Here is a 63,645-nt window from a genome sequence, read left to right as displayed (position 1 = left end):
AAGGGTCATAGGAACATGCAAGCCCACTCACCACGACAAGGTGATGACCCAGCGAGTGGGGTTTATGACTATGCTGCTTTGTGATCCACCAGATTTTATATGTTGGTTCTTTAAACATTCTGGAATTTGCAACATAGGAGCATCAGATAGCACTTCCTTGAGCAAATTCCTGCAGTGAAAGTACATACAGAACTACTTAGTACAGATTCCAAAATTCTGTGTTAAATTGTTCTAGGCAAGTGTGTGCCTTTGTCTTGGATTTATGTGAGCATATCTTCACTTCTTTATGAGTTCAAGCAGTCCTAGAAGAAATGGCTGATTTCACAATTGAAGCTGTGGGAGGACAACACAAACTGGGCACTGCTGGGTAAGTTATGTCCAAAGGTAGAAAATTAATCACACTCCTTTTTTAATAGCATATTTCTATCTGACTGGCTTTACCTACTGCTCCCATAGTTTTATTTATTTTTATTTATTTAGCAACATAATCATAGAATTGTAGGACTGTAGAGTTGGAAGGGACCCTGAGGATTATCTGGTTCAACTGCCTGCAATGCAGGAATATGCAGTTGTCCAATAGGGGGACTGAACGTGCAACCTTGGCATTATGAGTGCCATGTTCTAACCAACTGGGCTATTCCAAATTTGCCTTGCATTTATATCTCACCCTTTCTCTCGATGGAATCCAGGATGGCAAACAGACCCACAATTTAAAAACAAAGTGACACCGAGGTTCTAGTTAGGACAAGGGGTGCCTCTGATAATCTTCGGAAGTGGGGCTGAATTGGGGAGGCCGGGGGATGGGGCAGAGAGATAAGCAAAAGAGTGGGCAACAGTCACATAATCCAATGCCCCATTTTTCATTTTCACTTGCTTTTTTTTTTTTTTGGTACAGTAAATTGAAGCGGAGAAACTGTTCCCTTTCTCACTTTTCAGCCCAGGAAGTCACAGCTCCCCACTGCCCACACACTGATTCCCAGACACTGACCGTGAGGCAGATCAGATGTCATCAGCTGGGTTCCTGTTTGTGTGGATTTTCATGGCAGAGTCAACAAGCATAAAGTTAAATCTGCTCCACCATTAATCCTGTGATGTTCTTAGCCAGAATTATCACACCTATGGCAACTTTAATGTTTGTGTGAGAGAGTTTGAGTTTCTTTGCCTTTATCTTGTTTATGTTAAGATTGCCATTTGCAATATTCACTGATAGTTCAAAGATCTCTCCTTATTAAACGGAAAATGTATAAGAAGGGAGAAAAGCAGAGGAGAGGGCTGTTCCCCCCCTTGGGATTGTATATGATGGCAATATATATGTCCCCCCCCCTTGGGATTGTATATGATGGTATATGATGGCATGCATCTGTATAGAGAGCTGAAGACCAGACAGAAACTTTATTTTCTGCCATTTTTGGAAACATGGATTACCTTCACGCATACCTAACCTATATGCTAAAAGGAAATATTAAACAAAAGAAACAAAAATATATAAAACAAAGTGAAAGAACCTTTAAAGTTTGCTCATTGCGCCCTCTCATCATTTATAGGAACTCTAAAACAAAGCTGACAATCCATATTCTTTTCCTACCATCCATCATCCTGTGATTCCTACCGTGTTCACCCAACGACTGAAATTATCATTCCAAAATTTGGCAGGATTCATTAGAAGGTGTGACCACAACTGAAAATTGCATCCAGTTCTGTCAAAAAATGGAAAAGCTAGACTCTTTAGTTGTTGTTCTTTTAAATAAAACCCCAAGGTGCTCTGCGTGGGACGTGGATGGCGCTGTGGGTTAAACCACAGAGCCTAGGACTTGCCGATCAGAAGGTCGGCAGTTTAAATCCCCACGACAGGGTGAGCTCCCGTTGCTCGGTCCCTGCTCCTGCCAACCTAGCAGTTTGAAAGCACGTCAAAGTGCAAGTAGATAAATAGGTACCACTCCGGCAGGAAGGTAAACGGCGTTTCCGTGCGCTGCTCTGGTTCACCAGAAGCGGCTTAGTCATGCTGGCCACATGACCCGGAAGCTGTACACCGGCTCCCTCGGCCAGTAAAGTGAGATGAGCGCCGCAACCCCAGAGTTGGTCACGACTGGACCTAATGGTCAGGGGTCCCTTTACCTTTACCTTAAGGTGCTCTGCATGAAGCCCCCTGCATACAGCTCAATTGTTCAAGAGAATCCAGAGATTCTGTGACCTGTGCTGGTTTAAGATAACTAGACTGCTAACATCTCCACACTGGAATCCTTCTGTTTGGGAAAAGAGCACCTGCACGGTTCTTATCTGGATTAGGGACTCCTGGCAGCTATTTTAAAGGAGGGGGGGAAAACAAGAACAATGACAACATGCTTAAAGTCATAAAATAACTTTGATTATTCCAATCCTGTAGTTTGGGCCCTGTCACAATGGCATCATGAGTCCTCCTGTGAACCCTTGTATTGTGTTCAGCCAATTTCTCATTTACCTGGCTTACTGACAAGCAGGCACAATGGCTTAGATTATGAACTGTTCTGGAGAAGAACTTTAGATTAAACTAATGCTTACTTCATAAGACAGGTGAGTATTGCAAAATGGACACATCTACATTCCAAAGCAGGTATATATGAACATCAGCAATAGTGCTATTTAAAATTCAGTTGGCAGTGTCTAGGTTCCTTTGGATTATTCCTGTGGCAATGCTTTGAAAAGACTAATGAAAATACAGTAATTTAGTTAAATTTGCAGTGGAAAAAGGTGTTTTTTACCATGTTTTTGAAAAATGTTCAGCAGGATTTCCTAGTTTCCAGTTTGCCCAGTGTCCTTTCCCCTTAAAATTAGAATTACGTAATAGAGTGTGCGCTTTAAAAAACCAAAACAAAATACTTTTGTGAAGAAATTCTGCAAGGCAGAAGTGCCTGGCCACAATGCAGTTATTCAAACCAGATGGTAACCTTGGCATCTTTTGCAAATTTATGTAATTTCTCCCTTTGCTCTGCATTGGAATGACTCCAGATTAACTCACCTTTAAACTGCCTGGGACTGATTAAAAAGCCAGTGCCATAATATTTTAATGGATTTCATAACAATACATTTCATTTCATTCTTCTAAGGGTATGCAACAGCCATAATATTTTATTTTTATTTGAATTTTTAGTATTTGGAAGCAGCCTGATTTGTTTCAGAGCTGCTCTATGCCTTCCTAATTTGATTTACTTCACATTTAAAGGCAAACCTAACTAATTCACACTTTCCAAACGAGTACATGAACTGGGACAAGGATATCATGTGAAATTTGCACTTCTCTGAATTTCTGCAATTTCTCCAGCCAAGTAATGGGTACAAAAATGTGTAAAGTACACATAGAAATGCATGTCTTAGTGAAAACAGAGACAAATGCTTTACATTAGGGGAAATTTTATTTACAAAATTGTGTATATTTAGCAAAGGTAAAGGTAAAGGGACCCCTGACCATTAGGTCCAGTCGTGAATGACTCTGGGGTTGCGGTGCTCATCTCGCTTTATTGGCCGAGGGAGCTGGCGTACAGCTTCCGGGTCATGTGGCCAGCATGACTAAGCTGCTTCTGGCAAACCAGAGCAATGCACGGAAACGCCATTTACCTTCCCGCCGAAGTGGTACCTATTTATCTACTTGCACTTTGACGTGCTTTCGAACTGCTAGGTTGGCAGGAGCAGGGACCAAGCAACGGGAGCTCACCCCGTCGCGGGGATTCGAACCGCCGACCTTCTGATCAGCAAGCCCTAGACTCTGTGGTTTAACCCACAGCGCCACCCATGTAGAAGTCCAGATTAAAGTGCTGGTGAATTTTTATGAGGTGTTTTTTTTTAAAAAAGAAAAAGTTGCAAACTGCTGTGGGAAAATGGGGAACTGAATTTGAGATTGGAGAAACTGGTTTGGAGAAACTGGTCTGAGAAAGAGCCAACAGGGCTCCTTCATTAGAGAAAGGCATTTTGGAAGTAAATTCGACATTTTATTTACACTTAAACTTAAACTTTACTTAAGCTTAAGGTTCTTGCTGCATTTGCAAGCCCAGGACAGAAGTGAGGAAAGCAAGAGGAGAACCAAGGGGACATCGATTGGCCACCCCCTGCACCTTTGTCTCAGTTCTCCTGATGACTGGGGTGGCTCTGGGTGAAGGTACACTGAGACGATCTGAGGTGAGTTAGGAAAGTGAATGTTGAGGCAGGGGCTTAAAGGTTAGAGAGGATAAAGTGGAGGATGAGACCTTTCTAGGCACAGGAAGAAATACAACAGAAACCACAGAGATGGGAGTGAGGGAAGGACAGAGAAGAAAATTTAAACAGCAGACAAGCTATTGCGGAAGACAGGAAGGAAGTTGGGGTGTAAAGGGAAATGAGGAAAAAAGCAGGCGAAAAGCTTTAAAACGAGGTTGGCAGGAAGCCAGCAGTTAAGGAACACAGTAGTGAGGAAGAATGATGATGGGCTTAGCAGACCCATTGACGAGTGGCTGGAAAGAAATGGGAACTGGCGGGTGGAGAAACACCAGCAAGGAGCCTTCCAGAGAAAAACGTCACAACAAACTGCAGCACAGACGGCATATGACACACGAAAAGGCTTTTAAGCCTCTCTCCTGGAAGCTCTTCTAGCCAGGTGGCACACAGCCCAGCCTTGACTGTGTTTACTCAGAAGTAAGTCTCATGGATCTGACGTTTCAAAGACTGCATTCTGTCATTGAAAAGATGGCAGGGACGAGCCCAGCTGAGTCCTGGCACAAATTAAGCCTCAACTGTGTCTGCTCCACTAGTTGTTCACTGCAAGAGACCTGGATCCATGTTTTTTTGGGACGTTCCGAACAATAAAGCAACGTCAGGGCAAAGAAAGTGGCTGGAACTCATAGCCATTAAGCTCCTGCAATGGCCAGAGGGAATGCATTGCACAATTTCCCGTGCACCAGGTAATACTGAAGAATATATATATGCAAGAAAGAGGGTGTGTGGAGGCACAACACTTCAGAAGCTTCGCTGTAACATTTTTTTAAAGAAAGCAAATATTTACCATCCATTAGAACTTCTGAAACTTTGCAGTGGATAATTAAAGAGACCAACCAGCCAGATATTGTATCGTGTTTGATAACATTATTCAAATATTATAAACCTTGTATGTATTTGCTCTGCATACCTATAATGGAGATGCATCATTGTGTGGGAGCTGACTTCCAAAGATCAACATGCCTGTTTTTTAAGGTAGTCAACTCATAAGCTAGAAGAAAGTCAATTATACAGCTTTTATGAGGTCATTGTACTCCACAGTGGGGAGTTGTGATTTTTCAAACACGTGCAGATGTATAATTGCTTGGCATACATCTTCTTTGCCCCACTTTAGCCTCTGGTAAAACTTATTTTGTATAAACTCCTATAACACCTTGGGTGATACCTGGAAAATGCTGACACTAACTCCCGAAATTTGAGATGCATTTATGGCCATTGTGGTACCTACCAAATAGGGCCTGCAACATCATTCACTGGTGGTGAACATATTTCCTCTTCCTTGCGCATATGCAGCAGACTTTGGTGCTCTCTGTAGTTCACATCTACAAGTGAAAACCTCTTTATACATAATTCTATTACCCTGATCTAAGGGTCAACTAGAAATACTCCAGTTGCTACACTTTATACCTAATCCAGCAGAGAATGCCCAGCAACCCGACCTCTACTTCCATGGAAGCTGGGGTATTCCCCCCCCCAATAATTATATGAAATTGCTAGTGTCTCATTTTTACTCATTGTTACTAGTTTTGCCGTTCCCCTCCTTTTCTGATTTACGCTTGGCGTGGGAAGCAGAGTTGGGTGAGATCCTGGATGGAATTGTTCAGGATAAAATCTGGTACATTTTCCTCTGCACCAGCCTATATTCAAAGGAATTCCCTCAAAACAGTCGATAAAGGGTACTATACAGCTGCACCACTAGCACATATTCAGAATACAAATATTTGGACTTTTGGAGGGGATGTGGTGCTATTGGCACCCGAATTGTGTCTTCTCTCTATTTTCTCAGGAATTAATGTTGACCTCCCTTTAAAACATCTGGTAATTTTCCTTTTAGTTGCAACCAACTGCTCATAACACAGGGACGGAAGGGTGTTTCTGTTATTAATGTGAACTGCTGGTGTAAGGAAGCTTAGTTACTAGCTGTCTCCAAAAAATTAACCCATCATCTTAAGGTTTTGAAGGGAATTGCTAAACCGGTGGGCTTCGCTGCCAGTTGGAGGGCTTTTGTGGCACACATGAACAAACAACATATGAAACCACTTATCTCAGTGAAATATGATTTTATCTGGCAATACCTATGACATTGACTGGTCCACATCATGCCTTCTTCACCTGACCCTGTTTAGGAAGACCATGTTCCTCCTTTTTATTTATTGCCTTATGCTTCCTTCCCTGCTTTGTACTTACCTTGGTTTTCCACAGAGTCATTCCGGTGACTGTTTTCATTCCCACCCCCTTTAGTATGTTTAGTGTTTTTGTGCTCTGATTTAATAGTGCTGTTGTCCTTTTTAAGTGTTAATAATAAAATATATTAAAAATAGAAATGCTTCAGATTATATTTTTTCAGATTTGATTTGAACTTTATAATATAATATTTTTTTTTGGGGGGGGGGGGAGATAAGGATTAGGTATAGCACTGGACTCTCTTCCAGGGACAAGAATACCCCCAAGGTGGGAGTGAAGTAATGACAGATGGAACTGAAAAGAAAATTCAGATCATATGCAGGGATTGGAAAGGACATCCTTGCTTCTGTTATTAATTTTTTGATTCTGTAACTCACCAGTGATGGAAACATTTATCACCAGCTGCATTTTTCTGGAATGACAGGTTTTTTTGTGGAGGATCGCAATTTCTTTAATTCTGAAGGAAGCTTAGAGATATAAACAGAAATGTGTCCAACTCAAACTGAAACAATCTTCCTCTTTTTTAAAAAAAATAATAATTCTGAGTCATATGCCTTTAAATGCACATTTAGAATTTACTGTTTTATAACAGGATTTTGTTAACCCCTTCCAATCTCAAGGAGATGTTTTGCTGGCAATGGTTTCATGGTTTTGCCTACAGGTGCAAGATTTGCAATTTTAACTGCTTAATGCAGCTAGAGGAATCTCTGTATGACCAGGAATAATGTGACAGCTTTGAATTCTAATGAGGTAATCAGGCACAATAAGAAGACTTGGGAGATAGCTAAATCAGTGCATCTTATCAGTGCATCTTTTAAGCAAGCCAATGAACAGCTTTCCGAAAGCCCATGATGAAAATTATGCCTTCAGCCAAACTGTGTATCTCTAAGTCTAACCTGGACATGAAATTTATGAAACTATTAATTACAATGATAACACTGAGAAACTACAGGATACATATGGACTATGGCCTCCCTCGTATGTAATTGGCTTCAAACACTAGCAGTGGGAGTGTGCTGGAGCCAGACTTATGTGTACATAGCCCAACTCTTTCTCACTCTCTTTATCTGCACGCCCATATATAAAAACTCTCTTGGCAGCTGATGGCAGTTCAGACTTTTTCTGACTTCTGATTGTTTCTCTCTAATCACCTTCTGTATTATTACCCCTCCATCAAAACAAAACAAAAAACAGCCCTCTATTTATGTTTTATACCAAGATCCTAGTTCTTTCTTTAATTGTAGTCTGGACTTCAACTTTCTTATCAAAACAGAGAGGCATAACTATTGCCCAGATCAAGAGGAGATATCTCTCTCATGCCAAATGGTTCAAGGCGGACAGGCCTCATAAAAATCATGATAAATCTGGTCTCTCCTTTTCCAAGTTAATTGCCAGAGTGGAGCCTTTTACCTCCATAGACGGAAAGGTATTTAAAAGAGACATCACCATCTAATGCAACAAAAATGTGAGCTTTAAACCAGGTTTTAAGGAGGTTTAAACCAGGCAGCACAAAAATGTATCCAATATGGCAGGATACTGCTCTCACATTTCTATCACTTTGTCCTTTCACAGAGCATTGTGGAGAGCTGCCTTTGACCAGATCTGGACAGATGGGATTACTGGTTAAATATATTGTTGCCACTAGCCCAACTGGGAACTGAAAACCTCCTGAATATTTGGGGTGCAGATGGATTTTGTTCTTCACCTGCTCCCAGGTAGGCCTGCTTGCTTTCATATCCTCAGGGTGCTTTTCTGTAGCTAGTCCCATTCAGACTGTGGTGTGGGTTTCTTTTTTTGCCAGCTAGCACCAGGCCTCCAAGTGTTTGCGGATGATAAATTTGATTCCAGATGGGTGCTTCCTCTCTGTGGTCTCTGCCAGTAGAAGCTGGCAGAATAGCAAGAAGCGACACTACCTTTAGTATCATATTGCTTCTCCTTTTCGTGGGCACACAGGCCCCCATTTGCTATTGGGCAACCCTCATCTTGCAAAAAATATGTATGGGTGACATGAGGGTATGAGCTTGCAAGCAGTTGCAGCTGCCATCTGACTTACTCCTTTGCTCAACAGCATGTTTATATCTATTGCTTTTACACTTACCCCTAGTTGCCGTTTAGGCAACATAGCACTCGGGTGTCCAGCTGGTAGGGTTGCACAAACAGAACAGTTCAGAGTCAACATCAACCCTTGTACTGTGAAAGGCATGTGAAAGGATAGGAGTGCAGGTGGCAAGAGCAGATTATCCTCCCCTGGACACTGTGCACTCAGTCACCTTTAGCACAGAGAGAGGCAGAGTCAGCCATGCATTGTTTCCTCTTTCCCGGAATTTAAGATTCTCGGAGAAGAGTTATGTAATCCTGCTATGCCCCTGGCTGGCCTTGAATGTGTGATGAGAAAGCTCAGCTCGGAAATGACTATTGCCAGTTATCAGAGGGCCAAACAGAAGATGAGGAAGCCCTGCTTCCTGTCACAATACAAGAGCTTCCACCTGCCAACCATCAGACACCAAGAAGGAGCAGATGAGGACACTGGGATGGTGCCCTCTAAAGCAAAGCAGACTTTATACTATTATCTCTTGACAGTCCCCCCTGAAGTAGCTGCCATAACTGGCCCATGGGGTGTGTCTAGCAAAGGACACTGGCAAACAAGCTGCATCTTCAGTTAGTTACAGAGCAGGTCACTTCACCTGAGTTTGTTTGGGAACTTGGGTATAATTTTGCTTTTGCTACACAGCCATGCTGGCTGTGGCTGATGGAAGCTTTAGTTTGAAACATGTGGAGGGTACCAAGTTGGGGAAAGCTGCTCTGTTGCTTGAAGTAGCTTGCTTGCACCCGAGGCTCTTTCAAATCATACAGGAATGCCGAAGGGCTGTTCATTGTCTCACACTGAATTGTTATCAAGGACAGCTGTATGACTTTTAAGGAAAGAGATGGTTGAGCCTTCAACTTAGCATTCTGTCATGCTCAGGAAATACCGTATTTTTCGCCCTATAGCCCGAGCTTCCCCCGACCCCAGCCCCCAGAGCAGCCTGCTGTCCGCAAGCCTAGGGAGCCTCGCCGGTCTCCCCAGGCTTGCGGACAGCTGTGCGAAGCCCGGGCGCGGTCCTCAACGCGCCCGAGGCTTCAGAATGCAGAGCTGCGCAGACCCTGGGAGGGCAGGCAGCTCTGCGCGACTCTCCGGAGCCCGGCGTGGCTTGGCGCCAGCCTCTGGAGGGTCGGGCAGAGCTGCGCGGAGCCCAGGAGCACAGGCAGCTCTGTGCGACCTTCCGGAGGCTGGCGCGGCTTGGCGCCAGGCTCCGGAGGGTTGGGCAGAGCTGCGCAGAGCCCGGGAGCGCAGGCAGCTCTGCGCGACCTTCCGGAGGCCAGCGCGGCTTGGCGCCGGGCTCCAGAGGGTCGCGCAGAGCTGCGTGGAGCCCGGGAGGGTGGCTTCGCACCGGGCTCCAGAGGGTTGCGCAGAGCTTCCTGAACCCTGGAGAGTGAGAGCCTCTCGTTCTCCAAGCTTCAGTGAAAGCCTGTATTCGCCCCATAGGATGCACCCACATTTCCCCTTCATTTTTGGAGGGGAAAAAGTGCGTCCTATAGGGCGAAAAATACGGTACCTTTCTTTATGTCCACCGGAGTACTGTAGTCTCTTTTGTTTATGACCACTGGGATGGGATAAGGAACATGGCTGTCTGCCTGCAGGAAAAGCATGTGAATGGCTTTATGTAAGAGCCACTATTTAAACCCAGATATCTGTGTATGTTAACGGGCCTTTGGGCACCTGTGTTGAATGGATGGCTGACTACTCCATCTTCAGCCCTGGGTGCCATTTTCAGGGAAGGGAAGGGACATTTGTCCAGGTGACATGATCCTGAGCAGCAGCTGGGACTCTTCACACAGGAGGAAGAACCAGCTGGATAATGAAGGCCAGTGGTGCAAGTTGTGGAGTTCCTGGAGTCCATCAGTCAAGAGCTCCCTGAACTGTGCTCCTCAGAGAACAGCAAGTTTTCCCTGGGGGGGGGGGGCGAGTGGCAGGCCAAGCAGAAGTGTGGATGAGCCCTGAGCTTCGTACCTAGTCAGAGCAAGTGGGCTATCCAAGATCCTGTTGCACCTAGCTGCTACTGAGTGTCCGTGCATCTCTCACGCATCCATCACAACCTGTGATCAGGACAGGACAACACGTAGGATTATTTCTCAGGGTCACCTACAACAACTTCAGTTATTATGAAAGTTACCTCTGCTTTAACAGCTGCACTGGCTCCCAATCACTCTGGACTCAGTTTATAATGCAGATATTAAGCTCTAAAACTCTACATGACTTGGGAACAGGTTAACTGAGAGATTACCTCCTCCTGCATAAGCATACCAAAACCTCAATATCTTCTTTGGAGGATCTGTACCAGGTGCTCATGCTAAGTGAAATGAGATTTGTTGCTACCAAAGATAGGACCTTTTTTGGTGGTAGCCCTTGGTTGTGGAATACCATCCTCAGGGAGGCTCACGGGGGACCTTCGCAGCAGCTTTTTTGACACTAGAGAGGGAACTATTTGTTCACTCAGCCTTTTAAATTCCGTTGTCAGCCAGTTTCAGGCTGGTTTTATTCTGAGCTGTAAATAGTTGGTGTTATCTCTGCTGCAAGCAAAGTTTTCTTTGGACTTTTGTTGGTTTTAATTACTCTATATTGTATTTTCAATAATATTCTGTTGTTGTTACCTTCTATTATAATACAAATGCCTTTGTTGTTATTTTGCCAATCCAAGAGCAAGCACTTCAGCTTTGCTGTCAATATTTTGCCCTCAAACCTCTTAGCCCTCCTCAATGAAACCTGGATTGGTGCCGCTGCCTCCATCCCATTCTGCGGTGCCCTCCAGATACTGCTCAACACCAACTCCCATCATTCCCAACCATTGGCCATGCCCTCTGGGGCTGAAGGGACTTGGGAGTCCAACAGCTAGAGGGCATAGTGTTGGCTACTTCTTGTGTGATTAAAAATTCAAATGGTGCCTTAAGAGCTATATAGATGAGGAACTGTTCTTGTGAGGAGTGTGATGGTGGAACAGTGACACCAAAGCCAGCAGCAGTGAGTTGCCACCTTGCACAGATGTCTTCTGCTTCCCACCTGTGAACTGGTTTCCCTTGAAACTTCACCGTGGAAAACGATGGATACATCTGACAACTGCGTATTGAATTCTCTTCAGACATTGCCCCTTGTTTTGAGGAAAGTCTCTATGCCCCTTGTTTCTTATGTAAGCTAGGAGGGAACGGACCCAAAATATATTTCTATAAGCAGCATCTGACTGTTACTTACGACATTGCCTTGCGTAAGGAGCTCCACTAGTCAGCCTGTTCAGCGTGGTGCCATACTGAAGAGCCATATGCCATGTTTTGGGCTGCCAACAAATCAACATTACAATAATTTGCAGACTGTTTTATATTTCCTCAAATTGGGAGTCTATGTAATTAGTTCCTCAGAACAGCCTGGAGGAAATACAGTCTGCTATTTAGGCAGAATTAATGCCCTTGATCTCTCAGTTATGATTAAAAGCAATCCTAGCTACCAGTACCAAGAACTGAAGGAGAGATCTATGCTGGGGTATTCTTTCTCCAGTCCTGCCTTAATTGCAAAACTGTTTGTGGCCAGTTCTTATGAGAACCTGCTGACTGGCACAAGATGTGCTTGCCATAATTGTTAATGAAAGATGAGTAGTCTCAACTACAGATCTCAGCAGACACGACCAAACTAGCTGTATTAATCGCAAACAGCAGTACCTTGGTTACGAACCCAACCCCTACCCCCTAAGTATCCTAGAAGTGGCTCTGGCCTCTATGCATGCTCAGCTAAGGATTATGAGAGTCTTGTCCCTTGCCCCTGAAGGGATTGGGCTTTTGAAAACATTCAGAGCAAATGCTCACAAAGACTTGAGCTTCCTGCAAAGAGTCAGTTTGAATATTTGCAAAAAAGCTTGGAGGGCAATAGAAGGCCATGCACACCCTCCAGGCATTGGTAGAATGCCTTTTCCAATCAGAGATGCGACTGGGACATCCAGTCCCAGGATCCCCAGTTGGAAACTGACACCGTTCATATCATTTCTGATGGAGAGAATGCCCCCGAGGCTCTTTTTTGAGTCCTCTGATCAAAGGCCTCTGTAATTTCAGCTTCATATCCTCATACCCGCTACCTGTGTTTGACAGTGGTTGTAATAATGGCATTTTACTATAGGCTGTGAATGTTTACTCATCCAAACACTTTGATCATTACCAGCTGCAATAATCTGTATGAGAGCACTTAGGCACTACTGCTGGTAATATGTCCTTAATGACCACTGAATTTTCTACTGTGCAAATATTTACTTGAGCAATAAGAAAAAAAACCAAAAACCTGCCTCTTGCTCTGATCCCTTACTGCCCATGACATTAGTTATCCTTTACTGAGTGTACACAAATGAACATATACATACAGGGCTTTCAAACAAGCAGGTCCCATGTGGATTCTGAGGTGGTACCTGTGCAAGAGGACTGTGCTGTATCAGAAATGGCACATCTGAGTTGGCTTTAGCCCAGAGCTCGCCAGGACTCTGGGACAAAACCTGTTTTGTGCAAAATAGTTTAGCCCTTGAACATGTGAAGCAGACTGCAACTACATAATGCATTTCTAACTGAAAGTGAACTATCAGGATTTACTGTAATACCCTCTGCATGGGGCTGCCCTTGAAGATGATTAATGCATTTCAGCTGTTGCAAAATTATTCTGTTCATCTCCTGATCAATATTGGGAGGAATCAACATTATTGTTGTTTAGTCGTGTCCGACTCTTCGTGACCCCATGGACCAGAGCACGCCAGGCACTTCTGTCTTCCACTGCCTCCCGCAGCTTGGTCAAACTCATGTTGGTAGCTTCGACAACACTGTCCAACCATCTCGTCCTCTCTGTTGTCCCCTTCTCCTTGTGCCCTCAATCTTTCCCAACATCAGGGTCTTTTCCAGGGAGTCTTCTCTTCTCATGAGGTGGCCAAAGTATTGGAGCCTCAGCTTCATGATCTGTCCTTCCAGTGAGCACTCAGGGCTGATTTCCTTAAGAATGTAAAGGTTTGATCTTCATATTCAGTTGCAATTGTATTGGATTCCAGTGTAGCTCCAGGCCACATTTAATGTAAGAAACATAAGTAAGATCTAAGAAGAGCTCAGCTGGAAGGAGCCAAAGGCCTATTTAGCCAAGCATTCTGCTCTCACAGTGGCCAACTAGATGCCAATGGAAGCCCTCAAACAGGGCCTGAACCCAGCACTGCTCTTCCCACTTGTGATTCCCAGCAAGAGGTATTCAGAGGCCAGTTTTAGGGATTTATACCCTTAACAGGTTTCCAGGCCATCTGAAACATGAAAAGAGCAGAAATACAGCAAACACAAAACAACCAGCAGAGAGAAAAGCCCTTTCTCCAGTAGCCAGCCACTGTGCCTCTGTTGGCAAGCACACATGAAGAAGGGCCTCTGTTGAGTGTCTTCGTACATAGGCAGACACTTGTGGAAATAAACTTACCTTTAAAGCAGAGATAGGCAGCCTGTGGCTGTTCAGTTGCTGCAGGAGTCCATTAGCTCCAGGTAGCATGGCCAATAGCTAGGGGTGAAGTCCAGCAACATCTGGAGAGTCATAGGTTCCCCACTTCTGCCTTCAAGTCATTCTTGGCCTAGGACTCACATGCCATAGAGGCCACCTCTTTGGCCTTAGTTCATCTGCATGCAGAAGCTTAGGTCCTGCTCCGTAAGCCCTTGCTTCGCGAGGATGTGGGTGGGCCCTCTACTACAGTAGTCCCAAAGTGATGGAACAAGGTGATGATGGGCCTTCCTCTCTACCTTTTGTAAAAGCTGCAAGACAACTCCCTTCCCCCCATTAGCACCCAGTGAAGTGGGCTCTTTGTATGCTTTGCAGGTTTGATACTAACCTGGAGGTTGTTAATGCAATGAAGTGATGGACAACCTGCTGCCCTCCAGATGTGGTGGGACTACAACTCCCATCATCCACGATCCTTGGCTACGCTGCCTGGGGCTGACAGGAGCTGGGCAACATCTAGAGTGCTATAGGTTTACTATCCCTGATGCAATTGCTAAATTTGTCTTTTTTTAAAATATGGCATCAAATTGTGCTTTATTGTTATTTTAAATATACAGTATTTAATTGCATGCTTCTTTGACACCCCCTCAAAAAGCAGCAACAGCAGCAATAATAATAATAATAATAATAATAATAATAATAATAATAATAATAATTGCATAGCTCCTGTGGATCAGTCCTTACTTACATAAAAATGCTTACTTGCAAGCTTACTTGCCAGCCATCAGCTCAGGGACTAATTGCACATTATGCAGAAATGCATATAGGACAGAATTGAAGTTGTTTGCTTTGTTTGTTTGTGTTGCTGCTTATTACATTTGTGTACCACCTACGCCAGTGACCGGGCTCTATGCTAAAGGCTGTAGGCAATTTACAACGTACAAATTAGGAGATACAATTAAAAATCCATAAATACAATTACATAAGAACATCAATAACCTACCCCTCCATTAAACAAAGCTATATGGGGGGGGAATTCATCGTCCAAAACAACAACAGCAATGAACATTAAATCTGTCATCAGGAAGAACATGTTAACTGTAAAACTCTAAAAATTGGGCTAATTTTATTAATATTAAATTATTAATTAATGAAATTAAAACTAATAAAACAGCTAAAATTGACTAAAAAGCCTGAAAAATATGTCTTTGACTGGTGCTGAAACAAAAAGCAGTTTTGGGATGTTGGGATTTGGAGGAGAAAAGTAGCAGAGGGGAAGGAAAATGTGTTTTAAACTCTGCTGGAGGAAAAACACCTGTCGTAGTTTGAAACGAGTAAGATGCAAGTGAATATAGAGCACTATTTCTGGGTTAGCAGAGTATGTAACTTGAAGCATATGTAACCCGAGGTACCACTGTATTTAGAAATAAGCAATGAACAATATTGTTGTATAAAGTCATCACGGCATTTCCTCACAGGACAGCAAGTGGCTGATGGCTCCAAGGACAGGAGGGAGCAGTCTAGCTGGAACAGGAGCAGGTCCTTGACATCTTATTCACCAGCCTCCCTCCCTCTCCTGGGATCCTCCCCATGAGGTAGTAGGTGGTAGGCTACCCTGGAGGCAGAAGAGAGAGGACAGTTCAATAGGCCAGGCTCTGACATCTTTGGCTTTGGCCTATCCCATGTTTACTTCTGCTCTTCTTCCTAGGCATGGGTCTGAGAAGTTTGTTGTTTGGCCTGCTGTTTCCCCAGGAAAACCCCACCGAATTGGAGGAAGTTCCAATCCACAGAAAACCCTATTCAGCGGTAAACTATGGGGTTTCCCAGTGAAAGTGGCAGGGCAAATGAGAAACGTACTGGACCCGTGCCTAGAAAGTGTGGGCAAGCTCTTCTTCACCTGACTCCCTCACTGTCTCGTTTTTGTTCACAGCGGCCATGGTCAAGTCCCAGGAACCTTAGGATAGGTAGCAAGGCTGTGGTGCCAATGGGTGCTTTCCTCCTGAGGTTGTTAGTGGTGTGTCCATGTGTGGTGGGAATATTTCCATTGGGACTGCAGCTAAGGGGGGAAGGGTTAAGCCTACCCTCCACACATGGTGCCATCCCGATGGAATGTTTGCTCTGCACTTTTTAAAAAACATGATTTGTTCCCAAGTGATGTCATTTGGCCTCCGTATGACAATAATTATTTATTGTCACTGATTTATTAATCACATTCAAAACCTTTCAAAGATACGTTTATCCAGCTGGGAAAGCCAATTTATTTATGCTGGGAATGGGCAGAGCTATAGGAAGCCAGCATAATTGATGGCATATTTTAATATGCATGTTTTGTATTCACATTGGTGAGTTGTAAAGTTTTGTCAAGGTCCGTATAGTAAAAGCTATGGTTTTCCCAGTAGTGAGGTATGGAAGTGAGAGCTGGACCATAAAGAAGGCTGATTGCTGAAGAATTGACGATTTTGAATTATGGTGCTGGAGGAGACCCATGAACTGCAAGAAGATCAAACGCATCCATTCTTAAGGAGATCAGCCCTGAGTGCTCACTGGAAGGACAGATCATGAAGCTGAGGCTCCAATACTTTGGCCACCTCATGAGAAGAGAAGACTCACTGGAAAAGACCCTGATGTTGGGAAAGATGGAGGGCACAAGGAGAAGGGGACGACAGAGGACGAGATGGTTAGACAGTGTTCTCGAAGCTACAAACATGAATCTGACCAAACTGCGGGTGGCAGTGGAAGACAGGAGTGCCTGGCATGCTCTGGTCCATGGGGTCACGAAGAGTCGGGCATGACTGAACGACTAAACAACAACAAAGTTTTGTCCTTAATGCCAAAATAATAAAAAACCAGGTGGGATGGGGCCCAGTCTGCTGTCTTCCTTTGCCCTAGCAGTTTATTGCTGAGGAAAGCTGCCAATTCTCCATCTGAACTATCTTGATTTTCTGCCTGTCTGCCAGCTGCCCGACCTCACCCTGTCTGACTACGGCCTGTTTGCCCCAAGGTGCTTGCTTGCCCCTGTGCCTGAGTGCAGGATGCAAAGCATATCCTCCTCTCCCACTGAGTTTTCCTTTCTCTCACCAGCACTTGCCTGCTATATATTAAAGACTGTGAAGCCTGGGAAATAATATGCGGTGGATCTGGTAGGGAGAAAGAATCACCTTTCCGCTGAAAATTATATGACGCCAACAAATGGAAACAGCCGCCTTAAATGACAGGGGGACCATCTGGACCATACGTCATCTGCCGAATCAACAGCATCCCATAAACCATTCCAAGTGTCTCAGCAGGGTCCAAAACTTGGCATGTGGTAGTTACGACTGACAGAAGGATTGAATGGGAAGAGCCAAGAGCTGTAAGACACATCCGGCTTGAAACTCATTGTGAAATTATCTGATGACATTATTACTGCAGCAAGGACCAATTTCACACCCCCCCACACATCCCAGTATCGTCAGCCACAATTGGCACATTTCTATAGTTAGTATTAGATAAAAGAAACCTCTTGCATATTCTGTATTGCTTTAGCCTCCACACACAGAGAGATTCCTCACACTTTAAAAACGTTTCTTTGGAAGTGACAGTCGAATCCATTGCAGGTATTATCATCAGACTTCAATCCCCACTCAGTCATGATCCTCACAAGGTGACCTTGGACCAGTCATTGTCTATTAGCCCATCCTAACTCACAGAGTTGTTGTGAGAATGCACAGCATACACTAACTTGAACTATTAGGAGGAGCAGTAGGTATATATCTGGAGAACAGAAAACACTTGTTTTATTACTGATTATTTATTTTAATTATTTCCAAAATGTATACCCCACCATTTTACAGAATAACCAAGGTGGCTTAAAATTAATAAAATAGTACAGTGGTACCTTGGGTTACAGATGCTTCAGGTTACAGACTCTGCTAACCCAGAAATAGTACCTCACGTTAAGAACTTTGGTTCAGGATGAGAACAGAAATTGCAACGGTGGCGGCAGCAGGAGGCCCCATTAGCTAAAGTGGTACCTCAGGTTAAGAACAGTTTCAGGTTAAGTACGGACCTCCAGAACAAATTAAGTACTTAACCTGAGGTACCACTGTATTTAGGTACTGCTTTTTGACAAATCTAAATGATGCACAGACAATTTTTCTGCAATCTTTACAGCAACCCTACAAGGTAGGTCATAGAATCAAAGAAGGTTAGTGTTATTATTTCCATTCTGCAAATAGCTGTGGCTAAGAGAGAGTGTCTTGCCTATCTGAGCCACCTACAGAGGTGAGATCTGAACCCAGGACCTTCAAGCTCAACATCTTAGCAATGACACTCCACCAGCAGTCAGCAGTGCTTGCTGCATCATTCAGACATCCCACAGTAAATAAACAACAGCAGCAGCAAGTAATTTCCTTGCCCATCTCTACTTTCCTCCCTGAGAGATTATCTGGTAAGTTTCTTTTCATCTGTACCTTGTTAGTTTGCTCGGTTATTATTGAAGATCATGTGGACTCTACTCCCAGAATAATCTGCATGCAGTCAAGTCATGGGTGAGTGACACTTCTGCTGTGTGGCCCAGGGGGAAGGCCCCATCTTGTTGTTTTGCTGTTCCCTCTGCCATTCTAAGAAACTGAATCGGCCTTGCCTGTTTCCCCAGACCTCTTTTATGTTGCTTATACATTCTCTTTGCCCTAGAGCATCATTGACCAATTACTGCCTTGGTTTTACACCATCTCCATTTACAATCAAAAGATGTTCCTTGCAGGAAGCCAGTGAAACTGAAACAAATCTCTCAGGGGATGCCCAGGTCGCTGTCGTTTGGCTTTCCCCATTCTGATTGGTCACAGATAATTGCTTAAGGAGCTGCTTGTGTCTGCATCTCATCCTGTCACCCATTGCCTCTGATTAGCAACAGAGGAATTTCCTGTTGTATGTGTGTGTGTTAAGTTAGTACCTCATTAAAGTGCTAAAAGAACATCCCAAAGACCCAAGACTAGCTCAAGGGCATAAACCTCCTTTCCTAACTATTGGCCAATTTCTGCTTTGTTGTTTCTTTTGTCCTCCTTTCTTTTTTTTAAGCTATGCTGACATTGTGCAAAAGGACCCCTTGACCACAGAGACTTGGCAAATTTCTTCTGTTGATTTCTTTTGTCTGTGTGCGGTGGGGGAGAGGTGATGGCACTCTTTTTGCGTTTGCACAACCCCCAGCTACTTCACAAGCCCATTGCAAGATTCCTTCCTCTGCCGGCTCTTTTTTTTAGTGTGACACATACACATTTCTAATGTGTGTGCATTCTACCACTGCTTTAACAATCCCTCTTCCCAAAGAACTCTAGGAACTGCAACTCTGTGAGGCAGAGGTGCCAACATGTGAGGGGGATGGGGTGGGGTTTGATGTCACGCGTGTGATGTCACACACACAATGTGCAATGTGGCATCACGCTGTCAAGATGTTGGGAGGAGCAAGGGGCGGCAGCGCAGCTTCAATGGCTGGCGGTTCCTCCTCTCCGGCACTCGGTCTCCTCTTCCTCCTCCTACCGCTGCCATCAGCCGGGGGCTGCTTCCCCCTTCCTTCCCCTCCATGGCAGGAGGAGGAGAAGAAGGAGCCGGCCACTGAAACTGCACTGTGCTTGGCTCCGTACTTGGCCCCCTCCACCCCTGCTTCTTTTTAACATGGGGGGGGAGCCCCCACAAATTATTAGGCGGACTCAAAAGAGCTGGGCCCCTAGGAGTTGGTGCCCCTGCTATGAGGGGAATAGAGGTCTCCTAACAACTCTCAGCACCCTTCATAAGTTACAAGTCCCAGGAGTCTTTGAGGGAAGCCATGTGCTTTAAATGTATGGCCCCCAAATCTAAAAGATCTTCTCCATACAGAGCTGCTTGGGTGTTAATATCAACAGTAGGAGCCCTCTTTGTAGTTCCACCACCTTCAGAAGCTTGGGGTTCTGGTCCAGCAGAGGGCATTCTTTGTGCCATCCCCTACATTGTCAGATTTTGTTGTAGGCTGAAGGCACACCTATTTATCCTGTCCTTTAGCACATAAGTCGTACATTTTTAGGACCCACAAAATTCTTGTGATCACAGTGTTGCATTTTAAATTGTTGTGACCCGCCCTGGGACCTTGGGGTGAAGGGCGGATAATAAAGCAAATGAAAAGTAATTAAAAGTAATCATATCACATTAACTGTTGTGTCTTCATTACATCACACAAAACGAAAGGCTGGCCTGAAGGGTAACAGGATGTGAACTGTGCTACCAACATTTAGAACCAAGGGAGTGGACTGGTGACAAGCAGGTCCTACTTGACAACTTGTGGCTACGTAGCAGTTTTTTAGCGTTTGGGGTCAGCACGCAAGCCCGTTGAATTCCACACTGATTTCTGTGAGCTCAGGCAGCCTGTATTCCTAGTTCACTGTACACCGTTTTCAAATACCTTGTTTATGCTGAGAATGATTGAATTCTATGAAGTAATAGAGAAAGAATCTGCCTACGTTTTGACCCTCTGCACATCAGTAGAGGGAAATTTATATTAGGCTGCAATTCATGTTGGGAATCGGCGCTATCGTGATGTGCATATATGGCAGGCTTCAGGCTGGGATCCAGGTAAGGGAGACTGCTAATTGTAGGCAGATGTGGGTTCAGGCTGAACAAAAATTAGCGCAAGCAAGGTGAACAGCTGTGGTCTCTACAGCTTCAGCTCAAATGGAGCGTATGAGGAACAATGCACAGTGAAATGTTCGTGGAAGCCTGAAGTCTCTTCTGGCCACAATCCAGAGATATAAACATGCAGTAGTGGGCCGCAATTAGGGATGCGAGAGAAATCCCATTCAGATCACATTTAAAAGCAAACCTAACTAGTTCACACAATGCATGATCTGTAACTCAACCATCCTTTGAAATCACCCTTCTCTGAATTTTGCATTGTGGTTCTCTAGCCATATAATGTGTCCAAAAATGCATATACTGGGGCAAATTCTGAATAAAAATGCATGAATTAGTGAATATATATATATATATATATATATATGCATATAATAGTGAAAATGGCAAACGAAATTGGCAGTTCCCTCAGGTAGTGCAATGGGTCAGTGTGTCTGGCTGTTAAGCAAAAGGTTGGTGAGCCCACCCAGGGACGGCTGTGGGCAGAATTCCTGCATTGCAGAGGGTTGGGCCAGATGACCTTTGGGGTCCCTTCTATCTCTACAATTCTATGAAAATATATGGGGAAATTGCTTTGCAAAAAAATGTGTATATTAGGCAAAATTGCATACCAAATTGTGTATATCAGGAGACATTTGCATAAAATGCTGATGAGGCCTTGAACAAAATTCACAAATTGCTGTGGAAATGTGGAGAACTGAATTTAAGCCTGGAAAATTTGTGAAACAGAGAGAAAGCAACAATGACAGATTTGAGCATAACTAACTGCAGTGTATGCAGATCTTTCTGAACCTACCCATTGGTCGATACCCTGAGCTCTGTCACCCGTGGTTGCTGGCTGTTTCACAAAGCAGATGCAGGGGAGATGCTCAGAGGTAGTTGTGAACATCTTCCACCTCCTCCTTGCCCACCTGACAGAATAGCACAGGTGCCTTCCACACTAAGGAGAGGCCAAGGAGGCCTCTTCTGACAGTGCAGCAAAAGCAGCACCAGGGTCAGGTTTAGCTTCTCAGATTACAACTTTTTGTGACTAAGTACCTTGGCCCTTAATCCATCATAATGTAATGGGGAGAGTGTCAGATTAGTTAGGATTGGGGGAACCTAGGTTCAGATCCCCACTCAGCCATTGGGTGACCTTGGGCCAATAGCTCTCTCTCAACCTGAGCTACCTCACAAGGAGGTTGAGAGGAACAAATGGAGAGCGAAACCATGAACGTAGTACATTAAAAACAACAACAACAGACTTCAGAAAAGAAAATACAGGAGAGGAAAGACGGGCAAATGGAAATATTGGAAAGCCTAGCTTAATTTGTGTTGACTTTCACCTGTTTTCAGTGCCAGGGCTCAACTATCGAAAATGAAGTAGAAATTGATGGTGTTGCCTCTGAGCAGGTGCAGAGTGCCCTTTATTTCACAATGGAAGGCAGGACTACATGTTATGATGCATTGGATTCTCAGTCCTGTGTCGATTTGTAGGGCTGAAATTGGCAAGTGAGAGATATTGCTTAACCCTTCTCCTGCCCACCAGTTCTTTCCTTCAGCATATCGCCTCAACTGTTTTCCCCATGGCTCCCTCTCACAGCCAGCTTCAAGCCTGGAAATAAACTGACGGGAAAATGCCCTAAAAGGAGAAGCTGTGGGGGATAAATGGTGAGTGGGGGGGGGTGTTATATACTCTCCCCCATTACCTTTACTTGGCAAACAAATGTTTGGGAAGCGCAGACTTCCTCCTGGCAAGGTTTCATTCCATTCTGAGCAACGGCAAGAAACGCTTCACACACACATCAAGGAACAGGCGGGAAAGCTTCCAGATCAGAGGGTGTTGTTTCCAGACAGACTTCAGCTCTGGCATCTTTTTTTCCTAGAAATCAGGAACCCATGCGACCAAAGTAAATAGAAGGCTGTAATTGTGCCGCTTGACATTTTCAGGCCCGGCAATTGACATTGCTGAAGCAGTCTGACACAAATTCCACAGCCGAGAAAGACGTGTGGGGAAATGCATCACACATAGAAGCGGCTGTGGGCTCCTGATGCAATCTGACCCTCCCCTTGTCAATTGCTGTGGGCATGACGCTTGCCTGCTTCTGGTTTAAAAAGATTCAAGCTCTCCCGGGCGCTCCTCCCTTCTGAGCCGGCCTGCGTAAACCCAGCACAGCAGCAGGGGCGGGAAAGACATCACTTTGGTTTGTCCATCAGAATTTGCTAGACGAGGGATATGATCAATGGCAGCTCTTTCGGGACAAGCCGTATGGAGCCCTGTCCCACCCTGATTCGGGGCATGTGGCACGTAGACACAAGCACCCTTGTGCGCACGCACATGTACACACACTGCTACAAAGCTATCCTTGTATAAACTTTATCAGGAAGTCATCTGGACAGAGTTTTCCAGACTGCTGTGTTTAACTCTTCCCTGATGCTGGCCTGAATTTATACTGTCTGATTATTCCCACAGATTAGACAGTCTGTTTCCAGTTGTTCCAGTTGTCTATGAATCGCTTCCATACTCTGGCTGATGATCTATAGTCCAGTAAAGAACTCCGGCTTTTCTACATGGATTTGGGCAATAATTTGGAATGCACACCTTTGGACGAGGTGTCAGATTATAGCACAGATTTGGCTGAGTTCAGTGGCGTAGCGTGGGGGGTGCAGGGGGGGCCGGCCGCACCGGGCGCAACATCTGGGGGGGGGGGCGCTCGCACTCGCAGCTCTCTGCCCCTGCCTGGCTCACTCACTCTCTCTCACTGCAGTGCTGGCTGTGCAAATCCGATCTGAGCCGCCGGGTCGCCCCCACTGTGGAGGGGGGGGGTGTGTGCCAGGCATGCAGTGTGGAGAGAGAGTGAGGGACTATCTGGGGGAGGGACAGTGCAGCGGGGGGCGCAAATTACTTGCCTTGCCCCGGGTTAGGGGGCGCAAATTACTTGCCTTGCCCCGGGTGCTGACAACCCACGCAACGCCACTGGCTGAGTTGCACAAAATTAATGTTTGCTGATTACATTTGCACTTCGTCTTTCCTCTAAGGAACATTTGAACCAGGGCAGTGCACCAACTCCAGCCGGATCCTGAATTGAATAGGGCCGATTTGGGTCAATCTGGGATTTGGCCAGAGCTGGTTGAAGCAGCCCTAGACAAGTCAGATCGGGTCCACATGGAGTAATCTGAGGATTCCAAAAAGTAGGTGGGTGGGAAGCAGAGAGAGTTGGAAAGTAGCAGACGGAGGGAGAGGGGAGAAGAAGCAATTGAGATCACATGGAATCTGCCCCCATCCTTTGTGGACTAAATGAAAATGAAACACGAAACAATGATTTGCAGAGCAGGAGCAAGTGGTGAGGCTGGGTGTGGTGAGCAGGTATATGAGGATAGCAGATCGAAGGAGCGTAAGGGCATCTTTTAAGGGCACACCTTTTATTTTATTTATTTACTGCATTTATAGACCACCTTTTCAAACTTGAAGTGATATATGCAGTTCTCCTCCTCCACAACAATCCTTTGAGGTAGGTTAGTTTGAGAGACAGTGACTGACCCCAAATCACACCGTGAGCTTCATGGCGATTCCAACCCTGGTCTCCCATGTACTAGTCCAACACTCTTAACTGCTACACCACACTGGCAGGAGAGATACTATGATCATAAAGGTGGTTTTCTCAGGGTGAGGCTCATTTATTATACTGCAGGTGTGCTGACTCATGCAATTTAACTAAATGCAAGAAACTCAACATATAACATGTGTATTACTTGGTGGAAAGGCCTTTACTTTTTATTTTATTTTAAAAACTCTATTTTCAAAACCCTAACTTAAAAGGCCTCAAATTGCTTCAGGGCCCAGATCCAAGTCAGATTGGGACCTTTCTGAAGCACTGGATAGGGCCTTAAATCTGATGAGGGCAGGGCATGTGTACAGCCCCAGTTTTAACCTTACAACCCTCAACTGCTTAAAAGTAAAAGCAAGTGCATGAGGGAGCGCCAGTAGAACATCTCCTGCATAATGTGCAGTTTGGTCCTCCAACCTCACTAGAATTGCCTTGGCTTCTGGCATTACAGTTTTCACACGTGGGAATGCTGGAGCACAAGAACTCACGAGATGTTCCTGAGTACCTGAGTTTAGTACCTGAGTACCTGAGTTTCTGTGTTTAGTAATAGTAAGTGGTATCCATTACAGCTAGATTACATTTGTTGATCTTTAACATCTGAATCCTTAGAAGGCAAATAAACAGGGAAGGAAGTTCTTAGGAGTCTTTCGTTGTTTATCTTTGTCACTTCCGAAAATAACATCTTGAGCAAAGACGTGCCTTGCTGGTCATCTCACTCATTCATCAGCAGAGCAACAGACACAAATGGGCCCATGAAAAAACTGATCATGTCTTGCTACTCCAAACAATTCCATCAAAAAACGGCATGAAATTATATGATGATGACACCACGATCTTACATGTTCTTTAAAGCCGTGATATCACCACAGGCAGCAGAGAACCCGACATCTTGCACTGCACCTCACAAGGAATCTGAGGCACTCAGCTAGGGATTGAGTGGGTTGTGGAATTCAGAGTTTATCCTTTGCAAACAGGTGCAGAAAGGGTGTGTCGCAGCGGGGGCTGACATCCAGCTACAGTTACAGGCCAAACATTGACATATTACACCAGTTTAAATTTGGAGGGATTCTTTCCTGCCAATTGGGTCCTTCTGGATTTACAGCACTAATTACAGCAAAGGTCCAGTAATAGAATGTTCACCTGGTTACAGTAGAAAATCTAGGCTCAATTTTTTTTACTGAGTCTTGGACTTAAAAGCTGTGTTTTACAAAGTCAGGTCATTGATTCAGCTAGTTCAATATTGTCCACACTGACTGGCAGCAGTTCTCCATGGTGTAGTGGTCAGAATGCCAGACTAGGACCTGGGAGACCTGGGTTCAAATCCCCACTCAGCCACAAAACTCACTTGCTGACCTTGGGTCAGACTCTACGTTTCAGCTTGGCTTACCGCATAGGGTTGTTTGCAAAATGAAATGAAAGAGGGTTGTTTGGATAAAAAGGATAAAAGGCAAATATACTCTGAAGAAATAAGCTTTTGCCCATAGACTCCCATAATTCATAGACACATGCATATGTACCAGGCATACAAGCCATGGATGCAAAACACTGACTTCATATTCATAGTGCCCAGGTAATCAGCTGTCCCTTTCTGAGATGGAAAAATCTAATTTCTAGGGTCTCTTTGGCTCACCTTACCTGCAGATAATTTGGTCAATTTTTTCTATAGCCAGCTCAACATTTGCATATCTTTTCTGAGATATCATGCCAGAATTTTACATAGCATTCAAAGTATGGGCTGCACATACAATTTGTTTATGAAGAAGAGTAGAAGAAGAGTTTGGATTTGATATCCCGCCTTTCACTCCCTTTAAGGAGTCTCAAAGCGGCTAACATTCTCCTTTCCCTTCCTCCCCCACAACAAACACTCTGTGAGGTGAGTGGGGCTGAGAGACTTCAAAGAAGTGTGACTGGCCCAAGGTCACCCAGCAGCTGCATGTGGAGGAGCGGAGACGCGAACCCGGCTCCCCAGATTACGAGACTACCGCTCTTAACCACTACACCACACTGGCTCCCAGGATCAACATCTTCTTTAACATATTATTTTTACTAGAAATCTTAGTCCCTCTTCCAGATCATCAGTCTTGTCTCTTTTCCTCTTTTCCTGCTTGTGGGCCCTGGGTGTGGTTTCACTGAGCTCTCCCTTTCCCCAGGATATATTTATTCAGTTCCAGTGTTTCCTGGGCTCAACCTATTTCTTATCTATCCCCTTTCTTCAGCCATCCCAGCTCTGGACTTGGTGCCTCTAACTCACCTGCCTCTCTTTGGAGCATCCTTCCCATTTAGCTTCCCCATCCTCATTGTGCTGTGAGCCCCTGGGGCTTCTCCAAACCATAGATCCTCTCACTTTCCTTACATAGGCACATGTAAAGGGCACCAGCATTGGAGAAACACAACCACGGCAAGCAGGGTGCTTGTGCTCTCCAGCCCTCTCAGTCCTCTTGCAGATTCAAATGGCTTCAATCCAACAACTCAACTAGTTAAAACATTAATATAAACAATGATAAAAGCTAGAGTTTACTAAAACAAAGCCATCAGAGAACCAGATCTTTTATGGAAAGTAGCATGAGAAGAGCATCTGCTCTTGTTCCTGGGTAGACACAGTGAAGGCATCAGAAGCAGGTTCCATCATCATCATCTAATTTATATCCCACCTTTTTCAATGACAGCAACTCAACAGGCAGTTCCCAAAAGCCTACTGAAACAAGAAAGTCTTCATTGCTGGCATGGTGGCTCATGGTGGGGGTGGGGGAGGCAAACAGTCTCTGAGGAAGGAGACATGAATCGTTTTCATTCCCATCTGGGCAACCTGACAGGGGCCACATACAAGTGGTGAGTAGAGTCAGAAGCAAAAGTGGGCTGGGCAACTAAGGTAAAAATTGCCTTTGTACATTAGCCTGGTTTCTACATACAATCACCTACCCCTCTCTTTTCTCCAGCCAGCATGATCACAGATTAAGGACACATTCCAGCCAGGCAAAAAGCACTCACGTACTCTCCAAGAGTGCTTTTTTTCCTGGGGGGATGCATACCCCTAAACATTTTGTGAATCTAAGCTTGGCCTCATTGAGGGGCATTATTTCAATACGAGTAGGAAAATGAGAGTACCCCTAAACTTTTATTTAAAAAATAGGGGGGCAAATCACCGCTCTCCAACATTCCTCAGCTAAAAATCAGGGCGCTTATTGCGCCATCTCACAAGTCACCTGGCTTGTGTGGGAGAGCAGTACCAGAAGATGGATGTTGCTGTGACAGTTAGCTGCCCGTCTCCCCTGCCACAGCCCATACCTGGCAACTGCTCACTCCCTTCCTCTGCCCTTCCTCTGCCCACATTGCACCTCAGGCCGCTATGACAGTGGAGGTGGTGGCTTGGGCAGCAGCAGAGAGGGGTTGGCAAGAGTGTTGCGCCTGTTCACCACCTCTGCTCCACCTCTGCCTCCCCTACACACTAGGGTTCTGCTTTATGAGGGTTCCGCTTCAAGTGCAAGCACTGGCTCATTGTCCTCCCCAAGCTCGGAAGCGGCGGTGCTGGAGGGGGGAAATGGGATATTTTGGGAGCAAATCATAAGCCAGGATGGCTTCTGTAATTCCGGGAATGTCCTGGAAAAACAGGGACGCTTGAAGGGTATGCACACAAGGATGATGTGAAGCAGGAGCAGTAAGGGTCATGGCCTTGGGCGGGTGTGGCCAGGACCAGATAGGGAGACCCGGAAGGCTGCATTTGGCCCCTGAGCCTGAGGTTCCCCACCTCTGCTCTGTCAGCCTTCCCAAAACATGGAGGCCTTTAAAGGTAAACACCAATACCGTGAGTCATGTTTTGACTAGGCCCCCTCTGTTTTGTTTAATTTAATAGCTAAATGTGCTCCCTCTGTGACATTTATGACTTGAAGATGCTTGCTCAGTGGCTTTTGAATGATGGCAGCAATTGACTAGCCATACCTGTTTGGGTGGGGGCTGTAATAAACAGTTTTGCAACTGGAATGTAGCCAGCAACGAACATGCAAAGTTTTGCGGTTTGGTTGTGGGTGTGGGAGGAGAGAGGGATATGTTGTTTGCTTGGGGGTTAATTGGTGCTACTTTCGCTTCATTGCATTTGCTTCCCTGGTTCCCCAGGCTCAGCTTGTATATTTGCAAATAAGAAAAAAACACCAACAACACATATGGTAAATGGCTAGCACTCTGCCCTTCAAAGGAAACAGATATAAGAACATAAGAAGAGCCAACTGGGACAAGCCAATGCCCCATCTAGTCCAGCATCCTGTTCTCACAGTGGCCAACCAGATGCTTGTGGGAAATCCAGAAACAGGACCTGAACACAAGAGAACTCTCCCCTCCTGCAGTTTCCAGCAACTGGTTTTTAGAAGTGTACTGCCTCTCATCAAGGAGGAAGAAGAAGAGTTTGGATTTCATATCCCGCCTTTCACTCCCTTTAAGGAGTCTCAAAGTGGCTAACATTCTCCTTTCCCTTCCTCCCCCCACAACAAACACTCTGTGGGGTGAGTGGGGCTGAGAGACTTCAAAGAAGCGTGACTGGCCCAAGGTCACCCAGCAGCTGCATGTGGAGGAGCGGGGACGCGAACCCGGTTCCCCAGATTGCGAGTCTATCGCTCTTAACCACTACACCACACTGGCTCTCACCACAGAGCGTGGCTTCTATCATGGCTAGTAGCCATTGATATACTTGCTGAACTCTAAATCCCATTGTACCTGGGAATAATTGGAGTTGGAGTTTCATGACATCTAGAGGACCACATGTAAGAATGAGGTAGAAACTGGATGCCCTTTAAAGGTGAACCTACCTACCGTAATTCACACCATCTGAAACAATACATAAGCTGAAACACATCTGCACCTCAACATTCACACTTCTCTGAATTTTGCAATGCAAAATAACATTTAAAAATGTGTCCTGTTAGGGACAATTGTGTTGCGAAACTGTCTTAGGCAAAATGACATACTAAAAGGGGTATAGCAGGAGAAACTCACACACTGAAAACCCGTTCAATTAAAAAGACAGAATCACAAAGTAATGTGGAAAACTGAATTTAAGATTGGAAAAATGAGAAGCTGAAACTTCTGGGGCGACTGTAGAGTGAGATACAATATGAATCAAGAGGAAGATCTTAGTGCTATGATTTTCCACTAACATCCGTGTGGTACAATATCATCAACTCCCCCACACCCTACAGGAAAAGCCTCAAACAGTCCCAAGGAAAGGAAAACTGAATTAAAAGGGAGGCCTTGTAAAAGTCCAATAGTTCAGCTAGTCGTGTGCGTATTCACACACTGCACACCAAATAATGTGTGCTGACTCAAAAACACATCTTTGGTGGTGTATATCTTCCAGAGATTTGGTGTACAATATTTAGGAGGATAAAGTGTGTGCTGAGCGAAAGTTCTGACCTTTCAGCAACCTGTTTGGGACCAACAAAGATTCAATTTAGCCATGTATGGTATAAACACCAAGGGGAAAGCAAGCAGCAAAATTAGAAAGGAATCTAATCAATAGCCCCAAAGATAAATGCCACTTTAGGCAGCCTTAATCTAAACTGTTGACAGAAGCCTATTCACAGCCAAACGATGAGTTCTAAGTGCAGCCCCCCTTCTGGGTGGGATAAGGTGGCACAGCCAAGCCAAAGTAATCAGTGTTTTATCTGTCTCCCTCACATTTAACTTCCACTCTCCTAGTCCTCTGGGAGGGCTCACGCTGGAAGCATTAAGAGAAGACTACGCCAAGTACTCCACTAACACATTTTGGAATCAAAGGTTTTACTGGAATCTATTGATTCCAGCAGACTTGTATAAGCCTGTGATATTTTTAGTGAGAAGTCATGCACTTTGCAAATCACTAAAAAAAGTAAAAAAGTTCGGCTATGTGCAAATTGTCACAAGTAGCAAACAAGCTACAGCAGCAGTTCTGGCCACTCTTGCCTGGAAGTAAGATCCACTGAACTGGGTAGATTTGCATAGGTTTATGCTGGAAAATTACTTCCATAGTTCTTATTAAGCTATTCACAGCAGGGAATTTTCAGGAATTGGAGGCAGCGCTTGCCAAATGAGACTACTGGGGAATGATTACGCTTTGCAATGTTGCCTTGGAAGGGAAGAAAACAGGCAACAAGATGTGAAGGTTCTTGTTCAACTTTATTGTTTACTTCCTGTTTTGGAACGGAGGGCACCGGTGGACAGTGGCTGATGCTCGGAGCAGAGCCAGGTGAAATAAATGCTCCATTACAAAACCACAGAAACACTGACCAGCCTAGACCACAAAACTGAACATTCTGAATATTCTGTGGATGCGACTTGTTCATGACCATATCTAAGAAACTGATTGGGGTGTGTGTGTGTGGATTGTGAAGACATTTGATTCAGTTCATATTTAAAGGTGAACTTATGAAACTTGCACTTTCATAATCATAGGCAAATTGAAATGCAACCCTCTTTCACAATTCACACTTCCCTGAATTTGGAATGCAGTTTTCCAGCCTAGTATCATAAAATCATAGAACTGTAGCATTCTTATGTACAAAAATGCATGGACTAAAGTAAAGTGTGCATATACTGGTAAATGCACGTGTTTGTGAAAATAGCATAAAAATGAATTATATTAGGGGAAATTGCTTTGCAAAAAAGTGTATATTAAGAGAAATTAACACTTTAATGCTGATAAATTTTTCAAAGGCCTTAAAAAAATAATAATCAAGCAATCACAAACTGAACTGTGCTGAAGATTGGGAAAATTAGAGGAAATGAAATTGACATATTCCCCCATCCCTAATGACAAGGGGGGGGGATTCCCCCATCCCTAATGACCCAAGGTGCATAAGTGAGAGAACTCCACTCCTGGCTTGTGCATGTTGATCTCAGGGCTGCTTCAAAATTTTCCACTTGAAATGTTTCTTTTCTACGTGGTAGGCAGGCTAACAGGGTATGGTTTGCAAGCAGCTATCTTGTCCATTGTTGTGCCAAGGGAGTGGGAAGTTTTCATATCAGCTTCTTTGATGCTGTGGCGCTGCCTTGGCATAATGAGTGGACTGCTGATTTTGGCACGGGCTACCCTATTGGGTGGAGCCATGGCCACATGGAAGACATTGCGATGATCTTTGCAGGTCTGCGCTCACATTTGAAGTAGTGGCTGGCAGGTGGGAGGAGAGATCTCTTCCATGTGGCTATCCAGGCACTACTGCTGTAAAGCGAAAAGTGTGGAACAGGGAATGGACCCACTTTTGTGCCAGAATGCCAAAAGGAGCAAAAGGAGAGCACCATTCTAACCCTCAGTCTTCCAGAGAAAAGGACAGGCCTATATGTGTAGTGGCAGCAATAACTCACTTGCCCTGGGTTGGAAAGGGGTGGTGATATATACTCTTTCCACACCCATGGCCAGCTCACCAAATCACTCCACATGTCCTCGAGGCCTTATTAGATGAGGCTGCCACATGTTTACAGGTGAGGCTTTGCTATATTCAAGCTACCTGAGAGGTTCACATTACGATTTAAATGTCAACAAAAGGGAGCGGAGCAAAAATAGTTAATCCTTCATGCCTGAGTGCATGACCACACCAGAGGAATGGGAACATCTGTCCCCTTGCTTTGAGAAACGAAGGTGCTTCAGATTCCGCAGTGAGGTCACTATGTCACAACTGCTCTATTTGTTTATGACAGCGTTCTGTCCCACACCCACATGGGACAGAAGCTCAATACGGCATTTGATCAAAGGGGAAGTTGCTCAAACTCACTACCGGTTGCACAAGCTCCTCTTTGTTGTAGGTTCTGGGAATAGTCTTGGCATGGCTCTGACGGGTGGGATTGGGGAGCTATACACTTCGACTTCTCCATTTTTGTCAGCTAGGGAGGCAAAAGAGCAGTTCCCTGGAAGGAAAGAGCTGGCTATTCAGTAACCTCCCAAGGCCAGATAAAACGGCTGTGTGTGGACAGCTAAGGAAGGAAGGAGACCATTGCTGAAAGAAAAGAGAAATAGCTTTGTAAACAATCATAGGTCGAGTGGAGTGGGATTAATGGCTTCTTGAAAAGGTTGCTTGTTATAAGGTCGGGGGGGGGGTCCTGATAGCAAAATTGGTATTTAGGGAGAGGTAGCAGGGATTGGGAAGAGGGCTGGCCTGAGAAAAGGAAGAACAACAGAACTGGCACAGCAGCCACATTCTCGTGTGAGTGCAGCATGTGGTCACTTTATTATTAAATCAATCCAGTGCTAATTATCTGCTTGGCATTTATCAAGGAGATGAAACATGCAGAGCTGCTGTGCCAGGAATTGTGCCTTCCCACTATCTAGGACACTGGCAGGCGAGGGAATCACACAGAAGTGTTTTCCTCCTACCCTCTGAAGTTATCTGACACACCCTTTGTCAGACGTCAGCAAGCCCAGGAGTCAGCAAGAGGGCAGAGAAAGATCACCCAATGTGTGGCACGTAGGATGATTACCAGGAACGAGTGGCAGAGCCCAGCCCAGCGTTTATGGCTCCTCAAAAAGCTGCAAACATTGTTAACAAGAATCCTTTTGCAGGGAAGGAAAGTTAGGCTGTCCCAGTAAAGCTTGGCATTTCTGTACAACAATAGTTTTTGAAAGGGAGTCTCCCTTGGGAAGCACTAAGCCAGCTGCTCTCAGTCCCCCTCCCATTCTGGTGTGCCGAGTGCCATAGCCCCTTTTGACTTAATCTCCTCTCTTCCTTATCAGTGTAGCATAAGGATTTCTGAAGAGCTCATCCCTCTTATGACTGACTGATAGGGCAGCCATGTAGATCCATACCCTTAGAGATGCAAGATCTACAACTCCCATCAACCCTAATCATTGGCCACGCTGAGTCCAACAACATCCAGAGGGGTCTCAGGTTTTCCATCCCTGAGTTAGTGGTGCTAGGCCTCAGCTGTATTTTATATCAAAATAAAATACAATTCATTTGTGAGAGGTTCTGTCTGTTCTTACCAAAAGCCCAAGAACACTTCTGGCTGTATTATAGCAGAGCCAAGAGGGGCAGTTAACTGGGAAGAGAGCCTGTCCCTCTGCTTCTTAACGAAGCTGTAGCTCCAGTGACCAGCTAGGAGCCAGTCATGAACAGTGGTGTAGTGTGGGTTACCAGTGCCTGGGGCCACACAGAGGAGGTGGATGTGAGGGAGGGAAATGGGCGAAATATGCATGCACATTCAACTGCCTAAAGATGTCTTCATCACCCAGGAGATTGCAGCTGCAGAGATAAGAAGAGTCATTCTGTTGTCTGGAGAGGTTACTTCTTGGTTCGCATGGAGAAGCCAATGGAGCCCAGCAAACAGAATCACACTGTTGTGTTGAGGCAGCTCTGGGTGTTGAAATTTTGTGCCCAAGGCAGCCACCCCTGTGGCCCTCCCCATGCTATGCTACTGGTCATAAGGGCTTTAGCATAGCTGCTTAGTTAAAAAAAGTTCTGTGGGTAGAGAGGTGGGAGGAATGCTCTTTCTCCCATCTCACCCCTCAGCTTCCCTCTGTCCAGGGGCAAAGAGAAGAAGCCACCAAGATGGTGAGTCCGGTGGAATTCTTGCTCTCTGCCCCCTGACTTAATGGGCCAGTTTCAGTGTTCTTATCAATAGCCTGAAACATTACCTGAAATCTCTCTCACAGTGACGCCTCTATGCCAACATTTGGAACTCTACTTCTATGCAGGGTGAATCATTGTTTTGATTTTCATCTGAGATGAGAATGTGATGTACTAACATGATTTCCTGTCCCAAATGTTTTGAATCCTGTCTGAATTGTCAGCTGGGATTCCACCAACTTGGGGGAACAGGCAAAAACAAATACACAAATAGGTCACAATAAACATGGCCTGAGCAAAGTCTAGTGTTATTTTGAGTAATGGCTGTCAGTAATCTGGAACACTGGGACCATGCCCTGCTTTTATTTTGAAATACTGGCTAAAGCCACAACTCCCCTCACCCACCCATTCAGGAGCCTTACCTGCTAACATGCTCAATGAATGGTAGTGCTTTGACTGGGGGAGGAAGCCAATATGATTTCTATTTTGAAATATATTAGAATGACAGGACAGATTGCATAGAAGGGAAGAAATGGATAGAGAAAGGAGGAGGTCCGTGGCAAGTGATTCATTTATGAAGTTATACTTAGCAATTCCTTATGCATTTCTAAACTTGACAGTACAATCTGTGGCAAAAAGAATTCTAATTCTATATTGCTCAACCCAATCCTTCTGTGACATCAGAGGAGCTAAGCCAATTACAGTTGTGGCCTGTCTGCATACCCTACTTCACAGAACTAGATTCTGTTAGGCAATACATTGAAGACTGTGGGTGTTAAATAAGTGTAATAAGAGTCTCTTGCAAATGTTTTGAGTTTCCAAACAATTATCTGATGCTCTCAGTTCAGTGTCCACTACACTTGTCATAGTGGCTTTGATCCATCCGAAGACTGCGATGGTGGTGAGACATCATTCTTCCACCCCTCTGGCTTGTGAAGTGTTGCAAGGGTCTTTCTTATCTCCCATGCTTTTTAACATCTACATAGAAGAACCAGGTGTGGTCATGTAGAAGCTTAGGCTGAGGTGTCACTAGTACGTAAAACCACACACAGCACTCTCATTCTAGGCTGCCTCCAATGCATCTTCAATGTGCCACTCAGCAGAGTTTTTCTGGGTAGTGAGGGGTCTGTTACAGTCTGGCCCGAAGAAGGTGGCAGAAGCAATGGCAGCTTGCTGTGACTTGTTTGCAAAGCATTTGAGAATACAGCAGATGGATCTCAGAAGGTGTCAAGAGCATAGGCTAGTCCCGTTGTGTTGGATGAATTTCAGTTAGTAAGGCTTGAGGATGTGGACATGGTGCTTGGATTGGTTAGTTAATCCTAAATACATTACTTCTGGTAAATGAGCCCCCATAGACTCCAGAGGGCTGTGGAAATTTATGTCCTGGGGACAAATGGCGGCTCCCTTGGCTAGTAAAGCGAGATGAGCGCTGCAACCCCAGAGTCGTCCCCGACTGGACCTAACGGTCAGGGGTACCTTGACCTTTACCCATGTACTATCTGAAACCAAAGGGGTGCATTGGTTGCCAGATGTGAAATATGTTGGCATTATTTTCGGCTCTCCTACCCCACTACTATGTGTGTCTGGTTTTACAATATCTCAGAAGCTGCAGCTGGTGACTTCCAGACCATCAGTTGCAAATGGCAATTGGAGCACCTCACACTGATCAACTCCATTGTTTCCCTGGCTGCTTTTGGGTTCAGTATAAATTGTGGCTATGTGTTTGTTTATTAAATCTACGGACCACCCTATTTTTTTTTAAGGAACTCAGGGCAATCTACATAAAAGTTTAAAATTACAAACGCATTACAAAACAATCACAATCAACAATGCAATAGGGTTAAGAGGAGTAAAACTACTCAATCAGCTAAAATGACCATGATAGGTTTTTTGTCTGGGCAAATAAACAAGTTTTAACTTGGCACCAAAGGAAATAGTTGTCAGTGCCAGGCATACCTTCCATGGGGGGGAGGGTATTCTGAAGTCAAGGACAGAAGGCTCTCTCTTTCGTTACATCCATAATGCACCTCTTCTAAAAATGGAAGACCCCAATGAGCCCTGAATACCACCTTTAGAGCCCTGTTCTTTGGTTGGCAGGTAACAGAAAAGACAATTTCTTCCTGATTTTATGGAATTCTCACTTTGGGGAGATCTAACAGCCTCCCCCCCCCCCTTTTCATATGTTAACAATGGTTTTAAAAACATTTTTCTTTACAAGCTGACTGGACTGATGGGAATTGTAGTCCAAAACATCTGGTGAGCACCATTGAAGGCTGTTACTCTTGTGTTATTAATAGAGTTTTCATTGGTAACTTGAAATCAGCATTGATTTTTTTTATTGTTTGGAATATTTATACCCCTACCAACTGGGAGACTTTCTCAAGGTGACTTACTAGGGAGAGAGAATAGTATATATAAGTTCCCTCCAGTCTGCAGATTTTCCAACTCCTAAATCTTAGGACGACAAGCAAATTACAGAGGAAAATAACTCCAGAGTGGAAATGACTGCCAGATTAGTCAGTTGTTCGTTCTTTACCAAGACTTCTCCTTTTCCTGATGTCTCTTACAGCTTCTGGCTCCTGAAAGCAGATGCAAAAGGCTTTTCAGGGAGCACAAGCCTCCTCACACATTTCTCATATGCCCCAATTGCCACTTTTAATGCAAAACTGGGGTCAAACAAAAGAAACTGTAATAAATGATTACATAAAATATAAGCATAAAAGGGGGTTTGCAAGTGCCCAATTCTTATTCTTGTCTAAATCTCTCTCAGCATGTCTCTGACTTCCCAGCTGGGCATCTGGTTCAGTTTTTTCTCAGTAATAAAGCTGAGCCATCTTCCAGAGTGTCTGACTGATTCCTGGCTGTGAAGACAATCTTCTTGAGAGCTGAATCCCAAACACATTATACACCCTTTGAACTTACAAGTGAGCAGTTGAGATTGGGGCTGCACCAAATGTTTTTACACAAGCATTTTCAGCACAGAAAGGGAGCTTCCGGAGGGTCTGCAAACATGTTCTTCAAAAGACCTCCAAAACTTTATTGATTCTGCACCTTCTCTCTCACCTTCACTGCCCCTTGCAGCAGTTGTCCGCACTATTTCCTTCTCCTCAAGGGTGCCATCTTGAATATTTTTTGGGGTGTGTGTGTGTGAGGTAAGTCCCACCCTGCATAATTGATCATAAGATGTGGCGCATACCATTTGAATGGCAATGCCTGTCGAATTGACATGAAGGCACGTGACTCCCCCTATGTTTTTGTTTTAAAACCAAATGCAGACTTGGGAGGAGGTAAGCATAATGAGAGGTACAGTACAAAGGGAGAGACTACTTAACCCTCCCCCCCCCCCTGGACATTTGCTGCTCAATGAATGCCTCAACCAAACTCCATTTCCCCCTTGCAGGGTAGAGCATATGAACCTCAAATCTCTTCGGAACGGTCTCCCTCAGGAGGTGGTGGGTTCCCCTTCCTTGGAGGTTTTTAAGCAGAGGCTGGATGGCCATCTGTCATGGATGCTTTAGTTGAGATTTCTGCATTGCAGGGGGTGGACTAGATGACCACTGGGATCCCTTCCAACTCTACAATTCTATGGTTTATGGAATTGTGAGGGGGAAGTGGCATACAATGGCATGCCAGACATATGTAGCTTCAGCCTGAGTCAGTACTTATGCTTTGGGCTCTAGATAGAACTGATCATTCCAGAGCTAGCAGTTTTATGCCACAGCAGGACTTGATACTGGTTTTTCTGCCCAGCATAAGGCTAGCAAAGCCAGTGGAGTCATGGAAGCTTTCTAGGAAAGAGAGGAAATTACCACTCCCAGCCAAGCAGTCCCGAGCCTACATGAGAATTGGGCAGAGGGATATGTACTTCATTATTCTCTGGGCACAGTGTGTTCACCTTCGAATATCTTGTTCTGCACTTAGCAATCTGTACTTTGCGTATCTCATAAAAGTCCATTTATTTCTTACTTTTAAAAATCAAAATGTATGTTTGAGTCATTGTTGCATAAGTCTTTGGATTCATTTGACATTTGGATGAGATACAGCTTGATTTCACTGGTTTGGCTGAAGCTTTCAGAACGTGCGTAAAATGTTTGTGCATGGTAGGTGGCTGGCATTTGGATCATATAGCACGTTTGAATCAAAGCTGTGTACAAACAATAATTGTTTAAGCCTTGCAACACCTTAGCAAGGTAGCTTTTATTCTCCTGCGTAAACCTGAAGGCGGGAGATATTAAGCAACAGGCTTTGGGCCACATTCCAAATCAGAAAGCAGAAGTCGTGATCTTGGATTTTCTGCCCTAATCGCTGCATTGCATCTCCTGTTTTCCCCATGAGGTGAACAAAGACTGTGAATATAGAAAAGTAAGCAAAACAAAATCCTATAGTACTTCAGCCATAGGATCTCAGCTGTGGGACTATGTCCTCAGTTTTCAAGGAAAACCCAACCTGTTGCTTTACTGTTTTCTGTTAAGGAAGCTGACATTTGGGTGATGAATAGAGCCCTACTGAGCAAAGTGTGGTTTAATTTTTCTTGGGGGATTTGTAATTAGAGCCACCCACTAGCACTTTCCCATGCAAATTGTATTCTTGATTGATTCTTTAAGCAGAGCATTTGAGTTTGTGTTTCCTTAATAGCTGTAAGTTTATGAATAATTTGGCATAATATTGTGATCTCCGGAATGTCAAAGTAAATCTTTCACAGTGTCACTGAGATGGCGGGTGGGTGGGAAGTGCCTTCATTAAGGATCTTCAGCTGCTTTGTGGAGATCTCCTTTGAAGCCACGATCATTTGCTTATCCAACCAATGATATAATGGTTTTTGAAGGTGGGGAAGATGGGCTTGCTTGCTCATAGGTCAGCATGGCAAAAGTTCCTCTAAGTTCCAAGAGCTACCACCAGTGCTTAGCCATTTAATTAGCAGGATTGTCCAAATGCATACTGTTAGCGCAGCTGCTGGCTGGAGTTGATGGGAGTTGTAGTCCAACAACTGCTTTGGACCCCAGCCAGCACATTCTGCCTCTCCATCCCTGCATGCCCTGGGGCTGATGGGAGTTGTTGTTCAAAGCAGCTGGACAGCACCAGTTTGGCAAAGGCTGTCTTAGCAACACATCAACCCACATTGTTCTTCTGTATCATAATCATTCCCAGAGAGCCACTTGGCCCCTTTACAGCAGACCTCCTCCAGATTTCCCCCCCAAGAAGGGCTTGTTTGCACTTTCACAAGACTAGTTAATGGCAAGTTATCACTGAAAAGGTCAACTTGTGGTGACTTCATGAAGAAATCACCAGGGCATGTTTGAAATGTTTGCGTGAATTGGCTCAGAGTTATGCTTAGATGTGCAGTGAAAATCCTCCATGTGTAGCAACACAGAACTACCAGACTCTAAGATTAATGTTTATTAGGACTGTGGACATGGGTTCAAGCAAAGGCTGACACAACCGAAATTAGCACTACTTGAGTTCTCTGTTAACCAATCTGCTCCCAAATGTTTGATCTACTGAAGTTGTTCTCATCACTCCTTCCCATTCCCTTCTGCTTATTTGCCCATGATCCACAACCCCCCTACTTGAGTACTTAGTCTGATGATACCTCTGTGTGCTGTCATAGCTTTGGATATTGTACAATGGTAGAAATGGCCACTATGCAGAATAAACAGTCATGGCAGCCCCCAGATAGAATTCATCTTTGTCTTTGAGCATCTATGGAGCTGTAGTTTCTGTCTCTTCCTCACCTGCCTTTCCCCCTATTTCATTGCTGACGTAGACCTAGCCTTTTCACGCTTGCCAATTCTCCCCCAAGTATTTCCTGCTAGAAAAGATGTTCAGATTGGAAAACAGGGGCTGAGGCCAAATAGAAAGTAATGCCTTCAAGGCGAGCTAAGGACAATCATTTCCCCAGCTTGTTGAGTCACATGTGCTGTATGGAAACTACCTTGAGGATTTTGTGGAAGGAACCCCCCCCCCCTTGGCTGATATTTTCTAATATGTTTTCTAGAGATGTGGAGAGGGCATCTGTTGCTGTCATGAAACCAGGCCTGAAACCAGGAACTAATGACATTTGATATGGGGGAAATTCTAATCACATTGAGGGAGCATTAAATTGGGCTTTTTCCTCAGTGCCATTTGAGGAGTGTGGGAGACACACACAAAAAATGTTTCTGCACTGTATGTGTGTGGGGTGAGACACAGAATGGGCAAAATAAATTTCATAGGCACCAGTGGTGCCTATGTATAGAATCCCAGAGTCCAGGAACCTATCACTGCAACTCTCCCTGCGTAAAAAGAGTGCATGGGGAAAGGATGCTGAACACTCCCTGCAGTGTGTTACTTTGGTCACATCTTTGCTTTCCAGATGCTAGTAGGGAACAAGGAAATGTGGCTGGAGGAATAGACTGAGGGAAGGGAAGGCATGGGAAAGGGGGAAGATTCATCACCTGTAGGAGTGGACTTTGGTACTATGGTGCCCTGAGCTATGGTGCCCCCCCCCCCATCAGCCTTCACATTGTGCCAGGCTTTGGGAAGGAGATGTAAGGGCTCTGGCAGGGTCCTAGAGCCACACTGAGATTTACAGGTGAAGGGTGGCATACTAATTTAACCTATAGCAACAACAATGCCCTCCCAACTCCTTTCTAAAGCTGGACAAGCACTAAGTAGGCTTTGGGAAAGATGCAGGAGGACTCTAGGACCCTGTCTGGGCCCTGACACCTTGACCTTTTCTCTAGTCTGAAATGCTGCAACTTTTTCCCATAGGGATACTTACCAGTATCACGTGTGTTCTCTGAATACTTTTTCGGTTCATTCAGTTCACTGGACTGCTGTTCATTTGGCATCATAACAGAAATCAACACCAGGACGGCAAGGTCCTAGGAAAGAAAGGAAGTTAGTTGCCACACAGAGGAAGGCTTTGAAGCAACAGGTCTTGTTTAGGGAAGCTAGTGTGGAACTTGGGGGCCTTAAGAACATAGTTAGATGAGCAAGCCATGCACTGGGACAGCGTCACCTTTTCTACGAATGTATGCACTAACACTGTGCTGGATGACGTGGTGCCTGGACAGGGAAGTTTTGAAAGGCATGGGAGGTGAAGAGAATAAGAACTTGCTTGTGGGCTTCCCATAGGCATCTGGCTGGTCACAGGGGAAAAAAATAGGATGCTGGACTAGACGGGCTTTTTGCTCTGATCCACGTAGCAGGGCATTTATTATGTTCTTGGGTGTGAACCACTGTTTACAGGGGCAGACTTTGATCTTTCAGATTTTAGTGGCGCCCTGTGCATGGCCAAAATTCAACTTGCTCCCCACTTCTCACCCTCTGTTCTGCCCAATTCACTACATCCGAGTTGCAACACTCTGCAGAGCCCCCTCAGCTCAGCACCCAGTGCAGCAGAACCAGTTGCGCTGCCTGAAATCCACCTCTGCTGCTTATCAGGAATGATTGCATATGTTCATCCTCTTTTTGATAAGTTTCCTGTTGCTAATTTCTTTGGAGAATGCTTAAAATGATATAGAGTGCTACATTATAAAACACTTATAACTATGAGGACACAGGGAGGAGAATATTTCTGTGGCCACGTGTGTCATTGGTGGCCAAATCCGAACTTGTGGCCTGCTGGATCCCAAATGGAAACAAGTCCTGGGGTATGGTTTATTTACTCTGGAGGGCTTCTGAAGCCTGGCTGGATATGGGGCATATGCTAGAGCCTCAGCTGCCACAGCAGCAGAAGTGTTGATCAAGAAGTTCAGGCACAGGGACTGAATGTGACCCTGCAGCCACATCTCTCTGGGCCTCGGGACTCTTCCCAGGCCACACCCCTTCTCCCTACGTCACATCTCTCAATATGGGAGTAGCCAGGATGTTGGGGGGGCAGAACCTCAGTTTTGTATTGATTTTTACTGATTTTGGGGGGCAGCTGCCCCCTGCCCCCCTTGGCTTTGCCCATGTCCCTCAGTAGCCCTGTCTTGTGCTCTCCTTGAGTGCTTTCACTTGACTAGAATGTGTCATTGAACTCTGATCCTGCTTCTTGCTTCCCTGGACGGAAGGTAGAGAGGGGTGTGTGAGTCAATTGACATTTGTTTCTCCATTCACTAGGGCTTCCAGCCCTGCCCACCGCTGTTGTGTGGCCCCAGGAAGTTTGAAGGAAATGGTGTGCCCTTGGCCTGGAAAAGATGGCCCATCATCCCTAAGTAATTCAGAGGCTTCATTCTGCTGTCCCGTCAGAGGGACCAGTGTTGCGCACACACCAGTTCCTTTCTGTGAGTGAAGGTGGCTCTGAGCATGTGCTGTTTCTGTATTAGCCACAGACCACGAGGTTCCCCTTTCAATCCCTGGAGTACTTGACAGGTTGTAAGGGAACAATCTGTGAACAGCTATGTTTCCCCACCTTCAGCTATGATCTTATGTGTCCCCGATTGACCTTGCTGCAGCATGACGACAAGGTCTGATATTGCTCTCGTTTCCAGCAGTGCTTTAGAGTTGCTAGTAGCTAGTTCAGCATGCAGGGGCACAGCTGATTACCGATCTAGGAAGTTCTCGTCATACTGAGCCTGAACAGCTTGTTGCTGTACCATGCCTATGGTGAACGTACACTTCCTTCTTCCATAAATGGCCGCACATGCACTTTATTTCTAACTGGAAAGGGGATGTTTGGGAAAGAGGAGAGTATATTAAATTAAATAGGGGGGAGATATGTGGGAAAGAGACCTCTGTCAGTGGGTGTTGTTAACTATGCAGCTGTGTTGAAAATCAGATTCTGCACACAGGTTTGAAAGATGGAATGCCAAAGTTGTTCATTCAGATTTGTAGCCTTCTCTCTCCCAGGGGCTCAGGACAAAGATATACCCAGACTCCCAAAGAGCTCATACTTTTAATTCACACTGAATAGGGAAAGAATAGGGGAGACAGGATAGTAGGCAAGGGCAGTTCTGTATATAAATGGGGGAAGGAAATGATGCTCTTACATGTAATAATAATGAACTGGTATAGACATAATCCTGGTTACCAGCTTCTAAAACAGCCCATTGCTTGGTTTTGTTGCTTCTACAGGCAACTTGCAATTTATGTGGGGGTTACATTCCAAGGCACCACACGTTTAAGTGAAATCACGTATATTTGAAACACCATTGAAAAAGCCTGCTAACACACCGCCCCACTGTGCCCTGACCCTTTTAAAGATGTTTTCAGGTCACTTCTGGGTTTGGCAGGGTTGCACACATGCTCAATCGCACACGTATTGGACACGCCTTAAACAGTTGCTGCCGGTATCTATACTTAAGGGCCTTCAACAAGTCTTGTGAGATCAAGCAATGCTATAATAAAATGAGGTCAGCTAGGAATAGATGGTCGAAATAATTCAAGTTGTATATTATTGGCCTATAGCTGATACATGGACAGTAAAGCGGTACCCCACAATTATTATTATTTATTTCAACTTCTCAAAAAAACACCATTTTTTAAAATGGACTCTTGCAGTATGGAGTTTCTGAGACAAATTGGGGGTGGGGGTGGACACAGTCATCAACAATGAAGGATTGAATTAGCTTCTCCTAGGCTTCAGCGGACTTGGTATCAAATTCAGGCAAAATGTGACTTCCCCCACCTCCCTCTCTTTGCCCTACTGTATGAACAAAGCGGGAGAGCAAAAAGCGAGCGATGTGCTTCTTTCCTGCCTCTTCATGCTCAAATTATAGGCAAAGAGGTAGGGAGCCCTTCATGAAATCCTCTAACCCCCATCACACCCCTCCTTTTGAAGCCTGTTTAAAACAGTAGCTTAGCGGCCAACACAAAGAAATGGGGAGATGTTCCACTTCTGCTTCCCCAGTAAGTCAAGTGCTGCCTTTTGTCAGGTTTTCCTAACAGCTTAAATTGTAATGCTGTGGCTGAGGTGGCAAGGGGGAAATTTGCTATGGCGTCATGCTTAGCCAATTTAAGGCTCCCCCCCCCCTTTCAACAGAGTCTCCTGGGCTGGTGAGAGAATGGAGGAAAAGACAACTGTTGTAGCATTGCGGGTCCTCCCTCCTTTCCTTAAAGATCTTCATGTGCAAATACATTTTGTTTTTGCCTGAAATCAATTAAGTTGAAGCTTAGCGGAGCAGAAAATCTTACCCAGTGGGTGAGCAGTCCAGCCTGCCACTCTCACCACAGCTAGGCGCTCTAAACCTAGGCGCTCTAAATGTACTTCTTCAAAGCCTGGGAATCAAGATGCTGCTGAACAGTTTTACAGGTGCCACATATTTATCTGAGGCTAACAATGAAGATGCAGAGATGATGGGTGTCCCAGGACCACTTGCTCACCTATATAGGAAATCTCTGACGATACACATCACAAGATCTCAGAGGGTGTATGCAGGATCAAAATGTCCTATTTTGGCCAAAGGTTCATACAAGAGCGGGTGTTTTGAAAAGCTGTGTCTGCTGTTTGATAGGTTTAATTTTACAATGCTGTGTATCATAGGGGTTGAGTCTTTTAAGATACCATCTTCACTAATGCTATTAGAATACTGTTTTGTATTATCTGTTGATTACTACACAATGAGAGAGGGCAGACACACCCAAGGAGACAAACCTAGTCTTTAAAAGCAACACACGTTCACCCAAAAGTAAACAGCATACTATCAGTATACCCCAGCCAGCTGTAAAAAAGACAAAATAAAAATCCAACTTCTGTCTCCTTTGCTGGCTACTGCTGCCGAACTCATTCTCCTGGGCAGTAGCTAGTAGTCATCAGTCATCAAAAGCAACCAATGCTTATCTAAATTACATCTTCTGGCTATCAGTGCTCATGGATACTTGGCTGGCTACTGCTGCTGAACTCATTCTCCTGGGCGGTAGCTAGTAGCCACCAGTCATCAAAAGCAACCAATGCTTATCTAAACTAAATCTTCTGGCTATCAGTGCTCATTGAGTGAACATCTACAGAATCCTAGAGGAAAAAGTCACCTCCGCAATTGATGGCCATAAAATACTGGGTCTGTGCATTTCAAGTGAAGTATCCTGTGATCAGGAACAGTTATTAAATGATCCTCCAGTGGCCTCTCTCATTCATCAGTCTAAGCAACACAGACCACAAATGGAAACCATGTGCATTGGATAAAGCAGAGGTGGATTTAGGGGAGCACCACCAGTTCAGTCACACTGGGCACAGAGCCTCAGGGGCTCTGCAACTATGATGTAGAACAGAAGGCGAGAGGTGGGGGGGGGACCCGAATTATGGAGCTCACTGGGGCCCTGGGTGCCCAAGTACCCACAAAATTCCCCACAAAGGGGCTGGGCACTCACAGATTCTGGACACCCATGGTGGTGGGGCCAAGTTGGCACGCCTGAGCAGTAGACATTATTTTAATCATTCTGTAACAAAGAAAGTGCTTTGCAAAGTTTCATTTCTGTGAAATAGTCAGGCTGTGGGCAAGGCCTTAACTACATGTTATGCTAGCATGGTTAACAATCATGACACAGATTTTTAAAATAAAAAGTTCAGGGCAGAGTGGGGAGATTTTCATCAGAACCACAGTACGGTATGTGAAGAGGGGAGGCTCAAGCCTTCATTTGCCTTGGTTAAAAATCATGCCCCATGCAGCAATAGGAGTTTTTTTTCCTAATCCTAATTGATACACCAGGGGTGGATTCTTACCAAGAAAGTGGTTGGAGAGAGGTGGCAAGACAGCATTGCTTAAAGTTGTTCTCCCTTCATGCTGTGGCATTGGTCACTATTAGCCCCCACCCCACCCCTGGTATTATATTTAAAAAATCACATGATCTGAGTGCTAATCATGTCATTAACATAAGGCATAGGTAAAGGTAAAGGGACCCCTGACCATTAGGTCCAGTCGTGGCTGACTCTGGGGTTGCGGCGCTCATCTTGCTTTATTGGCTGAGGGAGCCGGCATACAGTCATGTGGCCAGCATGACTAAGCTGCTTCTGGCGAACCAGAGCAGCACACGGAAACAACGTTTACCTTCCCACCGGAGTGGTACCTATTTATCTACTTGCACTTTGACATGCTTTTGAACCGCTAGGTTGGCAGGAGCTGGGACTGAACAATGGGAGCTCACCCTGTCACGGGGATTTGAACCGCCAACCTTCTGATTGGCAAGTCCTAGGCTCTGTGGTTTAACCCGCAGCACCACCCACGTCCCCCTAATATAAGGCATAGTTAGAATCTAATAATCTACATATAGGTTATCTGCTGAAGCTGACAGATGAGGAGGGATCTCAACCTAGATTTCCTGTGCTCCAACCCAGCTAGTCAAAGGAGATTGCTCTAATATTAAAGGTTATCTGCGGCTAATGATGCCCTGATTTTTTTAAAAAAATAATAATGTAAATGATAAGCATTTTCATCTTAAGAATTTCAGAACAAATCCTGCTCCTTGTTCAAATGCGGTGGCTAAGCACCGGCTGTGTGTGCAAAATATCCAAAAGCTGTGAAGGAGAGGCAAACTGGCCTTGCTACTTGAAATGGAAAAATGGGATTTGAAGTGGACAGGCTGGCATTATTTCTGGTGCAGGAGTGCAGCAATTATCTCAGCTCCATCCCCTAATGAATGGCACAGCAGCTGCAGAGGCTTGAGGATTCCGCAGAGAGGCCAAGACGGAAGCCACTCGAAGCATGGAAGCCGCCAGAATATCCTTAAAACCGTATTTCATGCATTTGGATTTGTGGCAGTTCTGTCCTGTGGGCTCAAAGCAGGTAAAACACTTTATGGATTTATTTATAACTTTTGTATGCCACCCCGTAACATAAACGTTCCCTGGATGGCTTACAGTAGATAAGTAAAAAATACAATGCAATTTAGTTCCCAGGAGCATGGTGCCTGCAGCTGTGGTGTGGTGAGAGTCCAAGCATAGAAATAGACACAGGACATTGGTATTGGATTGAAATAGGCCACAACTTTGATTGATTACAGATGTAAGTACCGGTAGGTTTTACCCAAGGTATTAGGGATGTATCTGGTATCAAGCAACTCATCTGCTGGTTGATAAGTAGGGTTGGGTTGACCCTGACTGGGGGAGGGGATCCACCCCCTAACATGCACCAGGTGGTACGATCCCACCAGGGCCACCATTGGGAAGGGTGCTATTGACCTCATTGACCTGTGTGTGGATTTTTGGACAAAGACACACATTCCTGGACCCCTTTAACAGGGTACCTGTTCACATAAATATCCAACCCGATGCTATGAGATGGGCAAAAGCCTGAAGACCAGCCAACTTGTTTGCAGGAGAAATTCAAAGTCCTCACACTGCCCTGCCCACTTGCCTTTGGGCAAGAAACATACAGACTGGGTGGGTGGTTAATCCCACGATGAACACCTAAGAGCAAGGACCCCCGGATGTGGCCTTCAATTTGTAGCACCGCAACCCTGCCCCCAATGTCCCCGGATTAGCGCATTCAAAGGGGCCTTTGCTGCCAAGGCTACTGTGGCTGGAGAAGGAGGAGGCGCTGAGGGTCCCACCCACAGCTGCGCATGAAGGAAAAATGGCCCCTGGACTGGGCAGCGGCTGCGCTGAGCAGCAAACACTGCTTCCCCAGAACTGCAGGTAAACAGAGACTGCAAAGTAAAATGTGCAACCATTAAAAAAGGAGTGGGGAGCTACACAAATCCAACAGAATGGAACCTGACACTCCTCCGTATTAAAAACACAGATTAAAAAAGAACAACCCAGAGAGGCTCAGGTTAGTTATTTTAAAGGCTCAAGTGAACTCCTGACACCAGGCAAGCTTTCCTGGGAAGCCTCTTCTATAAATGGGGTGCCACATTGGCCTCTGGTTGGGGTGGTGGGAGTTGTAGTCCAGCAAGATCTGGAGGGACCACATTGGCTACCTCTGATGTAGAGGGTTGTGCTGTTAGGGGATCTGGCTGTGTACGGGGCAATCTGGGCCCTGCAGAATTGTTGTGTAAACATCATTGCAGACACATGCTGTTTAAAGGGCTGCATCCTCTTCCTACACCCACAGGCTGCCTGTTGGCAATACCATATTGAGGTATGATTAAATGGCATTCAGAAATTCTGCTGAGCTCCTCGTGTTCTGCAGATATAGTTAATCCTCAAGGAATTTGTGAATGGAGTGTGCAAAATACATTTGACCTTTAAGTAAGCACTGATCGTATGTCTTGTTTTATGTTGCTGTTTTTTTAAATCACAGTTTTCTACCCTGGCGACTGTAACTGTTACCTTGGCTGATTTTATATAACCCCACTCTTTATTTTCTCCCTCTTCCTGCTTTTTGATTTTTTCTGGTGAGTACAATTGAAAATGTCAGTGATGTAGCTCCAGTATCCTCCAGTAAGAGGAGGATTAGAGTTTTCCTGACTGAGAAGGGCAGGGGCGGGCGGGGATTACAACAGTGCATCTGACGTAAGAGAGGGCAGTTTATGATGCATCAGAGAGGATAACAATTATAGGAAAGCAGAAAAAGATGAGAAATGAATGGAATACGTATTGCCAGGGAAAGCCAGCAATGTGTGTTGCAACTGTTCTTTCGGCAACCTCCCTGCTGTTCAGTGTTCTACACAAGACTGAGCCCACCCTTATGCATTCCCACAGTGGAAGCAATACACCTGATTTATCAAGCCCCATGAAAGGAAACCGGCTTTAGTAATTCAGTTACTCAGTTCTTAAGGCTTTGTGTTCCTCCCTCTGATGATATGTGGATAAATCTAGTTTTCCCTGCAGGATGCAGCATCGTACAACTGTAAGTTATCAAAAAAAATATTTCATGGTTTCTTTGTTTTTTTAAAAAATATATTATGAGCAAGAGGATGATGTCAGGGGAATATTTCAGTAAATGATTTAGCACTCAGTATACAACAGTATCATCTTTTTAATGTCTTATACATAATGCCAGAAAAGCCTAATTAATATGAAAATAAACCAACATTGGCAGTAATTCTATTGGTACATGATGCACTCATATAAATTAATTAAATGTTGCTTAAATTTGGTGGGATATGTAGATACAAGGGAATAGGAAGAGCTTACCGATTTTGTCACCTTGCCCGGTATTCTCATGGTTTGTACAAATGCTAAGTATGTAAGATAAGCACAACAGTCTCCCTGTAGACTGTATGCGAACTACATCAGCAAGACCACCACCACAGGGGCTTTAAGAACTGTCTAACCAATGCCAAGATTTGCGGACCTCTTGTTACTAATGTCAAAGAGTTGAATCAGGCCCTAATTGCCTGCTAAATGACCACAGAGACCAAAACACATCAAAGGGCAGCTTTAGTCACATTTAACTCATGGAAAATCACACTGGTTTGTTGCCGTGACTCACGTCATGCCTAACAGACTAGGGGGTTCTGTGTCAGTCTCAAAGGTGTTCTGTAAACTTGAAAGCTCGCATACTCCTATTACAGTCTACATTTCTTGCAGCACAATCCTATTTGTGTCTTCTCAGAAGTAAGTCCCATTGAGTTCAGTTACCCCCAAGTGAGTGTGAACAGAAGTGCAGCCTTATCAACTTCATCTCACACATTTTTTTCCAGCTTAGTTGTGGATATGTCATGTTAATATAGTAATGATATTGTTTTGAGTTGGTGGGTGCCAGGGGTAATGAGTTCCAGACACTCATAATTCCTGGATTTAGTAAGTGTTAGAATTTATTCAATGCTTGGAGAACTAAACTGGAAGTCAGTCTCTTAATAGTTGGACTCAGATCTTCAAAAAGATGGGCCATTAGCAGAGAACAAAGGCAGGCATATGGGCTATCAGCAAAGCCAGCCAGCAAATGGGGGCAGCCCTTCCTGAACTATGAGATCACTGGTCATAATACAATGCCAGAGTTTTTCTTAGGAGGAAGTTTTAGGGTTTTAGTTGGCTGTAGTGTGATCAGGCTTGAGGTACAGCGATATCTTACTTCCCCAGCCACATTCACCTGCACTTTACAAAAAATTACATGGAAATTTAGAAGTGCACCCAGCAATTATATGCTTGTGAATATAGCTTTTCTGTCACTCCCAGTTTCAAATTATTGATCATGGTAATTGGCACACTTTTCAAGGACCTATACGGAAATGGCCACACACGTTTCAAATTTCATGCCAGCTACTGACATCTTTTAGTTTTTTCAACACTTTACTTTTCAAGTGTTGTTGCTATCTGTAGTTTAGCACATTACCGGCAAAATATAAGTGGTTTGAGTAGGTGTTATTGATGTCCAGTTGAGCTTGATCTAGGCCCTAGATTCTAGGGAATTGATGAAGGCCACAAGGCCAAGTACACCTACTTGGAAGTAGCCACAAGCAAATATGTACAGGAATTTAGTGTGAAACCTCTACTCCATTCCAGCACTGATGTCATGAATTCTTAACGCTTTGCATCATCCTGGCACAAGCCTCCTCTTTGAAGTTCTCTTTCGTTGCTAGCAGAGTGTTGCTGACAATGCATTTCTTTGCCAATGTGTAATCTCCTTCTTCAAAGCATCTACAGGGGACCACCTACTTACCAAACAAAAATCCAGCTCATTGTCAATCAGCAATTTGTAGAGCGGTGACTCATATCTTGAGCATTTTTGAGGGTTTCTAAATTAGCGTGATGGTACCTAAACTGTGCATTTCTCTCTTTGGTGAGATGAATTCAAACCTGTAAGCATTTGTGTGAAAATATTTCATCATTCCCTACCTTTAGAATACATCTGAAGGCAGTCCTATAAAGGGAAGTTTTGAAAGTTTGATGTTTTATTATGTTTCTGTATATGCTGGAAGCCGCCCAGAGTGGCTGGGGCAACCCAGTCAGATGGGCAGGGTATGATGATGATGATGATGATGATGATGATGATGACATCCTTCGCTAGCAAAACTCCTATACAGGATTGCGCTATAATTATACTAGTTGAAAACTCAGTCTATTTCTTCTCTTTTTTTCTGCTTGGTGGGCAGATAACATTATTACAGATGGATATTGACAAATCCTTTCTCACAAATCTGGGCTTATATACAGGATCAGGGACCATTCTTTCCATGCTTGTGCTTTGAGAATCAGTCCTGGTTGGTGCTCAGTAATTCCCCCCCCCCTTACATTTTTATTTTAACAGTTTTAAAAGTAAATTGCCTTGAATGAAATCTCTCTGCTTTTGCCATTTGACCTAACACTGCCCTCCTTTTTCATGTCAAGATGCACTTGTTTCTTCCTGCCTTCTCATCTCTTCCTTTCTTCTCATACTAATGTCCTCTTCTTTTTCCTTTGTGCAGGTTTGGTCTCTTTCCCCACCCACCCTATCAGCGGCTTGAAAAATCTGTAACCATTGCAAATGCCCAGTGCCTCCCCCATCCATTCCCGTTGCAAAAGGCTGAAGCTGGTGTGGTAAGGGCCAAAGGGCAGTACATTGTGGAGATCTGTCCATCAATTCTCACCCATGAGCTCCAAATTAGCCTCTCTTGAGACAGACAGATCCTTTGGCTCTCCCAATGAATGACTGTCCTTTGTGCATCGCTATACATCAGCCTTGAAACTGATCCAGTAATTTTATTTTTTAAAAACAAATGCTAAACACCACACAGAATTGGAGTAAGAGTATGGAACCAGCCTTGTAATAATAAGCCTCGTTGCCTGTAACCACAGAGAGCTGAATATTGGCGAAGGCTTTTTTCCTTGCTATCTCTACCAAGAACTGATGGTGAACAGAGTAAAATAAACAATGATATCAGTTACCTCTTCTTGACCTAAATAAAGATGTTTAGCTATTTAAATCAAATCACGGTTGTTGTGTTTGGATTTCTGTATTGCTGCACAACCATGCAACACTATATGAAAAACTGTGTAGAAAAAAATGGGTCACTTAGGGGTATGCTTGTTGTGCTGGCGAAATGTTTAGTGCCAGCAGAACTAATATTTGCATGAGAAAATGCTTAAGTAGGTTGCTGGTAACTTTGTTGCACAAACTATTGTGTAATGAGTTTTTGTTAACACGACTGTTGACCTGGATTTCACTGTTGCAGAATATTAAAACTCACCAGTCTGCTAACGCAAGAACCCTTGCGCTAGCAGAGGACATTAGATACAGCTTAATATATATTGTATTTTGTATTTGGCAGTGAATGCTCTGATAGTAAGTGGGGAAGCTGGTGCAGTGGCTCAGAAAGTTCCATTGCTCAGAAAACAAAGCAGTTTGTGAACTTCTGTGAAGGGAGGGGAAATTGTTCATTTTGGTCGGGAAAAGATTAGTGGTGCGCTGAATTTTGGCTGCCTTTTCGTTTTCAACACTGAAGTTTCATTTCATAAGTAGGTGAAGCCCAGGTTGAAGAAGAAACCACCTCCAGTGAACTATCACTTTTCATTAGCATCATTATAAAGCATCTAGAGTTTGGTAGGCACTGTATATACTATTTTTTTAAAAAAACCCCCAAAAACCCCACAGACAATAATCTGTACCCAGTGTCTTACAATCTATGAATCCAATAGACACAACACGAAAGGAAGAAGGATGGGGAGGAAAGGGGAAAACAATGAAACTCAGGCACCAATTCTTAAAGTTATATAATTAGTCTCATGGTGACCAGTTTGAATGTAAACAGTTCAGGAAGGGAAGAAGGCAAGTGGCCTCTCCATGGCACCAGAGGAGATGGCTCTGCTGTCCCCCACTGATGCAGCCAGGTGGAATGATGAATTATGGCATTTACTAATTGGCATGTTTAGTCATCTTGTTCAACACTGCAATTTCCACAAGCTGTTTTTCTTTTTAATTTTGTTTTGGTTACTATTACTCTCACAGTGCCCCACCATTTCCAGCACTGCATTGTCATATTTTTAAAAGGAATAATCACAGATAATACATTTTTAACATGAGATACCCACTTAGCATAAGTAAACCTGTAAGGAAATGGTTTTCTACCAAGACAAGGCAAAATTAAACATGATTCAAAGCTTTCTTCCATCTTGGTGTGACCTGCTTTGAAATTATTTTTGTAGCATTCACCTTGAATTATTTCCAAATGTAGGGGGATTTTTGTCCTGGGGGTGGGAGTTTGTCACTGTTTCTGCAACTTCCGCCCACCATTTATATGGTGTTCCCATGTGGTTTTTGGCAGGAAATTGGGCTGTGTTATAAAATGCTTGTTTATATTTTAGCAACCTCTTCAATAAGCATAAAAGGGGGTGGAGTTCTGAAATTTTTGAGGGGAGAGTGAAATTTTTCAAAGGTCTTGTGTAAGTGTATGCATACCTTTACCACCAACAGGTTCCCGCCCCCCCCATTTCATTTACTTTAAATTATGCTGTTGCCTGTTGCAGTAGTGGAACACCTCTTCTCCCAGAAGGCCCCTGGAGCAAGGCTACATCCTGGCCTAGCATCATTCCAGGGGCATTTGGGCAGGGTGTGTGCATTTGAAATAATGGAGGCTGCCAGCTGCTGAGAGATGTTTTCCTGCTGCTGCTATGTAAAACTTAAGGCAGGGCTGGCCCACCCATGAGGCAAGGTGAGGTGACTTGTGCCTCAGGTGGCAAGATCCACAGGGGAAACTAATCTTGATGTAGATCTCTATTTCCCCCCACCCTCCTGATGCAGACCTTCACTCACCCTTTCTTCCCTGGTGGGGAGGGGAGCAGCATTTTGTGGTTCCATGGAGTGTAAAGAATCCCACATTCCCTTGTTTTGCATGTAAATAAGGTGGACACATGGAAACTAGCAAGAGTTCACCACCATCATAATTTGATCTTCAGGATGGCTGCCAAAAAACAGTAAGACTCGCTGATGCCATGACAATTTCTGTGTCAAGAAGGCAGTTGAGCAGGTTGATGAGAAAAATTCTCAATATCTGCTTGAGGAGCACCCACATGTTTTTCCAGTCCGACATAGAAATGCCACAGTAGGCACTGGATATGCAGTTTCTGCAGCAGTCACCTGAAGGAGGAAGCTTTCATTGTGGAGCATGAAGAAATCCCACCAATGGAGCTCCCTCCAACCTCCTGTAGCCCAAGCTGTGGGCAATTTGGTGCTTCCTTCTAGTTCATCCAATCCCAGGGTGACCTCTACATTAATGACTGCCTTGTTTGAAGTCATGACATTTGCTCAGATCAGGAATCACTCTAAGAAAGCCCAGACAACTCCCTATGCTTAGGGGCATTTGATTTTTTTTGCAAACTCAAGAGACCAGCTTGTTTCTTCCAGAAAAGAAACTCATACCTCTTGGGTCAGGGGTGGGGTGTATAGTAGTAGACAATGGGACAAATGTGATGAAGACTGCAAAGGATTTGGGGCTTGGGCACACTGACCTAGTCTTTAGGTCATTTAGTGGTAACCTCCCATTTGGCTTGATCAACCCAAGTGTATCATCCAAGCCTTTGGCACAGCTGGCAGTATGTTTATCCAGAAAGGGAGCTGCCTTTCACATCCATGCTCTCATTCATTAGGAGCAAAAGGAACTGGAGCTTGGGTCACCAACTGCAGATGAAAGCACCTTCTCTGTTGCCATGGATCAAGAAGAGGTCTCAGAGGAACTACAAAGACAGGGTGAAGAAGAGCCAGAGGGAAGAGCAGAAACTGATTCAGAAGAAAAGAGGGAGGATGACATGGCTAGACAGACGCAGACAAGCTACCAAGTGTTCAGTTATAACTTCTTTGGCAGTACTGGTTTGGCAGTAAAAAATACTTGCATTGGAACACACAAAGTAAACTAATTGGTACCTTTCTGAGAGAAAAATGAATCCTTAATCATTATTTCACCAAACCACATAATTATTAAAAACACCATAAATTATGTTGCTATTATGTTGTATTATATTAATTACAGAACGATGATGACAGTGTCCCAAGGAGAACTTTTATAAAGGGGAGCTACAAGGAGGCCTCTTGTAGGCATTATCTTTGTAAGTAAACAGCACTATATGAACTTTCCCAAAAGCTCCCAAATCAAAGTTTTCATTTTGTTTTCTAAATGTTGTCTTGTTACTTTATTAGTATGAAAATAAGATTTATGCAGAGATAAATATGGTTTGGTTCTGCAGTTTTCTAAAGAATAAAAAGCTTTCCTTGGCATAAATAAAACTCAAAATGAAGAGGAAAGAAACATTGCAATCCTATACATATTTGCTTAGAAGTAGCCTGACCCCCTCTTCAATAGGACTTACATCTGAGTAAATATCTATAAGAGTGCAGTATGTCAGGTCATGTAACTTACATGTAAGTCAGTCACAAGTAAGTCTAGTACTTCAGTGTCTTGAAGCCAGTTCTTCCAGGGCCCTAGGGGAGATCTTCAGGTGTCCCTGTCTGTCTATGCCCCAGCTGGAGCACCTGCAAATTCTATTACCTTTTCTCCTGTGATGGGTGAACTCCTCTGATCCCACATGCTTGATTTGGAATTGTGAATCCCTTTCATGCTTCTGCTGAACATGCAGAGATGGGGGAGCAGGGAGACGTGACCAGTGGGGGCAGTCCTCCCCTCCCCACAATGCATTCAGTCAGCATGCATGTGACCGGCATGCACAGGACTGTGAATATGACGAAAGGGGGAGCAAAGGAAGCAGAACTGGGGTAAAGGTCTGGCCTAGAGAAATGATGCCATTTTGGCTGGACATGGGCAAACAAGAGAGGGAGCCAATGTGTATAGAGTTGCAAAGTCTAAAGTCTAGACCATGTTCGGGGAATTCTGACAGCTGTGGCTTTTTATAACATCACAGTGTTGTGACCTACCAACCCTAATGGGCAGAAAAGGATAAAGGGCATTGGCTGGGAGCAGGCATGGACTGAGTTTCAGAGATTATATGGAACTGGCCTGCCAGTTATTTGGCTGCAAGAATACTGTGATTATAGAATGGTTCAATCTTTATTTCACTTCATTAATTCCACCAAAAAACTACCCCTATTTGTTTTGAGTCTACAAACTCCCTTTCCTGCAGTTTCATACCTTCCTGTTGTAGCAATTCAGCCATTCCCAGTCGGAAGTTAATTTGTCCATACAATGTGCAAGCTAAACAGTACATTAACACAAAGCTGCCCCTTCCATTGAACAGGCAAGCCCATTTGTGTAGGAACTTTATGCACACACATTGTCAGAATGCACACCCAGGGGTCTGCACAAGGGCAACTTTGTGGACTGATTCTATGCTGAACTGGTGAGAGTGATAAAGCATACACTGAGAATACTCTGCAAACTGCAATGTTGGGGGGAAGTCATGCTGACTCATTCCTACACAGCTTTTAAAGTGGTACAGCAGATCTACAAAGCATTTTAAAAACAGAGAGGCAGGGGAAGGAGAATGTGTCTTAACTTTCAAAACTTCTATCACCAAACTACTTGAAAACATCGTATTAATATTTAACTGGAACTGGCAGACAGAAAAGTGTGGGAACTTCTTTATTAAAAGAATCAATGTTGATGTAAATGGCATTGCAAACATCACAAGGATATCATAAACCCTGGGAGGTTTTAGACGAGAAGAATGGGCGAAATCTGACCTGTGTCAATCAAGCCCTAACATAACATGTTAGATGAGTGCTACCTCCAGACTCATCTAACATGAACCACAGATGTGACAGAGACTGAGGTCTGGATATATCAGAATGTATAACTGGGAACCAAACACAGTGTCCACTCATGACTAGAAGCTGATGCAAAAGGGGAGGGGAAGTGGAAGAAAGTTTGGTGAACAGGCATAGGAGCAAAAAGGGAAGTGATCCCTGAACAGTACAACCATCACCTGTATACTCATACCAACCTGAGACTTCCTGTTGCTTGTGCAGTACTAGCACACAAGAGACAAGTACCAGCAGACCCTGGAGAACCCTGAGATATGCACAATTGCAAAAAGTTGCAGGGGGTAAACCTCAAGGTCCTACCCCAACCATAATAATTCAATATGGAATACCGAGAGACTGAGAGTAAACAAACTCTAACTGGGTGGGAGAGAAAGACAGAACAGCGGCTGAATGGAGTGGTTGGAACAGGAGGATGGATAAACACACACATATACACATATGATGTATACATAATAATAATCTCGTTGTCTGAATAGGTCCTGGTTCACCCAAGAGCTATTTATTTATGTTGTGAGGATCAGAAAGTGAGAGCTTCCCATAGACCTCAATTGAGCAATGAAATAATTTAATGTAGCTGGTGTTGAGCACAAGTGTGTTCCTCCATATATAACACCACATAAAATTTCCCAATGAAGATTGAGCAAGCTCAGTGGGCACGAAGTGCAAGCTGGTTGCAGGGCGGGGGAAATCAGGGGGAAGGTATGGAATTGGGATGCAATGGAAACACTAAACAGCAACATTCCACACCGTAACATTGTGTTGCAAGCCCCACTGGAAGGAATTAATTCTAGAAAGCTACAAGGGTCCCCAGGATAAACCTAAGACTCCAATGGGCTTCACTCCTGTGTAATGTGCCATAATAGATCATTTTACCAGTTATGCTGAGCTGCTCAATACCATCCATTCCTAGGTGACAAATCCGTTTATTTTATGACTACAGTAAACTCCTGCCTTATTCCAGGTGTAACTTTGTTTAGGACAGTCTCTTGCCAGTGTTTCAAGGGGATGAAACATAGCCTGTCACAATGTATCTCACCCGTAATCACTTCTAGGGAATTGTTCATTTGTAGCCACTGTGCTTGTACATGTTGTTTTGTTAGGTTTCAAGTGCTTCAGTGAGAACAGTGAGTTTTGTTTCCTAATAATCAGGAATATCCACCTGTTATTTCTCATGAGGTTCTTTGAGCACTGTTCAGACACTAACTGATCATCACTGAACAGGTACATCTCATTACCTCCATCACAAAGATAGGTCAAGTAAAGTCCAAGGTCATTGATCAAGTTTGTGTCTAGCAGCCCAAACACTCAAAACTCCCAGATGTCTATTCTGCTAAGGCCATGTCTTGTTTCTGTCACACCTACACTCTTGTCCTTGCAACCTAATTTTAACTTTTGGCTCACTGGAAGACAGCTGTGTAGGAACCATGCAGTGGGTACAAATGATTTTTTAAATTTTTATTTCCATGGAGTAAAATGTGCACAGAATTCCTACCTAAATTTTACTGCTAAGCAATGAGATATTGACCTCTCCTTCTCTCTAAGAAAAAAATATGTCCAGGATATGCTCATGGTGTTGTAGTTGGTTGTTGTTGTTTTAAACACCACAGTAATTTTTATATAACATTTATATATCAATTTGTCTCAGTCTCAAAATTTCCCTGATTTTTGTTATGTTCCTTCTGTGTGTGTTTTTTTTAATATAGTTGTGATTATGCTAATAATTCAAAGGGAGGGGGAAAACCCCCAAATGAAATGAAATGTGGCTGGAGCCGCATAGAGGGAGCACATGCCATAAACCATGGAACTGAGTTGACTACATATGTATATATATACATTTACGTATACAGAATTCTCTACCAAGCCACAGATTCTGCATCACCTCACCCCAATCTGACGTTGCTGATGGCTAAATTTTGGGCTGGGGTGATTCTCCACTCTCATTCGGAGGTTTTGCTGCATTCTTCTCCACTCCGGGCAATTGAAACTAGCCTTTGGACTCCTGGCCGGCTGCCACATTGCACGAGCTCTCGGCCAATTTAAATGGCATTATAGGAGTCGGGGCAAGGTGACCCACGCAAACTGAATCCAGGCAGGACAAACTGTCAAGGTCACGCCGGGGATTTTGCTTGCAGCCCGTTTATTATTTGTGCGCGCAGCACATAACAAAGGAAGCATTGGATCTGCAAGGCACGTTTAACTGTTTCGGGACGGGGGTGGTTTGTTGTTTTAAATCCGGTGGCCGCCGGACCCATCTTCGTGGAGTTGTGGGCGTGAGGGATCCTCGACCACCTCTCGCCCGCCGCCGAGGCTCCTTGTCCTCCATCCCGTATCGGGAGATGCCAGGAGGGAAAAACACATCTTCTTGGGCGCTTTTGGAAGCCAAGGTCTCTTTGGACCGAATTTAAGCGCCCCGAGGGTCACTTGACACACGCGGCTTCCAAATCCCTTGACACGTGGTTACAAAAATCAAAACAAAAAATAAATCGAATATGCCCGAGAGCCCGGACCCTTTGCGAGGGGGGTTCAAAGCCAACTTTAACAGGCGCCTCCCCCCTCAACCACCTGGAGAGCCCGGCGATCCCCCCCACAGGCCTCAACCCCCGGGGCGGGCGAGGAGCTGAGCCGAGCTGCCCCCGAGGAGAGAGGCCATTCCTGCCATTCCTGCCAGCCTAGCCTCTCAGAGCCGCGGCCAGGTTTAATCGCTGCCTCGGGTGACGGTGCGTGAAGCTGCCTAATCCTATTTCGGTGCACATGGATGGGGCGACACCGCCCTGCCTGCCAGCCTCGCTTTGCCGCGTCGGCCAAGAGGTTAAATCCGCCCCACTGGCGCCTACGGGGTTAATCGGGGTCTCGGGTGAGGCGGCGCACGTGCGGCCGTTAACTGCCAAGCAGCCCCGCTCTCCGGCCGCCCTTTGCACACGGTCTCGTACATTCTCACGCAGTAGAGCCCGTAGAGTTCCACGCGCCCAATCTCACACTGGGCTCCGGGGCACAAGGGGTTAACAAAGGAAAGGGGGGAAAAAAGAGAGAAAGGGCCTAGACTGAATTCCGGCGCCGGACGGGTTAATTGGAGGCGCTGCGGCTCCGACAGGGGGCGACCCCTGCAATGATAACAAACGGTCACGTGGTGCGGTTCGAGCGGGGAGGGCCGCTCCTCCTCCTCCTCCCTCTCCCTTTCCCTCGGCGCTAACGTCACCCCACCTTCCCGATCTCCAGGGCGACGGGCCCATCTGGGCGCGCGTCAGAGCCGCCCGTCTCTTGGCAACGGCTGGATGTCTCTCTCTCCCTTCTCATTCAGCCTCGCGCTTAATCGCGCGTCGCTCTGGCGTCAAAGTGACGTCAATGGGCCTGTCTCGGTTTTCGGAGGGGGCGGAGGGAGGGCTTCCCGCGTGCTCCTCTGGCCCCGGCACACACAGAGCGCGAGGGCAGCAGGGAGAGCAGCAGCAGCAGCAGCAGCCTGGGAGCCTGGCAGGCAGGCAGGCAGGCGGGCGCGGAGCAGGAGGCGGCGACGGCGGCGGCAGCAGTCAGCCCGCCAGCCAGCCCGCCTAGCGCAAGGTAGAGTCGGAGAGCGAGGCGCGCGGGGAGACGCTCGCAGCCGGCGCTGCGCTGACTCGGGGCGCAAGTTTTCCGAGGGGAATTTCCCGCGGCGCCTCCGCCTCGTGGCTTTCATGCTCCGTCCTCGGGGGCATTCCTGGGCTCCCCACACAGTCTGGGTATCCTAGTCTCTCTCTCTGCCTCCCGGGACGGCGGCTGCTTTGAGGAAAGCCCTTGCTGCAGCCCCTAGGTAGCTTTTTAGTGGCGCGTTTCTTTATCTTCATATATATGTATATAGTATAGATGACGGTCGTCTTGTGAATAGTCCAGGCGAGGTTCCCAAGCTGCAAGACTCGCCAAGCCGCAGGGGATTTGCGCGGCGCTCGTCTTAACGCCCCCCAATTCCCGTCCCATTCATTGTTAGTGGAACTTGAATGGATTGGGCGCAGAAGTTAGTTTTTCAGATGATCCTGGAACCTGTTTCTTCCCTCATCCTAGACAGAACTTGCCCAGCACTTTTCTCCTACTTATTGCTAATTTTTTTAAGCTGCAAAAGTACCTTTCATTGCCTTTGTTGTGTAGTCATCTTAGGCAAGCTTTGAAAGAGTCAGTTGCGCTTTCTCCAAGTTGAAAAGTCCTCAGGACTAACTTCTGAAGTTTGAGGCAATTTGGTAGAACCTCAGTGGGGCAGATTATATATATATAATAATTCACTGAAAAATTCACTGGAACTTTGTCTTCTTGCAGGTGCAGATTCCAGTCTCGGAAGAGGAAGGTTTATGTAGACATTTCTAAATAGCATTTGTCACCCACCAAAATCAAACCATGGTGATCATGTCAGATTATACAACTGTCCCCACCTCAAGCCACAGCCAGCAAAGGCCTCTTCGGGTCGGATTCTATGATATTGAGAGGACCTTGGGAAAAGGCAATTTTGCTGTAGTAAAACTGGCCAGACACAGAGTCACCAAAACGCAGGTGGGTGTGTTGATATTTGCTGCCTTGATCTGTATAGAAAATCAACTGTAAAGAGCTGGTAGTATTCCTCTGTGGAGCTTTCTGTTTCCACAGATAAGGACTAAACTAGGTACATTAAGAGAAACTCCCTGGAGTAGACTGTATAATAGAATGTAGTTAAAATAGCAGCACTTCAATTTGCACATTGAAATCACTTCAAAATGAATTTGAAATATTGGTGATTAGTGCTCTCTTCATTATTTTTGTTGACATAGTTAAAACAAACTGAAGACATGGTGTCTTAGTTGATATTCCTAGGTAGTTGTCAGTTTTTGAAATAAGCTGTGTAGTGCAACTCCAGCTTACATTATCTTTCTAGAACTTTAGTGGGATATGTGATTTGGATCAAAACACTGAAAGCTTCGAAATTGTTTTATTTATATATATATAGAGAGAGAGTGAGAGTGTGTGTTTAATTATATATGCTGAAATTCTTAGTCAACCTATGATCTATTTTCTTGAATCTGGACTAGACAATATATTATAAAACACGGAACATCGGGAGTGATTGCCATTTTAGTTAAATTCAGTGACTGGCACTTTGATTTCTAAGTGTAGCAGTCTTTAAGCATAGTTTAAGGAGTAAGTAAGTTGAATTTGGTGACACTTCTAAGTAAACATGCTTACAATTGTGCTGCATTCACTTTTACCTGTTTACAAGTCCTGTTGGTTCCAATGAAATGGATAGTCAATGAACGAGTCTTTGTGTTATTATTGCATTTGTTGATCCCCTAACTTTCTCAAATATGATTTGTTTTTCAAAACATTTTTTTATTTGTACTTGTGTATGTTGTGCAGTAGTATAAAACCATATTTTACAAGTGTTCTGGGTTTGTTTTCTTGAAACTATAGGTTGCAATAAAAATTATTGACAAAACACGGTTAGATTCAAGCAATTTGGAGAAAATCTATCGAGAGGTTCAGATTATGAAGCTTTTGAACCACCCCCATATTATCAAGCTGTATCAGGTAAGAGATAAGTTCTGATCACTACCTGGCTATTAGACTTATCCTTATGGCTTTGGCTGCTAATGATCTTAAAATGCACATGCTTCCAACAGGAAATGAATTAGCATTACTTTTCTAAACAGTGCTGGAACAAAGTGACAAAGTATTTCATATCTAAATATTTAGGAAGGTTGTTATTTTGTTTTCAAAATCAATTCAAACAGTTATAAATTGTTCAAATGTGACTGTAAATCATTTGATGTGCTGGTGTGCTGGGTAGGCATACATAACTAAAATCCCTTGTGCTTTTACATGATGAAAATACTTCTCTGCTTATAGAATTTTCAAAACCACAATCAAACCTCTACTTACAGTGCTGATTATTTGAATTACCAGTTGAAATTGGGCTTTGTCTGAGTAAATGTGTTTAGGGTCAGGAAGTTTTCTTAAAATCTTGGTTTTAGGAACTTCAAAAGCCACAGTGAAATACTATGCAATTTGTTCTAGCTCAGTTGTATTTTCAGCACATGCATTCCTTAAAAAAAGAACAAAAACTGATGTACTCTGCATCTGGTGAGCAGAATTGAATTTACAAATGCTAAACATCTTATCTAATTAGTGTTTGGTGGAAGTTCCTCTTAATCATCTTAAAGAGCACCTTATGGATTTAAGAGGAAGGTGATGAGTGACTTTTTGTCTAAGGAAGAAGAAAATGTTAAACGTGGCTTAAGAATATAGCTGCTCTTAAGTTCAGTGTACTGTAACAATTGCCATAATATAAGATGCCTAGAAAATATCTTTGGGAAGATGAGCAAGGATAAGCTTCGCAAATATGAAAAGCAGAGCCAGTGAGAAACTTGTTTTGGTGGCAGTATTATTTTTGAAGTACACATATATGGCTCCAATATGAACTGCTGTAACACATATTTAGGTCTATTTGTCATCACTCTACCTACCTGACAGATAATTTTTATTTCCTTTCTATAAAATAGTCCAGGTCAAAATAATATTTCAGGCATTGAATATTGTTTAAATCCTCTCATTGCTGAATTAGGCTACTCAGCTGAACCAGAAAAGTGTTTTTAGAAGCTCTTTTTGTGAGGAGGAGAGGATAGTATTTCTACCTACACGTCTTTTCTGTGTTCATTTTTTGATGCACCCCTTTGGTGGAGGAGTCTGAGCTGCAGGAATTAGGTGAAATGCCAGTTTGGGGGTGGAAGGATAGTGTTGACTTAGTTTCAACAGCACTGTCTAATTTTAATCCAATTGGCCTCTTTCCCAGAACATTTTAAATGTCTTACTCTTTCCTGTCACTTCTTTCTATGTATATATATTTAAAATTTATATTTTTCATTATGTTTATATGTGGGATGAGAGCGCCTTTCTCTGCCTTTGATAGTCAAACCTCATTGCAGAATCTTAAAAAGTATAGTTTCTGAAAAGACACTGATACTGCTTTGTGGTTCTTAATCCTTTTTTGTAAGCCAGAATTTACTGAACCAGAAAGTACAGTTCTGTTTGGGAGAGCTGTCTTTGACGGATGTTTTCTATTTATCATTTGATGCTGTAAAGCAGGAGAGGCAGTCTCGGGGAGCAACGTGTTACATTTATTTTTTTGAAAGAATTTGAACCATATTTTTTAAAAATGCTTTAGGTCATTTTAAACTTCTTTTGCAGGCGGTAATGCCTTTTAGAAATAAATTGATACTGAAATTGCCATTCACACTTCAGTGTTGATGGATGTTGAGAAATAGCTGTGCACACAGAGGAAGCTGTTATGGATAGACAGGCACCGTCTAGTAACTTACTGAGTGAATAAACCTACACAATACCAAGTGTGAATGGGGCGCTTGGATAGTTCTTGTTTGCTTTTTGTTCCACCTTCTGAATGTGTCGGTCACCTGCTTCCTAACAGTGAGATCATGAGTCCTGTTAACGGTCCTTAAATAACATGATACGCCTGTGTAGTTAATATACGTTAATGTAATAAATTATGG

General features: G+C 44.4%; 1 protein-coding gene and 3 long non-coding RNA genes across 7 annotated transcripts in view; 2 read left to right on the top strand and 2 right to left on the bottom strand.

Annotated features, from left to right (window-relative positions):
• Positions 1 to 15,351: 15,351 nt before the first annotated feature.
• On the bottom strand, positions 15,352 to 31,904 carry LOC310676735. Of its 3 annotated transcripts, XR_014510710.1 has the most exons (4): positions 31,211 to 31,904; positions 22,258 to 22,430; positions 17,089 to 17,683; positions 15,352 to 15,545 (listed from the first exon to the last, which is right to left on the bottom strand). It is a non-coding gene; the product is annotated as an uncharacterized lncRNA (long non-coding RNA). The 3 variants fall into 3 exon arrangements; XR_014510711.1 differs by lacking the exon at positions 22,258 to 22,430; XR_014510712.1 differs by lacking the exon at positions 31,211 to 31,904 and having other exon boundaries at positions 22,258 to 23,187.
• A 16,152-nt stretch (positions 31,905 to 48,056) lies between these two features.
• On the top strand, positions 48,057 to 52,003 carry LOC310676076. The gene is made up of 2 exons (XR_014510390.1): positions 48,057 to 48,367; positions 50,868 to 52,003. It is a non-coding gene; the product is annotated as an uncharacterized lncRNA (long non-coding RNA).
• A 1,351-nt stretch (positions 52,004 to 53,354) lies between these two features.
• LOC310676071 overlaps positions 53,355 to 63,645 on the bottom strand; it is a 113,821-nt gene continuing 103,530 nt past the window's right edge. The window contains exons 2-3 of the long non-coding RNA XR_014510383.1: positions 54,792 to 58,924; positions 53,355 to 54,111 (exon numbers count right to left, since the gene is read on the bottom strand). This is a non-coding gene — a long non-coding RNA (uncharacterized lncRNA). The remainder of the gene's footprint in view (positions 54,112 to 54,791; positions 58,925 to 63,645) is intronic.
• The window catches only part of SIK1 (salt inducible kinase 1), a 15,300-nt gene continuing 10,685 nt past the window's right edge, over positions 59,031 to 63,645 (top strand). The window contains exons 1-3 of one of the 2 annotated variants that reach the window (XM_083437313.1): positions 59,031 to 59,704; positions 60,431 to 60,661; positions 61,553 to 61,669. In XM_083437313.1, coding sequence (XP_083293439.1) covers positions 60,509 to 60,661; positions 61,553 to 61,669 — 270 coding nt within the window. In that variant the 5' untranslated portion in view covers positions 59,031 to 59,704; positions 60,431 to 60,508. Of the gene's footprint in view, positions 59,934 to 60,430; positions 60,662 to 61,552; positions 61,670 to 63,645 lie in introns of both variants that reach the window. The other variant, XM_083437314.1, reaches the window with a different exon arrangement.

Source organism: Podarcis tiliguerta (assembly GCF_965153285.1).
Source record: "Podarcis tiliguerta genome assembly, chromosome: 4".
NCBI classification, from domain to species: Eukaryota; Metazoa; Chordata; class Lepidosauria; order Squamata; family Lacertidae; genus Podarcis; species Podarcis tiliguerta.
The sequence above is the reverse complement of the archived record's forward strand: the minus strand, read 5'-3'. Positions and strand labels throughout refer to the sequence as shown.